General features: G+C 37.4%; 2 protein-coding genes across 2 annotated transcripts; one reads left to right on the top strand and one right to left on the bottom strand.

Annotated features, from left to right (window-relative positions):
• The first annotated feature begins 1,620 nt into the window (after nt 1-1,620).
• On the top strand, nt 1,621-21,945 carry LOC140243761 (growth/differentiation factor 8-like). Its single transcript, XM_072323426.1, has 3 exons — nt 1,621-2,319; nt 19,440-19,819; nt 20,807-21,945. The coding sequence occupies exons 1-3, from the start codon at nt 1,788-1,790 to the stop codon at nt 21,188-21,190; spliced, it is 1,296 nt and encodes a 431-aa protein (XP_072179527.1). The 5' UTR covers nt 1,621-1,787; the 3' UTR covers nt 21,191-21,945.
• A 7,516-nt stretch (nt 21,946-29,461) lies between these two features.
• On the bottom strand, nt 29,462-56,178 carry LOC140243885 (protein Abitram-like). Its single transcript, XM_072323555.1, has 5 exons — nt 56,079-56,178; nt 48,671-48,722; nt 36,951-37,080; nt 33,671-33,817; nt 29,462-29,956 (listed from the first exon to the last, which is right to left on the bottom strand). The coding sequence occupies exons 1-5, from the start codon at nt 56,176-56,178 to the stop codon at nt 29,762-29,764; spliced, it is 624 nt and encodes a 207-aa protein (XP_072179656.1). The 3' UTR covers nt 29,462-29,761.
• Between the last annotated feature and the right edge of the window lie 15,911 nt (nt 56,179-72,089).

The following is a 72,089-nucleotide window of genomic DNA, read 5'->3' on the forward strand; positions in this document are numbered from 1 at the left end:
ACCTACACACAGAAATGTGATACACACACGCACAGTACCCCGCATAATTCAAATTCATGAAATTCTTCCGTCGAGATGTTTTCATTGCAACTGATTGACAAATTGCTCTACATCGACGTAAATAAGCACTGCATTGATCAGTGTTTTAGTGTTTTAGAACCAACACTTGCTGTCGGGTGGAAGCTCGGTGGTCTAGTGGAGATGACGCCTGTCCGGAGATCAGGAGGTCGTAGGTTCGAATCCTGCTCCTCACGTATGTACGCCCATGATTACTTTTATCATGGCTACTATACTAAAACACTGATCAATTCAGTGCTTATTTACGTCGATGTAGGGCAATTTGTCAATCAGTTGCAACCTCCGCAGCATGTTGACATCAGATAAGGTAGGATAAATCAATTTCATTGACGCTGTGGTGACAGTGATCTAAAATTTAATCTCTATGTCTCTGAATTTCAGGATTTTATCATCTTTGACCAAATAGGATGGTAAATTATGATAAAGAAGGGCATTGGATGGGACTTTGACTGACTTAACAAGAAAACTTTCTTCCATCCAAGGACATGACATTTCGAGAAAAAAAAATACTTTCACATTGTATAAGTTGATTGACGAAAGAAGAAAGAACGAAAAAAGAAGAGCGAACCATCATGAGTTCAAACGCATCCATTTGTCTTGCATACCTTGTACTAACTTTACAAATATGATACCCAGTTGGCTCATCTTTGCCAGGATCTTTTCCACATGTTTGTGGTTATAAACTGGTTTGAACCTTTGTTTTAATTCCGACATTTATTTGCATCCATCACGCAACTCTGGAGAAAAATTAAATTCGGATCAGGTGAGATTCCATTGTGCGAGCAGTTCAAGGACCGCGAAAAGAGGCGCGTTCATTCCGCAGCACACGAACGTCACGTACGTACCCCTTTACACGTGTTTCTTTCTATTTCTTTCTCTCAACTGCTTTGCCCTCTCTTTCCTTTTCTTTTCGTGGAGAACCATACATAACGCACGCTCGCAAAGCAATCCACGGGTTTCGAAGAGAGGAAACGGCGCCTTCCCACACGGGACTTGCCGCTCAGCTGACGATCAGCTGGGAGGGACCTCGGGCTGGATGTGACGTAATAAAGTCAGCGAACGGACCTCATTAACCATTCTACACGTGCACCCTGCTCGTCTGCCTGTTTGAGGGAAAGGGTAAAACAAGGCGACATATCAAAAATGAAAGACAGAGGATCCATGCACGAAGACAATGAATGAATTATATATATATATATATATATATATATATATATATATATATATACATACTTTATAGTACATATGCATATCGATTTCCTGTGGGAGAGTCATGGGGTGAATGGCAAGATGACGAGGTGCAATGTGGGCGGGGTACCTTCGACAATTGTTGAGGGATCAAAAGCTTGTTGCCACGGCATATCTAGGCGCTAAGCTTCTTTGAACATGCGCACGATTGTTGCGGCTCGCATTGGTTGACAAGACAGCCTCGCGCGTGCGAGGTGGACGAAGATAGCCAATAAGGATGAAGCACCGTACAGACTTGGGGCAGGCCCGAGCTAATGACACCGTCCAAGCGATCAGCTGATCGTCACTGCTCGACCGTGTGGCAGCCGCAAACACACTCACTCACAACCACCTTCCACCCCCTTATCACCGTAGAAATAAAATCTGGAGATCTCTTATTGATCTCCACACACATACACACTTCAGGCAACAAAATCTCACACTCTTTCCGGACAATCCTCCGCCAACATCCTTCTGTAACAATGACCCAGAACAGCCAACCCCTCGTCGTCCTCCTACTCATCGTCGAGCTCGTCACCATCACGATAGCGAGCCATCCGCCGTCCTGGCGTCGCCACATGGACGAAAGAAGCGCAAACATCATACCGCGCACAGAAGTCTCCGACGAGGATTCCACGTTTGAGGCCTCTGATGAAGTACCAACGGACGGCGGTCACACCCCCAATCCCGTCCACCAGTCGCCTGACGGTGGCTCGTCTGCATCGGAGACGACTACTACCCAATTTATGGCCTGCCCAAGATGTGTGCTGCAACAGCAGCAGAAACAGTACCGTATCGACAGCATCAAGCGACAAATTCTCGAGAAGTTTAAAATGACAAAGCCCCCTAACGTCACCCGACAGGCACTCAGCAATCCTGCCATAAACCACATCATCCGTCGATACACCGGTTGGACGGAGGACCCGATGCTGTCGGATTCGCCCGGGCCGCGGCACGAGCCACGGGAGCAGTCGCAAGTGAACTACGAACAAATTCTCCTCTTCGCCAAGAAACGTGAGTATCATTATAAAAAAGACTTACCAAACAAGCATATCTAACTGCCAATTCCTCAGACAGTGTAATTTGACAACTATTTTGTGCTCATGTCCTGCTATCTCTAAATACGAGGCTGAACTTGTATCCTGGAAACGAAACTTGTCTGGTATAATTTGCATCCAGGTTCCAGGTATCCCTTCCGTAATCAAGTACTGGGTTTCCTACCTCCCCGGGAGCCGAATCGATCCTCTTTGAACCATGTGGCTAAAATCCCCCTTTGTCCGTAAGTTATGTGGTCAAAAGGACCGAAATAGTCACATTTGATTTGATTTGATTATACTTTGACTACTACTTTCATCAATCAAGAAATCCACCTGTTCAGCCGACACGAATCGCTCGGAAATATTACATGTCTAATGTATTTATGTTTTCGTCTTCTTCTGATGGGCTTTGGGAGTAATAGGGTATGTTAAAGTGCATCAATTCAAGTTTTAAAAGTTATTTCTAGAAAACGGCATTTCAATGACAAGAGAGTGTGTTTCATCGTCGGCGTAAATACGCTGTCGGGAAAGGCAGAAGGTTAATATTATTGCTCGAGTCTTCATTGATGTAATTATGACTTTTTGCATGTGTGTAGTGTGTGTGTGTGTGTGTGTGTGTGTCAAAAGAACGCTTTATTTCTCACCAGCAATTTTTGATGAATTTAGACAGGACTATTATGGCCATATGTCCATATTTTTCGTTTTGAAAAACTGAAAAAAGTAAAGACGTGCAAAATGGGGGGGGGGGGGGGGCGGGGATACTGAACAGAAGTCAGCGAAGGTAAAATATGGTATAATAAATTTCAGCTTTAGCTGTCTAATATGGTGCATTTCGTTTTCCTCCCCATAATGGTATACTTAGTTCATCCACACACGCTAGTGCTTCTGTTGCATAGACATGGGTAAATGCTAGATAAAAGGCAAATGCACAATTACATAGCTTTAAACATTCGCAGGAAGTACTTGTATATAAGTGTAAAATCGATTTTTTGAGAAGGTACCTTGAAACAGTTTGCTAACGAAGTATGAAATACAGCTAAAAGAGAAACAATTGAATCCCTTTCCTCTGTGTATAAGTCGTAAACGGAACGTTGTGCCAGTTTACCAGGTCATATCGTCGTGCCTCTAGAAGTTTTGAAAAATCGCGGGCGGAAAAATGTCGACGGGTCATTCCATTTTGCGAAAGAGGGAGATCTCGGGTCGCAAGAGCGCATTGTCGCATTTACTTGTGCTTTTATTTGTTACCGACCTAGCTCTGCCGTCGGGTTGCGGTTTTAATTCTGGAGTCCGTAGACTGGATTTAAAGCTGAATTGATTTTTTTTTTTATCTTTCAGACGAAGGTTAGGTATTGTTTATGATAACCACTTGTTATTGTCATTGATTAACAGTCTGACAATTCCAATAAGTGCAGCAGTCAATACACATGCACGCGGATATGTACAATGTACAAAGGCACCGTTACACACACACACATATACACACACGCACACACGCATACATCTGCATACAACCACTACTCCTACTACATGTGATCATTATGTTATTATATAGAATATATATATATGTATATAATGTACATATATATATATATATATATATATATATACATATTTACACAATGTGTGTGTGTGTGTGCAAACACATAGACATAGTTATCTGTAATCATAATACTAAAACCTTCATGTGTAAAGTCCTATCAAAGTTATAGTTGCAAACAAATAGAAAGAAATTGATTTTGTTTCCGAAACCAGGTCTTAGAGAACGGCGACTTGCCTTGGTCATTCCCAGGGTCAACAAGCGATTATGCAATGGACACAAAGCCAAAGAATTGGCGACAGAAAGTGGGAATTGGATCTTTGCCTTCTTTCATTGGTCGATGGACCTTGAGGAAGCGATTTCAGAATCCATTGTTATTGTGTTTATGAATTTTCTCTTGACTGAGACACGCGTATGCCATTCAATTAGAGTGCCGCTCCATGATTACGCAGGCTTTGGCAAATAAAGGTGAAAATCCAAGAGAAATTTTCCATAGCGACATAGTTCGTGGTGTCATCTCTTCTAACCAAATCCAGGTAGCTTTAATGATAACCTTACTAAAATATTTGCAGTAGCAGTACCTTTTTTTTTCAGTTCGCTATGAGCTCTGTGATCTTCGATATCATTTTATTTTGCAATGATTTGATAATAAAGGCACCATTTTCGAACTTTTGTTTAGTACATTTTCAATAGATATTGGTACGAAACTCGACAGCATGGGCACATATATCTTTTATGTGCTGATTAAAAAATAATGATTATGCATGTATATAATATAAGCCCTACACCTCTAAGTAAACCTCTCTGCCACCGGTAAATGGAGGAAAATCGTTGCATGAATCATTTTGTTCTGACAGGGGGAAAAGATAATGTCCGCGAAAAATGAGATCGCTTCGGTCATACCAAATTACAATTTGTTAGATCCGGAGCTTAGCGTTTGTCTGATGCCGTACATTTTGTATAGCCCGGATTTATGTCTGTAGAAGACAGAATCTTCTCCTTGAAGCGCCGGTACTGTCTGTTACCAGGGGCAACCGAGGCCTTAGGTTTTCCCCGATTTCTCAGCTGAGTATTAAGAGAGGCCGCTAATCAATATCGCCATATTCATGAAATGCAAATTACTATGAAGATTTTCAAATACTGCGAGAGGTTGCTGTAGGGGGACATGAAGCTATGGGATCTTAAACATAACTTTATTTTGGTATGTAGTATTGTCAAGGCAATTGATAACATGACTGCTGCATACCATTTTGCCTGAAGTAGACTTGTAATGTATGCATCAGTTTATTTGGGTCAGTACTTGTCAAGTTTTAGACGTCTGCGACCTCATTCACTTCGACCAGCGAGAAGTAGCCGCAAAATTATCATTTTACCACGTAACTATTTTATGATTGCTTATGGTCCTTGCATTCGAAAGAAATTAACATTTGAATTTTACATTCCTACATCATGAGAAAGAAAGTGTTACGTGCTTTTGTCAAACTTGGGTTACACAGGCTAAAAACTGAGTCATCGAATATTTCTTTTCTCCTAAAGGAAAAATGTGTAACGTAATGCTTGAAATCATGGCAATAAAATACGTTTGGAGGTAATCGTACTTGGCAACGGGCTTTTACAAAACCAAAATGTCTTTTTAATGTAACTTCTGAATGAGACTTGGGAAAAAAGCTAGTGACGCTTTTAAAAGAGGAGCATCCATGATGGATAGATACCACTCAACGTTTTTCAGACGTGTAGGTCAACCTGACAATCGGCGCATCAAAACGGCTATTTGTCACGTATTGCCAGCGATGAATGGCGAGTTGTTTCACTTGACAGCATTTGTAGAACAGCGAGCATCGTCTCCAAGCGATTCATGGCCGATGGTCAACAAACAGGTCCGCATTTACCGTTTGCCTATCATTTGGGCGGGACCCGACAACCATCCCCCTTCCCACTCTCCCCACCTCCACATCCCCCCCCCCCATTTTATCCGGTAATATCCTTCTTGAATCAGTTCACCATGTTCCCATAACCATTAGCCCTCTTGCGGTAAAGCACTTCTATCTTTCTATTCAAATGTCCAAGGCAACCATAAGTATTTTTAAGGGCTCCAAAGGATGTTGACCTCCCGTAGAAACTCCCATTCGGGATGGCGAATTGGATACAAAGTCATCTTGGCCTAAAAAACAACCTAACCAAAATGATTTAGAACAGTATGAAAGAGAACGACGACAATGCAGACGCACTAAAACTGCAAAGTCATCACAAACCACGTGTACGACTCTCACTTTTATTTAATGCTTGCACCAAGGTGCTCCATGCTTACACTGGAAAACAAAAGTCAACCACCACCATCAAGAAAAAAAGAAAGAAAGAAAAAAAAAGAAGGGTGGGGGTAGAGCTCGGATGAAATACGTACTAAGAGGAATAGTTTTATTACTTCACGCCAAGGTAGCCATGAAATAGTCTTGTATGGAAAGGGGAACATATGAAGAGTTTGTTCGCAAAAACCGATAAGTCCATTTTTGAAGATTCTGAAGTACGGTCTCTGTCATAAAGTACAAAATAATACCTTTTAAATGATTTATTGGTCACTAGATATTAAGGTATATTTTTTGATGTTATGGACAAAAGAAGCAAAAATTTCCTTATTATTCTCTTTATTTTTCTTGACCTTAAATCGCATATATCTCTATTTGGCAAATATGGACTTATCGGTTTTTGCGAACAAACTCTTCATATATATTCGAGCTGATGAATCTGCTGTGATATGTGATTCTGCTGTTTAACGATGAATACAGAGGAGTATTTCAGGATACTTGGTACTCGACAGCCATCGAGACCACACGATGCAGATTCTGATTCTTCTCTGTCATAATCTTATTAAAGTTGTGATTATGATATTCTACCGATGCGAGTAATCGGCCATATACTGATTTAATTATTTATTTATATTTGGGGGGGGGGGGGGGGTTGGGGGAGTGGGGGTGGACGTTGAAACTTTTAACGTACGCAAACCAGATTCAGAAGCTGTATCCATTCCATGAGAGTCCTGTGGTACAGTAGGTATGACACCTAAATGGGAGGTCATAAGTTCGAGTTGAAGTTTTGACGAAGTACTCAAACCAAGTTCAGAAGTTGCATCCACTTTATGAGAGTCCCGTAGAATAGTAGGTATGACACCTAAACTTGAGTTCTTGAGTTAGAGTTTAAAGGCATAATTTACCATTTGAAGATGAAACAAAACTCAGCTTTTGTGCTTCAAAATAGTTCTAAAATGTGAGTTAGGGATAGAAACAACCAATGTGAAAATTTGAATCAGTATAATGGATTTAAGTATTGTTTGATATGCAAAATGTGAATAATAGTTATAATAAAAAAAATGTTTCCAGACTAAATCGTCTACAGTTATGGTTTATTGAGAAAAACAGTGATATCTCGTTATATTTTAGGATTTATTGTGAAATTCTTATAAGATAGGATGTTTTGTGATACAACTGACCTACACATATGCATAAAATGTGTTATCTTGAACATTTTTAAATCACTGCTCCCACTCACACAAGCTGGATTGAGAAACTGTATCCGCTATGAGAGGATGAGTTAGAACCATGTGGTATACTGATATAGTAGAAGACACTTAAACGAGAGGTCTTGAGTTCGAGTTGAATAAGTTTTGACGAAGTACTCAAACAAGGCTCAAAAGCTGTATCTACTCTATGAGAAACCTGTTGTGTAGTAGATACGACACTTAGACGGGAGGTCCGGGTTCGAGTTGAACTTTGACGAAGTACTCAAACCAGGTTCAGAGGCTGTATCCACTCCTTGAGAGTCCCGTGGTATAGCAGATATGAAACTTAAAGGGGAGGTCCTGAGTTCAAGTTGAAGTTTTGACGAAGTACTCAAACCAGATTCAGAAGCTGTAGGCCTATCGACTCTATGAGAGCCCTGTGGTATAGTAGCTATGACACTTAAACGAGAGGCCATGAATTCGAGTTGAAGTTTTGACGAAGTACTCAAACCGGGTCAGAAGCTGTATCCACTTTATGAGAGTCCTGTCACCTGTGGTATAGTAGCTATGGCACTTAAACGGGAGACCATGAACTCGAATTGAAGTTTTGACGAAGTACTCAAACCAGGATCAGAAGCTGACACTCTATGAGAGTCATGTGGAATAGTAGCTATGACACTTAAACGGGAGGCCATGAACTCGAGTTGAAGTTTGGACGAAGTACTCAAAACAGGTTCAGAAGCTGTATCTTCTCTATGAGAGTCATGTGGAATAGTACACGTAGCTATGACACTTAAACGGGAGGCCATAAACTCGAGTTGAAGTTTTGACGAAGTACTCAAATCAGGCTCAGAGGCTGTATCCACTCTATATGAGAGTCCTGTGGTATAGTAGCTATGACACTTAAACGGGAGGCCATGAACTCGAATTGAAGTTTTGACGAAGTACTCAAACCAGGATCAGAAGCTGACACTCTATGAGAGTCATGTGGAATAGTAGCTATGACACTTAAACGGGAGGCCATGAACTCGAATTGAAGTTTTGACGAAGTACTCAAACCGGGTAAGAAGCTGTATCCACTCTATGAGAGTCCTGTGGTATAGCAGCTATGACACTTAAACAGGAGGTCATGAGTTCGAGTTGTAGTTTTGAGGATGTACTCAAATCAGGCTCAGAGGCTGTATCCACTCTATGAGAGTCCTGTGGTGTAGTAGCTAAGACACTTAAACGGGAGACCATGAGTTCGAGTTGAAGTTTGGACGAAGTACTCAAAACAGGTTCAGAAGCTGTATCTTCTCTATGAGAGTCATGTGGAATAGTACACGTAGCTATGACACTTAAACGGGAGGCCATAAACTCGAGTTGAAGTTTTGACGAAGTACTCAAATCAGGCTCAGAGGCTGTATCCACTCTATGAGAGTCCTGTGGTATAGTAGCTATGACACTTAAACGGGAGGCCATGAACTCGAATTGAAGTTTTGACGAAGTACTCAAACCAGGTTCAGAAGCTGACACTCTATGAGAGTCATGTGGAATAGTAGCTATGACACTTAAACGGGAGGCCATGAACTCGAATTGAAGTTTTGACGAAGTACTCAAACCGGGTAAGAAGCTGTATCCACTCTATGAGAGTCCTGTGGTATAGCAGCTATGACACTTAAACAGGAGGTCATGAGTTCGAGTTGTAGTTTTGAGGATGTACTCAAATCAGGCTCAGAGGCTGTATCCACTCTATGAGAGTCCTGCGGTATAGTAGCTAAGACACTTAAACGGGAGACCATGAGTTCGAGTTGAAGTTTGGACGAAGTACTCAAAACAGGTTCAGAAGCTGTATCTTCTCTATGAGAGTCATGTGGAATAGTACACGTAGCTATGACACTTAAACGGGAGGCCATAAACTCGAGTTGAAGTTTTGACGAAGTACTCAAATCAGGCTCAGAGGCTGTATCCACTCTATATGAGAGTCCTGTGGTATAGTAGCTATGACACTTAAACGGGAGGCCATGAACTCGAATTGAAGTTTTGACGAAGTACTCAAACCAGGATCAGAAGCTGACACTCTATGAGAGTCATGTGGAATAGTAGCTATGACACTTAAACGGGAGGCCATGAACTCGAATTGAAGTTTTGACGAAGTACTCAAACCGGGTAAGAAGCTGTATCCACTCTATGAGAGTCCTGTGGTATACCAGCTATGACACTTAAACAGGAGGTCATGAGTTCGAGTTGTAGTTTTGAGGATGTACTCAAATCAGGCTCAGAGGCTGTATCCACTCTATGAGAGTCCTGTGGTGTAGTAGCTAAGACACTTAAACGGGAGACCATGAGTTCGAGTTGAAGTTTGGACGAAGTACTCAAAACAGGTTCAGAAGCTGTATCTTCTCTATGAGAGTCATGTGGAATAGTACACGTAGCTATGACACTTAAACGGGAGGCCATAAACTCGAGTTGAAGTTTTGACGAAGTACTCAAATCAGGCTCAGAGGCTGTATCCACTCTATGAGAGTCCTGTGGTATAGTAGCTATGACACTTAAACGGGAGGCCATGAACTCGAATTGAAGTTTTGACGAAGTACTCAAACCAGGTTCAGAAGCTGACACTCTATGAGAGTCATGTGGAATAGTAGCTATGACACTTAAACGGGAGGCCATGAACTCGAATTGAAGTTTTGACGAAGTACTCAAACCGGGTAAGAAGCTGTATCCACTCTATGAGAGTCCTGTGGTATACCAGCTATGACACTTAAACAGGAGGTCATGAGTTCGAGTTGTAGTTTTGAGGATGTACTCAAATCAGGCTCAGAGGCTGTATCCACTCTATGAGAGTCCTGCGGTATAGTAGCTAAGACACTTAAACGGGAGACCATGAGTTCGAGTTGAAGTTTGGACGAAGTACTCAAAACAGGTTCAGAAGCTGTATCTTCTCTATGAGAGTCATGTGGAATAGTACACGTAGCTATGACACTTAAACGGGAGGCCATAAACTCGAGTTGAAGTTTTGACGAAGTACTCAAATCAGGCTCAGAGGCTGTATCCACTCTATGAGAGTCCTGTGGTATAGTAGCTATGACACTTAAACGGGAGGCCATGAACTCGAATTGAAGTTTTGACGAAGTACTCAAACCAGGTTCAGAAGCTGACACTCTATGAGAGTCATGTGGAATAGTAGCTATGACACTTAAACGGGAGGCCATGAACTCAAATTGAAGTTTTGACGAAGTACTCAAACCGGGTAAGAAGCTGTATCCACTCTATGAGAGTCCTGTGGTATAGCAGCTATGACACTTAAACAGGAGGTCATGAGTTCGAGTTGTAGTTTTGACGAAGTACTCAAATCAGGTTCAGAGGCTGTATACACTCCGTGAGAGTCCCTTGGTATAGCAGATATGACACTCAAACGGAAGGTCCTGAGTTCAAGTTCAAGTTTTGACGAAGTACTCAAACCAGATTCAGAAGCTGTAGGCCTATCCACTCTATGAGAGCCCTGTGGTATAGTAGATGACTCTGACAACGGGAGGCCATGAGTTCGAGTTAAAGTTTCGATGAAGTACTCAAACCAGGTTCAGAGGTTGTATCCGCTATGAGAGCCCTGTGGTATAGTAGTTCTAACACTGAATTGGGAGGTCCTGAGTTCAAGTTGAAGTTTCGACGAAGTACTGAAACCAGATTCAGAAGCTGTAAGCCTATCCACTCTATGAGAGCCCTGTGGTATTGTAGCTATGCCACTTAAACGGGAGGTCATGAATTCGAGTTAGAATTTTGACGAAGTACTCAATAACCAGGGTCATAAAGCTGTACCCACTCTATGAGAGTCCTGTGGTATAGTAGCTATGACACTTTAACGGGAGACCATGAGTTCGAGTTGAAGTTTTGACGAAGTACTCAAACCAGGTTCAGAAGCTGTATACACTCTTTGAGAGTCATGTGGAATAGTAGCTATGACAGTTAAACGGGAGGTCATGAGTTCGAGTTGAAGTTTTGACGAAGCACTCAAACCAGGTTCAGAGGCTGTATCCACCCCGTGGGGTCCCGTAGTATAGCAGATATGACACTTAAACGGAAGGTCCTGAGTTCAAGTTCAAGATTCAGAAGCTGTAGGCCTATCCACTTTATGAGAGCCTTGTGGTATAGTAGCTATGATATGACTATGACAACGGGAGGCCATGAGTTCGAGTTAAAGTTTCGATGAAGTACTCAAACCAGGTTCAGAGGTTGTATCCGCTTTATGAGAGCCCTGAGGTATAGTAGGTAGGACACTTAAACGGTCGGTCGTTAGTTCGAGTCCAGAGGTCGAGTGCGTCAGTCCTTTGACAATATGTTTATCACTGATGCTCTTTTAGACACAGTTGTACAATTGTGATAACTGGCAATACTTTTTAATGTTTTTATCGATTTTAAACAGCATAACAATGGACATGCAAATATTGTGCCTGAGAATTGCAATGGAATTATTCTTTAGAAGAGCAGCAGCAACAAACAAGAGTGACTATACCCAGGGTGACTGATACCGAGGCCATGTCCTCATTTCCGTCTTTGCCACAAGCTAGTTAAAGGGATGGTACAGTTTCGGTTGAGATGGGGCTTCAGTTTTCCAACGTTTTTGGATATGATGTTTTGAGATAATGTGATGCCTGTTATGAACTATGAAAGAGCATATAATTCTAAGAGGAATTAAAAGTTATTTGATGAAAATTGGTTTTGAAATGGCTGAGATATCCAAAAGTGATCCTAAAGTATTCCTAATAAAAGGCGGGTGTCACCTTTTTATTAGGATTGCTTTGTTTTACTTTGTTTGTTTTTTATAGATATCTCAGGCATTTCAAAACGGATTTTCATCATATTGTAAAGCTTGAATTCTTCTTAGAGTTGTATGCTCTTTAACATTTCACAAAGTGGTTTCTAGTATTTCGCAAAAAGTTAAAAGCTAAATCCTCACCTCAACCAATACTATATAATTCCTTTAAATGGACAGCTGTATAAACAGACTGGTGAATTATATACTTTAAATCCGTGGCCTCCGAAATGTAGAAACTTCTCAGGAGTTTAATACAGCAGAATTTAGAACTTCTCGTGGATCTGATACATCGGAACCCGGGAGCAGTGGGTAACTATGTCACAATGCATGGTGCCGTTGGCGTCATTGCATTTGCGAAATATAAAAATGACAAATATGAAAAAATCAGTCAGATGAGAAATAAAGAACAGGAGAAAAGTCTATAAGATCTGAGCTGTATGCTTAATTCATTCAGTTCATGTTGATCTATTTTCTTCAGTTTCCTTGAAAATCAAACATGAAAATTTTCGCTACATGTATCTGAACAAAAATATACATGACAATTTCAAGGCCATATTGTCCATTATAATCCTCAAAGTTTTTAAACAAATACAATGAAATCAAAGAAGTCAACGATATACTTAATTCCAGTTTGAGAGAGAGAAAAAAATGCATGAGTCTACCGTCTAAAATAGATGCTTGATAGTAAATGGCAGCCTCACAAATATAGAAAGCAAAGAAAAACGGCAATATGCTATTGAACTTGTCTTGTGCTAACATAGTGGAATAAACAATGGAAGTGAGTAGGGAAGGGGAAAAAAAAACAAGCAAAGTGACCAGTGTTGCGTCTGACCAGTATGGCGTCAAGATATAGTTAGACAATGGAAAAAGGAGAAAAGAAACAAGAAGCAAGAACAGCGTATTAAGATACGCGTGTAATCTATCCCCATCCCCAGTGATATCGAAGGTATTATGTATGTAGATTGAACGTACGTGACAGCTTAGGCAGCGCCCATCGGTAGACTAAAACCTCGAAGAATAAATGCCGTACAGCAAACTCATCTGCTTCATCTGTGGCGCCCCAAACGAATAAGGACGTTTACATTGGGTACCGTACGATGACACGTAGGTTAAGTAATCAGTACTTTAAGGAATCCGCTTTCCCTTTGTCGAGCTAGTTTCATCTGGATGGCGTGTGCGCGTGAGAAGTCATGGTGGGTGAATGACGTCATAAACGGCGGACGGGTATAACGGCAAGCTAAAAATAAAGCTTTAGTCAAGTCGGCAGACAGACAGCTCGACTTGATTAGATATGTGCCCTCATTTAGCACCTCTGAAATCCCAGCTGAACAAGGGATGTGCTCGAGGTCGCAGAGCAGTCGCATCGTGGGCGAACCCCAAGGCCCGAGCGTTTTGCTATGTACCGATCAGCTGATGTGCGGATATCATCGTTATGTAATCGTCTCTCGCACTCTCGAGTTATAGTCCCATGTGAAGCGCACTCACGCTTATCGCGGAGTGGTTCCGTTCAGATTGATCAAAGATAATCTTTTTTTTACTCTCTTTCACGGCGCTGTCAATGCAAAAGAATCATAGGCTGCATAAAAAAAGGAAGGAATGAACGAAATTGTCCTGCAGAATAAGATTAAACATGCTTTATGCAGAATGCCTGTTTAAATACTACATAATTCTCTTACACCGCTCAAATAAAACTACCACGAATTCATAGCACAATCTTGCATTTGCTCACTTGAAGCAATCCTCATTACGATCTCAATTCATATAGACATTTGTACTTTAACGCGCAAGCACACAGATCGGCACTCACTCTCAATAATAATGTTCTAATTGAGGTAGTGGCAAGTTGAGATTTAAAGATCACATCAATGATCTGTACGTCAAATTGTTCTCTACGCGGAAGAAGGAGAAGAACTTGAATACGGAGAGCGACCATAATATCAAGACCGGTTATCAAAATTGCCCCATGCTCACAAAGTATGAAGTTAATTCAATCCTACTCATCTACCGAGACTAGCGTCTGCAGTACAGGATTAATAAAAATGTGTTTAATTCAGAAATTATTGATATTATTAATAGAATTGTTACTAAATTAATTAATCAATTCATTCATTTATTCATCCTTTCAATAATTCAATTCACTTATTCAGGGAAGTCCCTTTTGAGAAGTACATCAGCAAATATACATTTAATATTCTGAACTTAGTCCGCGTAGACTGCAAAATATCAACCAAAATAACAAAATTGATCTTTCTGTTTTATTAGACAGTATGAGTATCAATCAATTAAAAATACAAAACTCAAATATTGCATTACCTTCTCTACTGTGGTCATGAACTTAAAAGCAAGGCAATGAACGAAATATTGCTGAAGATTTTTTCATTCACTCTTCCAAATAAAAGTCGTTGATTCTTGCTCAACTAGACAATTTGTTGGAAAGACTGCACTTTCATTTTCTATGCCAGACGATTTTTCTTTTCTTTTCATAATACGACTTCAGTTTTGTTATATAAAACTATGGGACACAACAGGGGAGCTTTATGTAGGTGTAACCATGACACTTCCAAGTATAAAGTTCGAGATTTGTTCCCATTTGAGAACAAAGGTTACAGAGACATATTCCCAAGCTGTCACCTCCTTTGTAGCAATTTTAGTCTTTCCAAGAAATATAACGTGTATGACTAGACGTATTTCATTTTTTTTTTTGCATGCAATCACGAACTCCACAATGCTGGAAGAAAATATGTATGTGTGTGTGCATAGATTTGTGAATGTGTATGTGTGTGTTCGTAGGTATTGGGGGGGGGGGGGAGGTTGGTGGCGAATGATAGGAGTGTCACAAATGGCCAAAAATAAACCCAGCTAAAACAGGGGAAAAAAAACCCCCAGAAATATTCCCTAAATCACGCACCTGGGATTTGCCTGAAACTAGCAGTTGGCAAGAATTATTTATAAACATATTTCCTCTCCATTTTAGGATTGTAGATGTAGCATATCAAATCTTCTTTTTTTTTTGATATAGTCATTTGTTGATCACACCTCCTATTCTAACCCTCTCTTTACTTGAAACCTCAAGAAAATCATGCTCTACATGGAAATGGAAATAAACTAACAGATTACAAAACAAAGTATAATTTCACCTGAAAATCTTATGTGATCTTGTCCAGGGAAAAGGGGTCTTCTCACAAGCTCGGCATCCACGAGTCATACGGCCCACGAGCTAGACACCAAGTAAAACAGACCCACCAGCTAGACACTAAGAAAAACAGGACCATGGGCTAGACACCAGGCAAATAAAGCCAACAGGCTCTACACTACGTACATTGAGCCCATGATGTCAAACTCGTGGGTATTTATTGCCTAGCGTCTAGCTAGTGGGCCTTGTTTGCCTATGGTGTCGCGCTCATGAGTCTCATTCGCCTGGTGTCTAACTCGTGGACAGTATAGTTCGTCGGCCTGTTTAGTTGATGTCGAGTTCGTGGGCGTTGTTTGCTTAGTGTCTAGCTCGTGGGTGTATGACTCGTGGGCTGTATGACTCGTGGGTGTTGAGTTCGTGACGTGCCCACGTGAAGAGAAGCAATGAACCAGGGAGGTGAGAAGCCTTCCTAAATGAACTGATGAACTGGGAGGGTGTTGTCTCAACATTAAAAATGAAAATGGTAATTCCTCCTGAACCACACGTAATCCCACTACGAATGATGACAAAAATCTTCTTGTTTTAAGTTGAACAAAATGTTGCAAAATGTTGACATTACAGAGAAAACAAAATCGTATTATTCGTATCACAGCCGATTTCCTGCACAATGACGGACAACTGTAAAATATTGATAAGAGACGTATGGTTGCGATAAACTGCACCACCTTACCAGCAGGTCAGGGATGTTGTCTGATGCACCATGAAGAGTTATCTCACTAAAGTGGTGTATGTATACGGATCAAGTTATCACTACGAATGGACCGCTGCCGTTGAAAAGGTATACAGTAAATGGAACACATCTGCGATGATTTCAGAATGATTTTCAGGAAATTCCTCCTTGACGTGCTGTAGATGACTGAAGGAAAGTTCAGAGGTTGTTCATCCACTTGTCAGCTTTTAGCGCAGAATAAGCTGAATATTATGAAGGCATCGCCCCTCGGTTGAATTAATACAGTTAAAGATATTCACCAGTGTGACAGTTTCGGAAAAAATCGAAGAAAACTCTCGAGTCATCTGTGACTGGATGAAAACTGTCTACATATCGTCCATTCCGATTATTAACCAAAACAGGAAAAGACATAAAAGACAGGATAAATACAGACGAATACAATACAGCCGATACTGGAACGAGATCATGAGACTTTCACACTACAATTCTAAAAAGTATTTTACTAGTGGTGATTTGCGATTTTACTCCATGACAGAATGATGCAGTACTGTAGCTTTCTGTCAGAAAATGACCGCAGTTCTATTTGCTGGTAAGCATGTATTGTACTATTCAGGAATCTTTGATTTTGAACTTTAAATGCTCACTTACAGATGTATATCTTTTGGAGTGTGAGACATGAAATTACGTAACAATAGTAAAAGAATAATATTGCTTAACGAAACATAAAGGAAACATTCCAGTTTTCCTATCAAACGTTTTTAAAATAATTTGATTTAGAATGTAAATCTCCATTCACACAGTTTTAATGCTTTATTGCTTTATTCTCGAAGGATTGCCCCTCAAAATGTATTTTAACATAACATTGTAATGTTGCAAAGAGATGGAAGTTACGTCGTGTGCAAGTCATGAGTCCAACACCCACGAGTCATACAGCCCACGAGCTAGACACTAAGTGAACAAGGCCCACTGGGCAAATAAGGTACATGAGCCCGACACTAGGCGAAAAAGGCCCACGAGACCGACATTGCTTCACGGGGCTTATAATGTGTATGCAAAGTTGGTCTCGTGGGCCCTTTTTCTCCTAGTGTCGAGCTCATGGGCCTTATTTGCCTAGCGTCGAGGTCATGAGTCTTAGTTGCCTAGTGTCGAATTGATGGGCCTTTTTGCATAGTGTCGAACTCGTGGGCAGTATGATTCGTCGTCGATGTCTGGCTCGTGGGATGACCCCTGTACGTCTACTTCCATGATGCACAGATAAAGGTACAGAAGTGTTTCAATGACGGATAATCAATATACTATAATGGACACTGATTTTGTATTGACACGTTTAAAATCAAAAGAGTGTGAAGAATGATCCCGTATTTATAATAATAGATATCACAAGCCTTTTTCTTTTATGCAAGAACACGAAATATTCATTTAATATCAACAACAATACAACAACAACATTAACATCATCATCATCATCATCATCGACAACAACAACATAAATCATCTATGCACGTGTGACTGTTGAATTGAGTGCAATTTCTTATGTGTGCGAGAGTGACATAGTGCATTCCCGCCAAAATGAATACCCAGGGTATCCAGATCTGAAGTCGAGGACGCATTTGCTACTTAACCACACGTGTTCAGAGATTAGGTAATCTGTTTACAACAGTCTCAATTGAAATGGCGGAGTTAATGGTAGTATAGAATGCGCTACATCTTCGCCGGTTTTCAAACAAACAACGCCCGTTGTTGACTTCTCCTATTTATGGAAAGTGGTCCTCAATCCGTTCCCGGCACCATAGCGCTGGACAAAAGGCTTTGTGCGTCTTTGTTGGCTTCTGAACCATGAGAATTGACAGCTATTCTCCATAAACTGTCACTCCGGCTCCTGTTTGTGCTGTATTTACCGTCCTCGTCTGTTGAATGGGATGGCAGGATCCCTTTTCTGCCACGCTTATCGTTTTAGTATCAATGGTTACCACGTTGTTTGCCTTTAAATCCTCCCTTATTGTCCAGGCCAGACGTCAATAGATTTGATGTGATAGACCCTTTAACGGTATTAGTGTCTGTTAGGAAGAAAACAATGCACAGGTGTCGGTTTCCCCTGAAGGAAACAGTTTGACTGACGACGTGTATTAAGGCATACAGGCTGCGGCGTTTTTTTTACCCCTCTTTGGTTTGTTGTTGTTGTTGTTGTTCGAATATACCTTCTTTTTACGACTAGGAGGCTCCGCTGACTATTGAGGAAGTTGGCAGTCACTCTAAGATCTGCGTAAAAGTGACTCAAACGCCCTGAGACACAAACATCATTAAGTAAAGAAAAAGAACATTTTATTTTATGCTTCCAGACAGGCAAAAAATGTCTTCCCTCAAATTTCACCGACCATCATTAGGTGCGTTCGTCACACTGCAATGATGATAACTTATGTCTCGTATGCGATGTTGCAAAACTCCATTTAACATTGTTATTCTGTTGCTCTATTCACTCACTTTTTGTTTGAATTCTGTGCTGCTTCGCTGATGATGGATATCGAACAAATGACCCGCAAAAGGCAATACAGACATAATATAACACTCATAATTTTGATGAATCACGAATTGCCAGCATTATGTGCCATTTGGTCGTTCCTATGTGAATTTGAGGACGTAGCTCTGGCGGATTTGTGTACCATCTAGGAGAATTAGTCCCTGCAGAAGCTGGCCTTGTGAACAAACACAGTTCTCACTTTCTCCTTATTTCGAAGAAATTTTCGGACAGCAATATAACAAACATTAAAAGAAATGCATAGTGTGGAAATCATACAGTGGCAATAAATTTCGCAATCGAGCACTAGGACATTTGGATGCATGTTTAGACATATTGAGTCTTCAAAAACAACTACTACTGCTTCCAATTAAATTATTAAAGTTTTTTTCCCCATAGAATTTCTCTTTGTATTATAGAGGATGAGAATCCTGGATAGAATTTACCACGATGAGAAAATCTTGGAGAATTTAGGGTCTATGTTCTAGCTACTCCGACCCTCTTGAAACAGATGCGTATAAATGCCTACCACCTTAGATAATATCTACAGGGCCCCTTTGAAGAAATTGTGTTTTGCCTGAAGGGGCTACTCCGGATTTGTAAGAACGCGTATCATTATTATAATGATTCGTTTCGAGCCTCAGTTTGAGGAAAATCTACATGAAAACGTGATGCACTTGTAATTGTCCATTATACTGTAGGTGCATCTCATGGCGAGAAGTACAGTGGGCCATGAAACTGCCTACATTTTGTTCTAGCCTCGCAGAAAGAATAGTGATGACATTAAAGTCTCTGAAGTTTGAAGTTAGATTGTAAGTGATTATTTTCAAAGAGCGTAATCATTCAACATTTGTATTTGAATATTCTTTTAAAACTTCTGCATTCCTTCTGCAGCACCACAACAATACGAAAACGAGATCTCCCACCGTCTATATTTCAACGTGGCTGAGAAGACGAAGGGCTATCGGGTGACGAGTGCCAAGCTCCACTATTACGTCGCACCAGCCGCCGTGATTCAGACCACCTTGCACCGGATGACCGTCGAGAAAGTGATGGCGCCCGCCAACGGAGAAAGCAACGCCAAGCTCCACACGGTAGCCATAGTCAAGGTCCCCCTGAATCTCCGTCGGGGGGAATGGAGAAGCATCGACTTCACCAACGTTGTCCAGGGATGGGCAGCCGACCCGGATACCAATATGGGCGTGTACCTGCAGCTCTATGATGACGGGGGTAATCCAGTGGTTATCACGAGTACAACTCCAGAAGATCCTATGGTGAGGCCACCACTCCATTGTGGCGCCAGCAATCTTGCCAAATGATAATCCTAAATACTGTATTTTTTAACATTCCTGTTTAACTCCAGAATGGTGTAAATCAGATATGGTACCGTGAGTTAAAAACCTCTGAATCAGACCGCTTGCAGACTCGTGAAATATTGACAAAAAAGTCGACACACCCCATGGACCATCCATTAGTTTGAACTATGAACACAGAGGCTTGGGCCATTCTTCTGAATGCGTCAAAGATGGTTTGTGACTCCTCTAAATATATATTTTTTTTAACATTCTGTATTGTTATGAGATTTATTTCTTCAGAAATGTGGATTTTTCAGCTAGCTCTCTCAATTTATATCATCATTTAATAAAGAAATCATCACTCCAATTGAAACTTCAAAATTCTGAAACCTATATAACAAACTTCATTGCCCATCTGATTAAACAAGAAGTTATTCTCATTTGTGTTAAATGGTAACTCAAACAAGATCATAATTTACATATGAAACTTAAATGATGAAAGAACAGAATGGTGAGCAAATCACTATAAACCGATAAATTAACTAAGTGATACAAAACAAAAAGTACTACAAAGTTAAAAGCATGTCTCAGAGACAGGAAAATGTGTTGCCAATACCCACCGCTGACACGAGCAAGACTCGGATCACCGAGCAGCCAAAGATCAACCCGGTTGGGAATATCCAGGGTTGGGCTATAAAAACAGTAGTCGTAAAAAGAAAGCAGAAATCACCAAATCACTACCGTAGTCACCGCGGCAAGCAGAACTGGAGGGGTACCCGAGAGTACATAATTATAAACAATCACACACAGATTACAAACATTCACATTCACACACCTTTAAGAGTCCGTTGTCACGTTGCCTGTTGGGGTTGCATTTAATTATTTCTTTTTCAATTTTAATTATTTCTTCAACTTGCTCTCTATTATAATAATCTAACTTTCTTTTTCTGTTTGTCCTGACCGCAGACACCGTTTTTGGAACTGAGCTTGTCAGATGCCCATAGAAACAGGCAGAGGCGGCAAGCAGATCACACGTGCTCTGAGGACGCGGTTGAGCAGCACTGTTGCAAGTATCAATTGCTGGTCGACTTTGCACAAATCGGTTGGGACTGGATCATCTCGCCACGGCAGTACTTCGCCAACTACTGCTCCGGAAGCTGCCCCAACCACTACAGCTACCAATACCCCCACACCCAACTGGTCAGCCAAATGGGCCAGATGGCCGTGACGGGCCCCTGCTGCTCCTCAAGCCTCATGAGCCCCATACAGATCTTGATGTTCGACGATGACATGAATATCATCTTTGCAGAAGTCCAAGACATGGTGGTCGACAGCTGTGGCTGCTCCTAGAATCTCGGCCCGACTGCCATCAGAACATCCGATCCATTGTTGGTTGCAACGTCGACATCTGCAGCAGCACCCATCACGGACTTGCCGATCACTTAGCAATCATTTCTCTGATGCTTAAATATGAGGTGAAGTCAATCAGTAATCACAGATGCTGTGCGACTTTTTCTATTGCGTTTGACAATAGAAAACACAGGTCAGAATGTTCACCTCCCTGGCTGATGAGCAGACAAGCTTTCAAAGACACCAACATGTTATTATGATACGCTTTCAGAGGAACAAAGTACACATTCAATGTATCAAAAATATCTATTCACTGATATTGGTTCAAAATGAAATTCTACATACATGCAAGCATGGAGCATAATAAGTGTGTGCGACAATACGCTGCCAAAAGCGAGGCTTGAAGTCATACCCTTCCTGAAGTTATAAAAGACTTGGTCGTTTATTATGATCTCTGATATAACAACCGTGGTCGGATACCTTTGCTGCAAAGCAAAAAGAAATAAATTAACAATGAAGAAAGCCCAAATGAAAATCGTTGAGCATTAATATCTGGAAAGTGTTCAAAGATCAGACGAAAGACTATGATGCAGTATTAAACATGAAGAAGGGCGAACTTTAAAACTGATTGTTAGTACAGTGTAAAAGTTTGCAAATTGAAGCATAATCAAAGGAATCTCAAAATCGATTTCAAATGAAGCCGTTAACATACAAATAAACTTCAATTTGAGATAAATAATGGAGAAGTGAAGTAAATTCAATGCAGTTTCAAAGTTTAACCTCTGTTAACACAAATAATAAGCTAGTTCACATTTACAATTTGGGTCATTGCAGACCTTCCCTTGAAACTGACTTGAAACTAAAGTATTTGGAAAATTGGGTAAGTCTTCATGAAAAACAGTATGTTATAAGTATTAATGTATGAACTAGCTGCATGTCGGAATGCACACGTGAATGTGTATCCTTTTCTTAAATAAAAACCATTCATGTAGCAATTACATGTAAATCATGTCTGCTTGGCTGTTTTCAACTGCTCTTCTAAGAAGATTAATCCATGTTTTGAAAAGTATATGATTCAGAGTTTCTTGCAGACCATTGCTTATACTATGAACTGGTTTATTGAGGCAATGAGTTCTTGATATGAAATGTATTCTAGTGGTAACTGAAATGATTTGCAGTTGTTAAAACTGCTTTATATGGAACTTTACCTAAAGCAAAATGCTAGGGTAGTCATTATTTTGATGTAACAGCCCTATTTGAAAGCTGACGAGGAATGTACGCTTCGGCAATCATTGCTTGCTGAAAAAAATGGATTTCTACCGTATCTGAGTAAATGCTAGTAGCTAGTAATGATGATATGGTTTCGTTGTTATTAACAATCCATGTGTGAGGACTTAACGTGGCATAAAGTGCAATTTCCTTTTACCATGAACTTAAGTTATCTAAGTATGCCATTCTGACTTTGCCATGTAATTTCCTGTTTCCTACTTTTTTTTTCTTTAAATCTTGTCATCTGTTCGGTCGTTACTAACTTTCATTCTATGCAATGATGTAATGACTTACTATGATACTGTGAGAAGTTTCCAACTACACTTGTAGATATTCTTATCATTTGTCGCAATGCTTAAGAATCAGACATTAGGAATCAATCGTTGTCCTTTGGAATCCGTTGTAAAAAAAAATGGATATCCTCATAGAAAACTCTGCAACATGAAATTTCATGTTATTGTCGAGTAAAGAAGGAAGTTGACATGATATCATAATAGTGCAGTTTAGCAATTGTTGTCATAAAATGACATTTTAGGCACGAGCCTAGCTTTGCAAAGCAATTTCTTTGTCTTTATACACTTTTTTTTTTGGGGGGGGGGGTGGAGATGAGTAGGTGGGTAGGCGGGGATTGAGGTTGGCGAGGAAGTCCGGTTAATGCAAAAACCTGGTCGGCGAATGTTGTGAAAAAATACCAAATTGTATTCATTCATAAGTGCATGGACACTTATATAATAATATTCAAGACAACTTTAACAAAGAGGGTGATGCCAAACACACAGAAATACAGAAGTCTCGTGGAAATCGCACATGAATTGATTAAATCAAGAATTAATACATTTTCCCGGAACAGAACTATAGGTTGTAGATGTAGAATGATTAATAGATAAGGTGATGGTACCGCTGGTAACACAACGCTCCTATACCTGATGTATGAAAACTTTCATAATTTATTTCATGCCACGCCCCCACCACCACAAATATGAAGTAAACGTAATGATTTTTGTGTGGACAAATCGAGTTTTTGTGAGGTAAATACATTATCATCTCATTATTGTCACAGTGGCTGAAACAAAATAATTAGGTTTTATGAACACATGTAAACTCCACCAAAGACTAAAAACTGTCTCATTGTATATTCGTTTTGATACAACATCCACCAAAATGTTTGCAAGATTTTAGTTTATCTATCCAAACATAAACATAAACATAAACATAAACATAAACATAAACATAAACATGGTGTGTGATATTGTACTCTGGCGTTGAACACTGTCGTCCAACCGTGATTGTGCGACACCAATTACACAAATCATTACAAAGGATGATTAAGAGGAAAACTTCATTCATCACGTTTATAATAATTTCTTTATCATAATTCCTTATAATTAATTTTGATTTAAACATTGATGAGGTATTCCAATCGTAACGTCATTACCAAAGGATGTAAAAAATGACAAAAATGTTTTCTGTGGTGGAAATGTAATCGTGAAGACATATCATGCATTATTCATTAGAAAGTATCTCAAGAAGATGCACAGTACAAACAGACAATAATAATAATAATAAAAAACTTCTCTTAATGTTGTTGGATATCATTTATTATGCTGATATGTGTGTGAAAACAGCATTCCCTGCCTTAAATATTTTTGTGATAACGCTGTTCGTATGAAATGTATTCTAGTCTCATTTGTTAGAGAACATCCTTAAGAAGGATTGAGTTGACGAAAAAAAGAAAAGTTTTATTTTCGTTACTATATCGACGCCAACATTAAATTTGTTATGAGTACTGTTTTACCTAGTATTATGCATGATGACTTTTATGTAATATGCTTCATAAGAAGAAGATCGAAATTAAGACATATTTCAACACTGTTGCATCATGACTGAAGTGTGAATGATGAGAAGTGTTTAATTAATTGTATTGCCGGTTTGTCTTGTGGAATGTTACCATAGGAAATATTAACAAATGCAAAAGAAAAAAATGCAATCGCCCAATAAATATTGATCAAATGCGATGTCTGTGTCCATTGTATGATGACATTACTTTCGTGTGCAAAAAAAAAAAAAAAAAAAAAGAAAGAAAACGAAAAAGAAAAAAAAAGTCGCGGTCTTATCAACTTGGAAGGTTAATTAATATTTATCCACCTATAAAAAGAAGGGACTCTCTGAGATAATGACATGTGGCACGCTGGATAACAGATGTATGCAGCTTAAAGGATGCGACCACGTGACTTCATACGTAATATGCAGCGCTTCTATATCAGATAAACTTGGCTTCTTTTCTTCCATTTTTTTTTTGTTCACCACACCACGGTGTTTTCAAACTAAGGATAACAAATGCAACTAAGGGGGGAAACACACACACAAAATACACACTCTTTTTGATCCCATAACCTCATTCTATCATAGCCCGCGTCAAGCCAACAAAAACAATTTCGAGACAATGACGGCGATTCCAAAAGGTCGTCATATTATACACTCTGGGCAAGCACTGCTTTTATTGACAAAATAATTCAATGTTGAAGGGACGAAGAGCTGTTTACGAGTTAGTTTCGCCAGAGAACCTTTGTTACACACTCAATGGAATAGAAAGGGCTTCTGACAGCTTCAGCTTTTACGAAGGGTTGACGGTAATCATCGATGCATTGAAGGAGCAAAGTGGAAGCATATTTGCTTATTAGTAATTAAAAGATTGCCTAATGCCCCAAATCAATCATATATATATATATATATATATATATTTGTGTGTGTGTGTGTGTGTGCGTGTGTGTGTAAAGAAAACGAGAGCTGTTAACGAATTAGTTTCGCATGAGAACCTTTGTTACACATTCAATGCAGTGGAAAGGGCGACGAGCAGCTTCAGCATTTACGGAGGGTTGACCATATTCGTTGAGACATGGAAGGAGAAAAGCAGAGGCACTTAAGCTTGAATAAAAAAAAAAAAATGCCTAATGCACCACGTCCAAATTGTATATATATATATATATATATTTATATTTATATAATATAGCTCTTTAATAGTCTTTTCAATCTGAAAAGCATTGACACATTTTATCTCCTACGAAACTAAATATAATTGATTGCCTTTTCGTGTTCCCGCTAAAAGTGGCTAAAGAGGGAAAATTATCGTATACCTGGGAGGGTCACGAAAGGAGCTCCCCCCTCTCCCATAGATAATCAGTAGGAATTGAACAGACTAAACATGACGAAATAGAGCATCAGCCGTCGTACACACAAAGGACCCGAATCAATCCAATGGACATTCATTTCTATAAGACTAGGAATCGTTAAAACGGTTTACAAACAACCTCTAATCGACCGTGCCCACAAAACAGCCCTCTGGGGAATTGAACAAGGGAGTGGACAAAACATGAAGGCAGGGCTGATGGCTCACGTTGAAATAAAGGCGTATCGCTTCTCCCTTGTCTACGGCTCTTATTGCTTCCTCGTAATGAACCATGACGAAGAAGCCATAAAGGGTTACGAATAAGAAATAGAACAAGAGGGGGTTCGTATATTCAACCATCTACACGTCTGTTTTTCGAAACCGAGGTGGGGGAAAAAAGAAGACAGAGACAAATATACAGACGAAGAGAAAGAGAGAGATTACAGTAAAGGGATATATTGATAGGTATTATTATGATATGGAGATCGCCTGAGGGCCCGTAGAATTTCTCCCCGTGACGGTTTTGCGGTAAACATCCATTGTTCGCTCTGAGACGCTAACAGCTGATTGCCCTCCAGAGGCGTGGCGACCCCCTTTATACGCGATGGATATCGGTGGCGACCCCAGCCAAACGTGACGCGACGGAATGGCCCTGATCCGCACAGAGCAAGCAGTGACTCAGACTAACACATCTAGCTGACACACTTAAAGGCGAAATCGAGGTATTCTGTATGTGACGATTTTGATATCTATACACAGTACTTCTTCCCGTAATTTGGACATAATGATGGAAAATATGAAGGAAACATGAACGAATTTGGGAATCCTTCCGTATAAAGTTTTTGTTAAATCATCAGGGTTATTGTAAGGTTCGGGTTTACCTCAAGGGTAGATGCCCGTCGTTACACCCATTATATAAAATATAGACAAAATATAGTTATTTTCTGTAAAGGAGAGTTTTAGAATGAGCAAAATGTTCATAACCGTACGTGAATAATAAGGTCCTATATGGTAGAGTCTCTTCATATTCCCATCTTACATTCTGAGCATGCCCAAATTGTTGGGGTTAACTTCGCTGTTTTTTTTTAATGTAATAATTATTATTATTGAAATAATAATTGCTGTTGCATTCAACATATCATCTGATTGTTGTTTTGTTGTTGTTGTTTGTATCTTTTTTTTTTGACGAACGTAAAATGAGTATTTATCTGTTTATTTGGAAAAATGCGTATGAGTCACGATTCATTTATCTTCTTAATACCGAGACGAAAGCCCTACATTAGGCACGACAAGTTAATATCTGCTGTTGATATCGAATCTTGATACCTACTGAAAGAAATTGAATACGACACACAATATGACTGTTTGATGCATCAAAATACAATATCACAGGCACTGCACATTATAAAAAAGCGTTTATTGTCAAATATTTTTCTTTTCCTCAGGATTACATACAAAACCATACTAAGGCTTGAAGGAAATATCCATCAATTACACTGACAATACCTTCGGGCCCTAACGACATCCATCACAAAAAAGTGACAGGGAAATCCCTCCCCCCAAAAGAGAGAGAGAGAAAGAAAAAAAAGAACATCATTCAAGATTTCGACTTGAAGTCATTTCCCATCATCGAAGGCAGGCAAAATAATGAAGAAGAAAATTTGATATATTCAGGACTGGTGTCACACATTCAAGGATTGACGCTCCTGAATGACAATCCCATGATTTTATTTATTATTTTCAAAATAATAATTCTTATCTCAACGTGATAATTCTGAACGTTGTTAAACAATGCACTTAAGGTCATCAGGAACAATCTTATAACTTTTCAAAGACATAAATTATTGTAAGGCGGAGGCGTCGGATCGCGGTATTCTGACTCTCCTGGAAGGAACTGTTCTGGTTTTCAACTTATCGCAACATACATTCGGAGTAAAATGTGCGGGTGTACATACGCCGAAGTCTCTTACTTCATGAAATACTTTATGCCAAGACCAAGACGTTACATTGAATTGTACTATATATTTGGTCATTTTTCATTATTGGTTTGATTTTATTTCCGGTGAAACTACACACGAGCGGACGAGAATCTTAGCAATTTTTCAAAAGTAAGTGCATCTTCATTTGCATTTGTTTCCCCGAGACAAACACTACTAGTAGTCAGGGTAAGCGGTTCTTCGAGTAGTACATGTTACATGCATTGATTGGCATAATGAGATACATGTTACTTTACGTTGAACTGCTCCATTAAAGACACGATTTACCATGTGCAGGTGAAACAAAAACCCAGCTTTAGTGCTTCAAAGTAGTTCTAAAATGTGAGTTAGGGATTGAAATAACCGATGTAAAATGTTAATAAATAAATGTGAACAACAGTTATGGTTTACTGAGAAAAAATGGCGATATCTCCTTACAAATTAGGCTTTATTGCGAAATATGCGTATGGTATAGGATGTTTTGTGATACATCTGACCTACACATATGCATCAAATGTGATAACTCGAACATACTTTAAATCACTGCTCCCTATGGTAAACAATACCTTTAAGAGAAGCGGCGAGAAACCTGTATCCGTGTCTGCCCGAAAACACGTGTTGGAATGAATTTGGAAGTTTCTCGACGTCTTACACCAACCAACAAATAACAAAAAAGATGGGTCAGCTCACTCCGGTGGGGCTGTGATTGTACTTAACACAGCGGCACGAAAACGAGCCAAAATTAGCTCTACAATATTGAAACAAGAAACAGCAAAGGGAGATCACTGATATCCGCTGCTCTGTTTTCTTTGGCCGTGGGGTAAAGTCGTGGTGAAAATGACAACACAAGTTTGCTACGCAAAAGGAAAAACACACATGCATCGTTTCTCTGATTGTTTGTTTGTTTGTGTACATATAAATGTGTATTAGAAAGGCAACTTCGATGACATTTCGTCCTTCGCTGATAACATTAATTACTAACAAAATTCTCATTGTGCTGCTACCATTTACAAATGTCATCGAATCAAGCACTAATCGGACTCGGTTGAGCGACATGAATTACTCATTCGTGTTAGTCCCCATGTAAAACATGATATCTAGTTATTCCGGGAGATATCTTGACGACGAAAGTGCGATCAGACATTGACCTATCCTTCTGTCACAGCACTATCAAACATTGTGGCACAGGCGTCGTAAATTGTCAAACTTTTTTTTTTTTTTTTGACTGAGTTGTATCATGATAAAGGCATAGTCGAGCACTCAAAACTTTGGGAAGTCTTTTCTTCATCAAAATAGATGTGAATAAACATCATCTTGCTCGTAAATAGTTTCCGAAATGGTAAAGCCGAATGAACAATTTTGCAAGGTCAATTTTAGTATGGTGTATCAGTTCTTATATTATGATATTATGCATTTGTTTAAAGCAGCTCACGAGCTTTTTCAAACGTACATTTTTTTAATTTTTTTTTATTTCATGGCTTATCATTATACAATATCGGAGACGCTTCCATTATTAAGGTGATCAGATTTAAAAATACGGAAACACTGTTGAACAATGCCTTTAACGTCACAAGAATCAATACGACTTTAAGACGATATTGCAAGGTTGGGATAGACATTCCGGAATCAGTTTACAGTGTCCCTAGGAAACAGCCTGGATTGGGCATCGAAGAAGGCTCTCACCTTGCATCCTGCAAGAGAGAGTGCATTCAAGACATTCCCTCGTATAACTTCCCAACCCTCCACCATATTAAAGAGGATTTTTAATGATGATAATGAGAACAATATCAACTACAATAACAATGATAATGACTCTGTCACCAAGAATAATGTGCTCAGTGTAAGGACTGTTCTCTCTGAGATAGCCCTGCCATCATCGTAACCCAAGCATTGCCAGGTATATCCACCTACACACCTGTGTCTCGAGGAGAAGTTATGTGGTTACAACATCTTGTCCGGGCATGGAAGCGCTGGGCGAGATTCCGAACACCGGAACTCCTCTGGATGGGTGTAGGTAGAGCCCCACCCACTAAACTGTGTCCAATTGAGTTTATGTGGCTCTCCCTGAACGGATCCATCTCGGATCATCTCAACGATTGGTGCGTCGGTCAAAGAAGTGTTATGTTGTGCTTTTGCTTTTTGTTTTCATTAAGGACGTTGTCAGCTCGGTAATGCTGCACAGGTGCCAGGGGAAGACGAAGCGCCTTGGCCGGTAGCATCTGGCGTCTCAGTGGTCTGACGCTCACGTCTCAGCAGGATCTGGCCATACTCCTCTTCGGAGAGAAGACCCTGCAACTGCTGGTCGCAATCGCCGAGCCGAAGTAGGACAATGGCCACATATCCCTCAGTGTTCGGCTGTTGAATTTTATAGGAAGTGACACACAAAAAAAGAAGAAAAACATGAGATCATAAATCATACCACTATCCGCAAATGATTACGTCTGAATGAGCAAGCCGTCTAATGTAAGGCAATCAAAACTCATATTCAAGATATTACTCTTCCATCATCATTAGTCCATGTTACCATTTTATGACGTAATGGATGATACTGTTATTAAAACGGCGGGTAATAGGATAAAAGGAGGGTATGAGGAGGGCGCAAACGATGATAAAAGGAGGGTGAAAGTATTTGCATAAAAACGCCCAGTACTTATTCCATGAATCGCCCAATTTCTTTTGCTAACACACACACACACACACACACACACACACACACACACACACACACACAAATCAAGTCCAGTCGATTCTTTCTTGACTCTGTGTTACATTAGAAATGTAGAACACTAGATGCAACCTTTGATAAGAATGAAGGCGATATTTAGTGAGGCCCAGTAGCCAGGGAAATTTATTTCTTGCTCAACAAAGTCTGATACGTTTAGTTAATTTTTTTTTTTTTTTTTACTTACGGTATCACTGAAAGGAAGTGGGAAAGGCTTGTGGTTAAGGGTCGGATTTTCAACCCGGACCTCGACATAGAATGAGTCTTTGAGCTTGACGCTTACTCCGTCTGCGGTACTCCCGTTTACTCTACGGAATTTTGGTATAGGATATGGAATAAGAAAATGGGATTGAACTCCGGCCTAGAAGGCAAGCTACGCTTCTGCACCAGAAATTTTTACTAATGCACCGTTCCTCTCCCCCCCCCCCCCCAGAAAAATCATAACAAAATAAAGCAAAAACTATCGAAAGAATGACAAATCGGATGTAGTATTCAACAGCTTCTAGATATTTTTCAATGACTCGAGGAAGCCCCCCGTCTCTTCGGCAAAGCAATTGATCGTTCATGTTTAAATCAATACTATAGGCACACACACAAACACACACACACACACACACGCTGCATAATCTATAAATATATGTATATAATTCAAAAATAACATTAATGAATGTATATACATATATCTATACATTTATGAATATAGTTACATATGAAATTTATAAGTTTATATGTATATAATATATATATGTATATATATATATATACATATATATATATATATATATACCACCTTAAGGAGAGGAAAATATTTTGCAACACTTCGGAACACTGCTTCTCGAAGCGCAAACAATGTTCAGTTTTATTTGATGTACTAGTTGATTCCGTTTTGCGGTTTGAGTGCATAACTAACAAGTGCCCTGGCAGAGTCAAACCCTCGTGTTGATCTCAACCTATTAGTCACTTTTATGCCCAGGGTCTGCCATATCTACCTCTTAGCTGGCTTTGAAGACAACCAACAATGGGGTATCGCGTTACAAAGGCCGGCTAATCGATGATATCTCGTCGACTAGATTTGCAAACAAGGCTTTGAGTTTTCTTTTTTTTTTCAAGGAGGAAAAAAAAAGAACGTTTCAATTGATTGCCCCTCAAGTAGATAACATAAAGAAAGAAAAAAGCTTCCTTTTGTAGAGTGCTATATATCGAGGGGGGTTGGTAGACATTACTAGTATGCTGACAGCCTAATCATTTTTCGTTGATGCGAAAGAAATCCTCACAGACCTTCTGACGTTCTTCGCTGTATATCAATTAAGCCAGTGTGACTCATCCTATATATTTGTCTCAAGTGAGAAGAACGAGACACACTTTCAATCTGCAATACGCATGCACATTCCCAATACACATGATTAAAGATTAACCGAGGCAGAATTGCACATTGTGTTAAGCATGCAGGTGGTGCACTTAATCAACACGAATGCATGCGTTCACGATACATCAAATCAAATTACGCAATGAAATGAAAGCGAGTAATGACAAGATGTTGTCAAGATTGAACGATTTTGCCCTTACAGGGAAAATAGATATACTTCAATGTCTATTAATCATTTTGAACGATTGCTGAAGGAAAGTTTGCAACAACCTTTTATCATAGAAACAACTTGACTCGAAGTCAAATTATATCTTATTCAAATTCATTGAAGTCGCTACTTCTGTGTGTCTGTAACTACATGTGCATATAATTGCGGTTCTTATCAATTCGAGGTTTTTTTATTACCCTTATAGGATGCACCAAGTCTGTATACATATAGCCGCCATGATGATAATCTCAATTCACAAAATATTTGAGAACAATGTCATCAATAGTACATTTTAAATTGTAAATCCGACATTTTGAGTGTGAAATTTAACATTTAACAAAGGGTTGGAGGAGTGACACCGTTTCAAATGCTGATATATACAATTTCAGTTTTGAAAGCGTATTCCCTAAGTCCCTTTGATAAGACAAGGAATGATAAATTCAACAAATACCCGTACTATTTTTTACAAATTATACAAGAAGTGTAAACCAAATGTTTTGAATTGTAAAAATATAAATAATATCGAAAATAATTCGTAGATGTAAGATAATGAATTATATACAAGAATTGGAAAAAGCAGGAGGCGATACGAAGTGAAATGATAGAGCAAGATAATATGATAAAATAATTTACATGAATTATACATGTGTAAAACAAATGTCTTGAATTGTAATATTAAAGTATAAACAATATCAAAATAAGGTTACAGAAATAACTGGTAAATCTAGGATAATGGATTATACAAAAGAATTGCAAAAGTTAGTGGGAGATATCATTTTAATTTGGAAAGTAATAAGTGAAATAATAAATGAGATAAGATCATATGATAAAGTTGATGGTATGAATATAAATATATTTGATAAAGAATTGAAAAATCCCTCTGGTATTACAAATGTAATTAGCGCATTTTTTTTTCTTTCGTTGGAGCTTATTTAGCTTCAGATATATATTGTGACAATCTACAATAAAAAAGAATCTTGTTGCTGCTGAAGTAGCACATGGTTTGATATTAATTTTACACAAGAAAATTGTTTAATTCATTCAACCGAAAGTTCTGTATGAACGATGGACTCACGCACGCATATCATGAATATAAATATGAGTATGAATATAAATATAAATATAAATACAAATATAAATATAGATATAAATACAAATATAGATATAGATATAGATATAAATATAAATATACATACACGCATGGATATACTCAACCGACACGGTTATACAGTCGATCTCGAACAAGTCGAAACAGTATAGCTATTAAAGTCGAAGTAAAGTATGCCCGGATGGAAATATCTAAAACTTCTGTAGTTGATATTGTGTAAAATCGAAATTCATGTCAGTCGAAAGATTTTCTCCTGTCACTTTTGGATTCAACTTAGGCGAGGTTAACTGTATATGAAAAAGAAACTCCTCCACGCGCGCGCACGCACACGCACACACACACACACACACACACACACGCTAACGCATTAATCCAACAAAAAGTTGTCCGCCTCTTTTTCTCATCCACTCACCTTCTTTCCTTTCTTTCTTATTTATACCGTCAAGAAAAATCTACAAGGAAGGTTCTTTTTAGCATACATGGACCTTTCATTACTATCAATAGCCGTGAGTGGCGCTTGCATTCTATTGACTGCAACACACACACTTACACACGTATATACACTCAAACACATACCGAATCATCTACGTTATTAACCATAACTTCCGATTCTCCACCCCTTCGCCATTTCATCAATTTAAGACATTTTTATCAAGAATGCATACCTTAGTTGTTAACAGTTGAGGTTGGTGCACGAGCATTTCATTGACTTCTACCAATTTCCCGCGAACACATGGATAAACGACGAACGATGCGCCATCAGTACATCGCACCGTGCAGAGTGGAGAGTCCTCGCGAAGATACTGAGCGCCCTACATTAGGTGAAGGGAAAAAAAAGTTCATGCATGCATATCACTTGAATTTCTAGTAAACATACGGTAGATGACGACGTTTATAAAATGCAGCAACAGCAGCAGCAGCAGCAACAACAACAACAACAACAATGATCTAGAAACGTATCAATGACAGATGAAAAAAAAAAACAAAAAACGGCGAGACTTAATAGCTATAGGTGATTTCCGGTCCACCAAACACCGGCCCTGAAATGGACCAATTCTCACTCCAGGAAGAATTGGGTGCATATGGTGGACCAGAAATCACCTGTTAGCTATGGCTCATGCCATGGAAACCTTCAAGAATATGAAGGAAGAATTATCAGCAAAGTATCATGATTTCATATTTTCATGTACAAGCTAATTAGCGATTGTAATTTGATGGTATCATCTCCTCATTTGAATAAATAGCTGGTCGCGAAAAATGCTACGATTCGGTTAAAGGAATTGTGAAGTTTTGGTCGAGATTGGGCTTCTGGTTTCCAAATGTTTTTGTGAGATAATGAGAACCTCTTATGAAATGTAAAGGAGCATATAATTTTACGAGAAATATAAAGTTTATTTGATGAAAATTGGTTTTGAAATGGCTGATATATCTAGAACAAAGAAGTCATAATAAAAAGGTGGGACCTACCTTTTATTACGACCACTTTGTATTACTTTGTTTTTGAATATTTCAGCCATTTCGTTATCGATTTTCATCAAAGAGATTTTGAATGCCTCTTAGAATTGCATGCTATTTCATATTTCATAAGTGGTTTCCAATTATCTCGCAAACATTTAAAATCTGAATCCAAGATCTCCACTAAAACTAAACCACATCCCTTTAAAGGGGATGGCTAGTAACTGATGAGTGGGCATCAGTGGGAATGCTGGGGATGATTGTTCCAATCCTTGTGGGATTCATTTAAGAGTAGATTATATATCTATTGTTGTGTGAAAATTATTTGCTTCAGAATGGTCTCATATTCAAGTAATGCGCAGTTTAATGTTTCCAGGTCAGCATGCTTGTACAGTGACGGGGCGATCGTTAACGGGCCGTTACTATCCATCCCCTTTAAACATGTCCAAAAGGAATCCAAGATTCTCTTATTACGTCCACTGGAAATGAAACGAATACCATTATGTTTCTCTACCTTCACATATTTTCTTTGAACAAGAGACAGGCGGGTCCGACGCTCATCTCAGCATCGCACTCCGCCTTTAACACAATCCTCTTGAGGCAAATCATTTCAAGAAATCTTGACATTTGGGGATTGTTGCAGGCTCCTGGGCATCAACCTCTTAATTTGAGGTAATTGGAAACCCCCCTGGTGGCGCCGTTACCATTTGTACATACTATAATCCCCTCCCTCCTCAATATTCCTGCCATGATTGGTAATAATCTAACTGCCAATTCTCAATAAGAAAGTGCTAATATCAAAAATTGATGATTCCTGCCGTGTTTGGTCAAATTGAGCCACCCGTTTTTAGGAATATGAAAATGTATTGGGGGGGGGGGGGGGTGGGGGTTACGCACGACGCACGGCGGACGACCGGACAGTGACCGATTTCAATGGCTCACTTCAGCCATTCATCTCATAGGAGCTAAAAAGCTGAACTTGAAAATGGTGTGAAATAGCATTTTAAGCTACGATGAACATAATATTTCAATCGGGAGCAAATTTGCACACGAAGCCTGCGACCACCAGGAGTGTTATTCACGTTATATGACAGTGTCACTGATACATCTCATTATTTCAAATCACGAAGGTTTCAGAGCAATTAATTTGTCTAACATCTGCAATGGGGGGGGGGGGGGGGAGTGGCGGTTCGAAACTCAAGTTCCTAAAGAGACATGAGCTCATAAAGTTCATAAAGTTCATAAAGTTCATAAAGTTCATAAAGAGACATGAGTATCATGTGGTGTTCAAACAACTGACTGAAGTAGGCCTACCGTCGTAAGATGTTAAGAATTTTTCACAGTTAATTTTGGTATCAGACGTGTCTGGATCCCTAACCCTACAGCGCAGGTTTCTGCCACAGGGTACTCGCAATATCTATTGCTCTAATCGCTGATGCATTGGAGGATAAACTAGTCGCTATGGCGTTGTCAAGGAAATCCAAATACCGACCGAATCGTAACAGGCGCACATCTTCTGCTGTGATTTCATCTTAAGAATATGTTGCATTTAATAAGCACTATATTGTCACAAGCATGTACATTTTAATGCACAAATGATTCGGCATAATGCCATGTACAACCTTTCAGTGTCACTTAGACTATGTTGCCGGGGGGAGAAGTGTTTATTTTTAGCGCAATTTTTACGACCGTCTTTACCACAGGGTTTACCCAACAGCGTAATAATGGCAACTGGTGTGAATTTTTCATCTGCAGTGTGTCGTGCTCTGCATTAATGAGCACTCGTGGTGTCAAGGCTATTCGTGCGGATCTCGGCGGTTTTTTCCTCTTTCTTTTGCTCCTCTTTGGCCACCCGTCTGCTCGGATTTTGTCTTGCCAGTAGAGGACGTGATAAAATGTAACCATTGGACGGGCGACAGCCAAGGCTATCAACCCGATGGGCGGGGCAAGGGTGAAAGTCATCTCCACAACCTGATTTGAGCACGACTGGTAGGCGGGCGGGCTGCACATCTTTGGATCTTTATATAAGGGTTGTCTCACGTTATCAGTCGCATCATATTAGGTCAGTCTGTATAAAGTGAACGAATGCTCAATAAGAGTGTTTTGTACGTGTGTGTATAATTATGTGCGCCCGTGTTTGCGTTTGATGCTTTCGCGAGAAAACAAAGGATCCCAGATAGGAATTTGAGGTTTCATTGCCACGAAGCGATTAAAGAAGAGCAAATAAAAAAGGTAAGAAGGAAACTGGAGTCAAAGACATTGAAAATACAGACAACCTTTCATGAAGCCTTAGCAACATCTGATAATGCATCGAAGTCTACAGTACAAGCAAATAATCAGAGAACAAAATACTTCTTTTTCAGCAAAACAAAAAGGGACTGAACATTAGTAAGACACAGACATAAACAGACATGACGTCATCATGTTTTCAATTTCTAAGTCTTTTTACTCGCACAAGTATTCACACGGCTGCGCTATCGCACTACCGACCTTCTTGCTCTTTCCGATGACCTTGTTGTCTATTCTGTTGGTGTTTGGGCTGACCTGGAAGTCTACCTGGTCCACCAAGTGTTTGTCTCGCAATATAGGGTGCCCTCTAGCGAGAGCTATGACACAGATCCTGCATGGGGGAAAAAACACAACATCAAGAATGTACGACATTAGAAAACACGGACAAGCAATGACGGGGTGAATTGATTACTTTGCTTTTGATTAATCCTTGATGTAAAAAATAAGGTAGAAGAAGTAGGTCTACATACAGGCTTTGAATCAAAGATGCTCCCTGGAAAAGTATAAGTGCGTCAGTATTACTGCTCCCTTGTATCTGTATCTTGTAAAGGCGGCGTGTCGATTCAGTTGAATTAGGTGAATCCGTGCGAATAGGTAGAAATTTGTGGAAAATATCAAGGCTCACTGACAAATTCTGCTAATTCACTCAATAAAACAAATGTGCCAGTGCAGTAGATGGGTTTTGATGACCGCGAAGCATGGATTTACTGGAATTTAGACATTCTTAGAAAATTAATTGTCAGACTGCCATTTTTAAATGACACAATCTCACTTAGCCTAATTTCAAGTCAAAATTCGGACAAATCCACAAGAACCTGCTCTAAGAAAATCTAAAATGTTCTGTATGCCCTAGTTAACAGACATGTTACATTGCAAATCTGAACAAATATGGTATTGATATTTGTATTTTAACCGAAACTTCATATTTTCCACACTGATCTACTCTGTATATTTTAAAGGGAGGCTGCTGATACCACTTAGATATAAAGACAAAAACATTTCATATGATGTAGTGATATTGATAGCACCATTCACATACCATTGCAATATAAGATATCATTGACCATAATTGACCATAAATGATCACTTCTTCATAAACAAATGCTGCAGCTTTGTACACAGTGTACATTATTCTGAATACTTCTGTACATATACAGACAAGAAAAATTCTCCAACTGAAAGATCAAAATTTTACTTACTCATCGTTTTGTCCACGCAGTTATATACATTGCACATAAAAATCATGTTTTCTCATTCAGCCTTTCCCTAGCAACAGCTTTCTTTTTATGGCAAAACTTAATGAAGTGCTTAAAGTTGTACTGTCAAATCACAATAATTTAATCTGTTTATATTTGGAGATAATTGAATCATTCCATTCACTGAAAGTGGAAATGATTCTACCAGAAACAACAAGATTTCGAGTTGCTCGATGACTATCAAAGTTATATATAAAACGCTTACATAATCACTCCACCAATTAAAGTAACATAGATTGCTCCCGTTGAAATGTAAAATAAGGTTTCCTCATTGAGTATTTCTGTTGGAATGTTGTGGAGTGGCGTTTCACACCTTAAACTTATAAGGAAACACTTTCTTCAGGTTTGATAGATAAAGATTATTCACTTTTTTTGTTTGTATCATCATCGTTACTATCATAAACTCCCTTAAAATAGCCACTGCTTACTTATTCTTTAACTTCTGGTCGCACCTATATTCATCTCGATGGAAAATATGGCATTTTACTCTGGAGGTTTAGATTAAAATTCTTAAGAATCCAATGTACAACATCTGCCACGTGCAAACACTCAATAAATTGTAATATCCTCTCAAACTTGAAAATTTCTGAAGAAACCACTGGCAGTTGACACTTTCACCCCCGCTCCCTAGTATAGTTGCGAGGTCTTGGGAAATGCAATTAAATGTCAAGGATAATAGAAAAATCCCCAAAACTGTATGTACCGAAAGGGAAAAGGGGCTTTCCGTGACCCGTTTATGTCATTCCAAAGCCTGATATATACGATGATAGACGCAAGTAATAAAATATTTAGGTTAATTATCAACCGTGCTTGATGAACCTGTCACAGTCGATTTATTCCTCTCGATTCTGTCTCTTGTCGAATTCATTGTGGCATATAGCGGATTCCGGTACATGTACAACTGTATAGCTACAGAAACCATTGGCGACACGTTGAATGAATGTTCCTGCCTTTAAGGATGTTCGCGTCCTAGTTCCCAGTTATACGCAAGTTTCTCTGCTGTGGCTGAACATTTTCTCGTTTTTTTTTTGTTTTTTTTTTAATGGGTGTGTGCGTTGGGGGTGGGGTGGGGGATAGGAGTTGTACTTTATATATATATATATATATGTATATATATATATATATATATATATATATATATATATATATATATATATATATATTGTCCATCCGTTTATGTGTAGAGCATGGAGCTACTGTATAGCTCTTAAATCAAAGTGTATAGTCTCTTTTATCACCAGTGTAGTGACGTCAGTAGAGAGGGAGTTTCATCAACACTATGACGGGTTTTGACGTCATACACGTCCCCATACATCCCACCAAATTTCGGCCGACCCTCTCGACCAAATCTCTATTATGCAAATCATCACGCGTCTCCCTTTTTTTCTTTCAGATTTGTGATGGCGAAGTTCTCCTTTATGGCGTTATAAGGCAGTATGGCGCTCCAACCCGACGTCTTTCAAAAGCACCATAATATACATAACGTCTTCCCGACCCTAGAAATCAACACGACCATCTTCCACCACTCCCGCCTCCCGCCTCCCCCACCCCCCCCCCCCCCCACCCCCGGCACCGTCTACACTGGTCTTTGGGGTAGCATCTTCATCAGCACATAATCCCCGACGCTATATTTACACAACTTGTGGCGCCGTCAAATTACAGAATGCGACTACTAAACGTGTAAGATCGAGTCCTTCACTCATTCTTTGCTCTTTTCTCCCCCTTCTTTGCGACAATCCAGGAAATCGTGCCCACGCGATCAGCCTCTTCACACATCATACATAAAAAAAGAGAAAAAAAAAATACAGACGTGCTAAGTCGATTCACACGTCCAATCTTTTGTAAGAGAAGCAGGTAATATACACATGGTCAAAACAATAATTGAACGTGCCCAAGAGATACACCCTCCTTCAATAGTCTGGATTCCTCCTCGTCAGAAAGTTAAGACAGTGAGTCTAAGATATTGTAAAGGTAATGAAAAAGCACAAACAACTATACGTTCACCCTTTCCATTGATCAGACTCACCTATACCAATATTCATAGCTCTACCGTATGTCCCCAAAAAATTACGAGACCCTCCGCAATGACATCTTTAAAAATATTGAATATCAAATAGAAATTCAGGGTATGAAACTATAACTGATTGCCCACATCTTACAGAAAACCCCATTCGATTTGCTTCAGGGGTCAAAGAGAAATGAGGAATTTTGTACAGAATGTCGGGAATCTCTTCCCTCCAAGTTCTGTCTCTTGTATTCACACACAAGATCATCGAAGTGCTAAACTTGGAAGAATAAGACTCATGACATGCTTTACAACAATCCACATTTCTCTGTGACCGCTTAACTAATTCGAATGGGGCTTTCTGCAAAATAGAGCTAAAATGTTATATTTTAAGACCCTGAAGTAGCGTTTAAACAATCTAATCATATTAAGTGTTATCAATGCGAAAATCTGATTGTAATTTTTTTTTTGACATACTGTAGATGTGAGCGGTTTCGGAAGCCTTTTTTTTTTTCTTCTCAAAAAAGGAACTCTCCTTTTTTTAAATAGTGTACTCACGTTAAAGAAGTGTACGTGACAAAAGGAAATACCAAAGACAATCATGCATGAACACGTAAAATTTGTCAATGCATGTTGCAAAGCATTTCGGTTATTTCAATTAGACATTGAGAAATGATAGTCTTGATGAAAGACTTGGTGCACTTTATCAAAAGCAACAAAATCATACATGAGACCTACATTTCTTAAAGGTACTGTTTACCATTGGGAGCAGTGACTGGAAAAAAAATCGAGTTATCACTCTTGATGCATACATGTATGTGTAGGTCAATTGTATAAAAAAAAAATCCTAACATTTTTTAATAAAATTTTTGCAATAAAGCCTGAAATATAAGGAGATATCACTATTTTTTTTTATCAATAACCCATAACTGTAGACGGTTTATTTCTTTATCAAAGAAACAATTTTATCATAACGATTGTTCACATTTTGTATATATTCAACAATACTTAACATCACTCATACTAACATTTTTAGATTGGTGGTTTCTATCCCTGACTCACATTTTAGAACTATTTTGAAGCACTAACACTGGGTTTCTGTTTCATCTGCAAATGGTATGCATTTAATGACGGAAGACAGAGATCTTTCCAGCGTCCATTCTAACTGATTCCTCGTCATTCCATTGCTATATTAAGGTCGTAATCGTTGGATATGGGCATACTTTGATAGCTATTAACGATGATGACAAATTTAATGTAAATGGCAATTTGGGACAAATTTAATGTAAATGGCAATTTGGGGCAAATTATTTGTATAGGGCCCCAATTTTTCTCTTTCTTTTCCTTTTTTCTTTAAAACAACAACAACAAATGGCTATCGAACAAAACTACCTATAAGTTAAGCAATTGTCAAACAGACATCTCGAGCTTTGAACGTATTCAGATGCAGTCAAATATTCGTACAGCCGAGTGTTTGATATAGGAAGTCATGTAAGACGTTAACTCATTTCTTTGTTCATATTTGTTCTGATAAATAAGTAAATACATACAAGGCAAGTGCTAAAATGTGTCTCGCCCATTCGCGTAGAAGAAATAAATGTTTTTCTAGCTCCCGGAAGTTCATTGACCCCGCCTCTGAGCTTTGACCTTGTGGTGACCTGCAACTCCCCAAGGGACATTTACCAGCCAAGTGTTGTCACAAACGGACATATGGATCAAAAGTTATGTTCACCTTAATCGAAACGCGCCGTAAATACTTAACACTGGACCCTAAGAGTTCGTTGACCCCTGTCTGTGACCTTTGACCTTGTGATGAACTTAAACTCCCCAAGGACATCTACTATCCAAGTTTGGTCACAAACGGACATAGGGATCAAAGGTTATGAGCCATAAGCGAAATGCGCCGAAAAACTTAACATTGGGCACTAAAAGTTCGTTGACCCCTGTCTGTGACCTTTGACCTTGTGATGAACTTAAACTCCCCAAGGACATCTACTATCCAAGTTTGGTCACAAACGGACATAGGGATCAAAGGTTATGAGCCATAAGCGAAATGCGCCGAAAAACTTAACATTGGGCACTAAAAGTTCGTTGACCCCTGTCTGTGACCTTTGACCTTGTGGTGACCTTCAACTCCCCAAGGGCTATCTATCATCCAAGTTTGGTTTGTGACCTCCCTGGTCACAAACAGACTTATGGATCAAAAGTTTTGAGCCATAATCGAAACGCGCGATCGTGGATATTTTGGGTTCCTACCGGAATGGAAAACAGACATATTCAGTTGGTCAATCATAACATTTTTTTTTTTTCAAAACAATTTACCATGGATTTTGCTTGATGTCACTTACTATAATCCACTCGCGAGAGTACCCAAAAGCATGCCTTGAGTTCGATAATCATACATCTAATCAAAGATTGATTCACGGAACGACAAAAAACAAACAAACAAACAATAAAAAAGCAAACAAACTGGAAACATGTGCCGATAGGGTCATGTCTGCTTCGTTAAAATGTTTTAAGTTAAAGCTTCAAATCAACTGTGGATCAACACATAGTAAACTAGAAATATCGCTATGGCGACTGGTATGCTCCGCAATAATGCATGGTTCTCCTAATAGGTCTATGGTACGTCTTGACAACAGTTTCATATAACTAGCAAAATATTTAAATGACATGTTTGTCACAAATGTGTTGAATGCTCACTTTCCTTGAACTAGGTTTCATAGGATGAATGGCTATCTGGCTATATTGTCTAAGAGAGGAAGTATTGGGGGAATTAAGGATTTTTACTGGACTTCTGACCCTTTTATGAAATAATTTACGAGAAATTAAGAGAAATTAAGCACTTTAACTTGACCTTTGACCTTTTGGCGAAAAACTTTCCCAGAGAATCTCTATTGGGTAATACATGTATACACTAAGTTTCGAGAAAAATCCTGCAGGCTTTGCATAGATATGATGGAAATAGTAAAATTTTGAGGAGTTGACCATGACCTTTGACCTTTAACCCCATGACCCCCATATTCCCTAGATAATCACTGCCGGTCAGTACAGGCATATGTACAATGTTCCAGAAGATACTTTGAACCATTTCCGAGATATGGAGAAAAAAGTGACATTTTAACAGTTTTCACTTGACCTTTGACCTTTGACCGCATGGCCCGAAACTCTCCATAGAGAATCTTAATTGGGTAGTACATGTATACACTAAGTTTCAAGAAAATACCTAGAGGCATTGCATAGATATGGGGAAATAGTGAAATTTTGAGCATTTGACTTTGACCTTTGACCTTGATCATGTGCACCAAAAAGTTCATAGGCACAACTTCGTCCACTCATACATGCCAAGTTTCATTAGGATACCTCAAACGGTTTTTTTTTTTTGTAGTTACGCTGTCCACTAACTCGTTACGGACGGACGGAAGGACGGACGAACGGACGGAAGGACGGATCGACAACCCGAAAACATAATGCCTTCGGCGACACTTCATTGCGGATTTTCTCACTATTCTCAGACAGTGAGAACCATATTCTCAAAATCACGGAGTTTCTGCCCCACCGCGAGTAACGCCATCAATGGTATACAATGCAAAAGCTACTGGAACAATATTGGATTTGGCGTTCTGCACGTACATGTATGAAATAGATAGCGACCATTTCATGTATTAAACGTCCGTTGCTTCACCTTGAAAAAGAAAATCGAAGATGTAACTTTGAAGAAGTAAAGACTATTAATTTCCTGGGCTTGCACGTACAGTGTATTGGTGTAACATGCATGTACCTTAGGTGTTACCTGTGTCTGCGAGTGTGTGTGTGTGTGTGTGTGTGTGTGTGATCATGTATTTTATGTCCGTGCGTGGGCAGTGATAGGGTGTGAGTGTGTCATCACTAGCAAGCTGTCGCTATTGCGACGGCCCAGTTTTGTGCCGTTAAATTCGCTTCTCCCAATATACGAATTTTCAAGGTACATGTACTCCAAACTATCGCAAGACGTGGCGTACAGATTCAGAGTCGTCGTCGATTACCGCCACTTCGTAAATTCGCAAAAGGCTGCGGAAGGTTTCATGACCTTCTTACAAGGAGGACTGATAAGTTACATCGGAATACACATACACACGCGCACGCACACACGCACGCACACACACACACGAACAAATTGGGAAGGGGCATCGCTTGACTTGATCACGTACGAAGCCGAGTGTCCTCTCTACAGACAAGTTATTGATTGATGCACTCGTCAACAGTCGCGCCGACAGCATCGTGACGAAATCAAAATTGTGTTCAATGACTAACACTTATCTATTAAATGTCAAGTGTGTTTGTCAGAGCAAACAGAATATAATGTATGTCTTACTCATGGCAGGAAAAAAATACAGAGGAAAAAAAAAACAAAAAGCTATGGATGTGAGTTTACGAACACATGAATCGACATTGAGCCACAAGATTCTGCCGCTTTCTCGACTGTTCCCATGTCTCTAATGTTACTCTCACATTCGTAAAGTAGTGGTCACAAAATGGTAGAAAAGAAAAAAACTTTCACACGATAGCCCTTACTCTGTAATCGACTTAATACAAGAAGTGAAACAAAAATATAGCATTAATTGTTGCTAGAAATTGATGCTTGGTATCCAGATCACGAAGGCCTATATACGTATCTCCCGTCTTGTTGCCGTCTATGATTTACAAATCGAATAACTTTTAAAACAACCACGGGACATTTCACACATTCAGATAGAAATGTCAAACTAGAGCAGCTTAATATGGTAGCTACAAACACACGTGTACACTTTAATACAGAAAAACATACGCACACACACACACACACACACACATACATGTGTATATAGTCAACCTTGCCTAAGTCGATCTAGCTCAAGTCGAAAAATGACTAAAGACATTATCTACCATTTGCAGATGAAGCAAAAACCTAGCTTTAGTGTTTCAAAATAGTTCTTAAATAATGTGAGTTAGGGATAGAAGCAACCAATGTAAAAATGTTAATCAGTATAATCAATTTCAAGTATTGTTAAATATACTATAAATATATGAATATATTTTATTTGTGCATGAGGCCCCAATATTAAGCTCCGCTTACTGGGGATCCTCCTGTATGGTACCTTGACTTTTTTTTTTTTTAATTATCATTACGTCTCCGTTCTTTGTCACAATGATTTGCTTACCTGTCATATGCAAAATCAGCCATGAATTATTATGAACCATCTGTTTATTTCTAAAAGTGATCAGAGTTGATTATATTGTACCATACAGAAACAATAAAATGAAAATGAAATGAAATACAAAATGCGAACAATAGTTACAATAAAATTGTTTCTAGAATAAACCTTTTCCAGTTTTGGTTTATTGAGGAAAAAAAATGTTATCTCCTTTAATTGTAGGGTTTTTTTTAGCAAAAAAAAAAATAAATTATATGGTAGGATACTTTGTTATACAACTAACCTACAGAATGCATCAAACTTAAACATTTTTAAAATCACTGATCCCAATGGTAAACAGTACATTTTCAGTACATCACCAGTCGCGGAAAAATTCTACCCAGGATGAATTCAAAACATGTTGAAGTCGAAGGAATTTTCTCCGGTCCCTTTGGATTCGACATAGATGAGGTTGATTGATAATTATGTAGGCCTACATAAAAATCTGCGTGTGGGTGTGTATTCTTAGAGCCAGTGAAACTCCATGTTCCTGCCAAATTTAGGTCCCGATTTCACAATGCGGCTGTAAAATCACTCCCTCAACGGTACAATCAAGGACATGTACACAATGCGAGACCAATATTTCATCGCTTGGACGGACTTGACGGGGGCACAAATTATGGCAGGAAAGGAATATCGAGAAAGATGAAAACGCTGGGAAGAAGTATCGGATGAAAAAAAAAAGTGAGCTATCATTTTTCCGTTTATGTTCTTGTGTTCTTGAAGCGCCTTAATTAGGAAGTCGTTATCCCATTAAATCCGAATGGAAATTCACGAAATGCATTATTACACGGAAGACGGTGAATAAATTAGACAATAGCAGGTCATTAAACTAACAACTATGAATGCGAATGAAAAAAACAACACATAAATGAGAATAAGAATGATGGCACGCGGGAATGATACACACGTAAATCTGCCTAAAAACTTTACACCAATTGTACATTGCGGATATTAATGGTTTATCGCGCTTCTCGTCACTTTTCAGGGTCATGTGTTGCTTATTGCTCGATGCGCCTTAAACATCTCACTAGGTCAATCTAGCACATCAAAGAAATCCACGAGAGGAATTCGTAGGAAGAATGGGAACATAATGAAATAGTGAAAGACAGGAAATTAGAGTATCAAAAGCAAACAAATTCATGATCAATAGAAGGAGACGATGGAGAAGAAGAAGAAGAAAGCTTAGGAGGAGACAGTCAGGGAGAGGAAAATAATTAATATTTTCGATGTCAAACGAATAGAGAAACAGATGAAAAGTGAATAATACGAACTATAATTCCGGAAAAAAAAAGGAAAATGAAAAGAGAGACATATGACGGACAATAATCATTAAAGAAGAAATCCACCCCAAAAATAAAACTTTAAAAGAAAGAGAAAAATATTCCCTAAAGAATGATAAAAAATGGCAAAAATCAGAAAAGAAATAAGGAACATATAAATGACGGAAATTTCACAATTTTTTTGAAAACATTTCTTGACCAGTCCAATATTCAAATGAGCGAGTTGATGATGTCATACCCTCACAACAGTGTTTCAGAGGTTTTTTTTTTTTTTTTTTTTTGGGGGGGGGGTTGGTTTTAAGACAAGTTTTATATGTAGGCCTATACAGCTGAAATATGAGATTTTGTCATCTCTGTATATGAAATGAATAAGAAATTGTGAAAGCATGACGTCGTCAACTTGATGATTTGAATTTTCATAAGGACTGGTCGAGAAATGTTTGCTGAAACATGTGAAATTTAAGAATGTCACATTTTCCTTATTGCTTATGCGATTTTTGTCATTTTTGCATGGTTCTGTATCTTTCTTTTGAAGTTAATTTATTTTTGGGGTGAATTTCCTCTTCAAAGAGGGCATCGAAAGAAAAAGGTGAGAATATGAGAAAATGAGGAAACAGTGGAAAAAAGGGAAGAGCTTGAAGGATATATCGCATGATGGCACTGTTATCCGGTGTCAGCATTAAAGGGACATTCCAGACGATTTTCATAATTTCACATCATGTAGTACATAAATCGACAACTCCCTGTATAGATTTGTGGAATTTATTGTGCTTCTTGAGCAGAGAAACAATACTTTGAAAAACCTTAAACAAATTACACTGAACAAGGATGATGACATAGAAGATTCACATATTTCAGAAATGATAGCTGTGTAATTCCATAACAATACCGATTGCTTGCGAGTTCACCTGTCTATAATCTATGCATGCCTTCTTCTTTTGTTCTGCTTCCTTGAGCCCCAACTCATGCGTTCTTATGGTGACTCTGCCAAGTCATCATCCTTGTTCATTTCAATTTGTTCTATTTTTTGAAAATATTCTTATTCTTCAACCCAATTATCACAAATTCTGAAACTCTGTCCTCAGTATAACTAATTTATACTTTACTTGTACAAATGTAAAAATCTTAGAATCACCCGGAGGTCTCCTTTAAAGGGGGCTTCTTACCGCTCTTAAATCACATTCATTAATACGTGGGCAGTATACAACACTGTACCGGAACATGTCTCAGCACTCTCATATTTCATCCTATTTTCTCGCCCGACGCTTCCTCTTTCTGTCCGGAGGAAGAGGACCAGGCGACTGAATCATCACGTTTGGATAACGGATGAGTTGAGAGCGAGTCTCGCGGACGGTACAAACGCAGACATGTTTGAAGAAGGAATATCCCGCCTTTCTCGGAAGTGTTGACATTAGAAGGACGAAAAAAAAAGTATAAGAAAGCAAAAGAGAAGAGCACAAAAGTGCGCCACCCCATACATGCCCACGCCTTTCAGACGCTTGCTTTAGGTTTTCACGCACAGTCATGTCCACCTCCCCCCCCCCCCCCCATCCACCATCCAACTTTATAAGAGATCCCGAGTACGAATCGCTACTGCATATCAAACGATGGAGACAGGAAGACAGAGTTCGTTATGAATACGAGTGCCTTTGTTTTCATAAATTTCAAACAACACACAATCACGGAAGCATGCTAAAACGCTGCGTGAAAGATTGAGATTTGGTGGCCACAATAAGCGTACATGTTGTATATTAAATTTATTTCAGCCTGCCAATCGCTAAACGCACACGGTCATTATTACTCAAGTACGATGGGGAATAAATATTGAGCTTTTGAAAGTCATAACATAATGATGATGATGATGATGATGATGATGATAATAATAATAATGATAACAATAATTATAATGGGGATAATAATAATAATAACAATAAAAATATATGGGATTTATAAGGCGCCAAATCTATCCAATAATGAAATGCTCTACGCACAACCATGTGTAAAATATGAATTACATAGAGGCACATAAAGGAAAGAAAACGGCAAAGTTAAACAGGACAGGACATAAAAAAAATATATGAAAATTATAATTCTTGTAAGCCAAATCAAACAAATACAAAATGACGTCGATATCGCTCCAATTACCATGGTAACAACAACTTACTTGTTAGAATGCTGGAGAATGCAAAAATCTTCGCCTTGCCGTCCGTTGACGTCTGAAAAGTAAAAAAAAAAATACATAAAATCGAAATGAATTGTCAATAATACAAAGTCAATTATGCGCCATGTAATACGCCCCAAACTAGTGTAGGCTTTGTCACTGAACTACATCCAACAAAGATGTGGAACGCTAGGCATGTGTAAGTGCAACTGAATATGGTATATACCATTAACCCGCTGCGTGCCACATTGACTTCATGTCCATAGCTTTGTGTGTGAAATTTGTGCATAGTTAACGCAATGGCACAGAGAGGATTAATAAGAGTGTTGATCATTCAAATCCTGGGGCTCTGTTGCTGCGAAAATCATCAAATTGTCACCACTGAATTGTCACCTCTGACTTTAACTGCATAATGACAATTCAAGTGTGTATGATTTCTTATACCTGCATGAAATCAGAGAGAAATTTACATGAATGTGCCTATTTATAAGGGGGAAAAAAACCCGGGAATTTTTATCTTGTCAAGTTTATTCTGTCAATTTAGAAATAGTTTGAACATTTAGCAATTTACAGGTTTTTATGTACGCTTGACGAAACAATCAAATGAAAGAGATATATTTACTTGTTACTTTTTGTTTTTACTTTACCTTCCTTATGAAACACTCAAAATGAATATTTATATACATATAACTATTAAAAAAAAAAGTTTTAGCATACAAATACAGAAATACGATATTGGGGATTCTAAGGGTTATCACAGTCATGATATCAATTTAGCTCTACAAGTTGGCCTGACCCTTATTCACTATTGATCATACTATCTCAGAATGTAAACACATTGATCACGCATCAGTCAGATTTGCAGTATGGGTATCAATCCTATTAGTCTAGCTGCTAAACTTAATTCATAGAAAGTTGACTAATCATACATTGGCTTCACTTTATAGGGATGGTACAGTATTGGTGGAGATGAGGATTGGGCTTTTAACTTCTTGCGAGATATAAAAAAACACTCGTGAAATAGTACACAGCATACCATTCTAAGAGGAATTCAAAGTTTATTTGATAAAAAAATTGGTTTTGGAAAGGCTGAGATATCCAAAAGCAAAGTAAAACAAAGCGATCGTAATAAAACGTGGGTCCCAGCTTTTATTAGGATTTCTCTGTTTTGGGTGCTTCTGCAATTTCAAACCAATTTTCATCAAATAAATGTTGATTTCCACTTGGAATTAGATGCTCTTTCATATTTCATGAGAGGTTTCTCATTATCTCACCCAAAAATGTTAGAAATTTGAAGTTAAGTCTCAACCAAAACTATACAATCCCTTTAATAAGTTCTTCCCGAAGCATTTGATACGTAGTCCCAAAAGTGAAATACAGAATATCTGAGGGTTTGCTATTTCGGCATCAATGACACGAGTGTATATGTCAGCTTCCTTCTCTATCAACTTCTTCAAACCCTGAGTGGTCCACGATGTTCAAGACGAACCTGTTTGTAATAAACATTTCAGTCATTGTGAGGGCATCAGACAACTGATACTGCACAATGATTTCACCAAATACAGTGTCAGCCCTAACGAAGTTTCACCTGATGTTTGGATGTATAGGAACATTCGCTTTCCGACAATTAAAAGAGAGAGAGAGAGAGAAAAAAAAAACACCACGTTCTCTCTGACTTTCCATTTACAGCTCATTAAACTTTCCAGATATTGTAATAATGACAAGTGATGGCTTTGGTGAAAAACAACAACAACAACAACAACAACAAAACGTGCAGTAATTTGGACACACACGACCTTTATTCCATGTGTTCATAACAGATTTTTAGAGGTTAGAATAAAATCGGGGGCACTTGCTTAATTTCATCCATCATTTTCTTGTGATATAAATACTTTCAGAAACGCGTAGGCATGGGCACGCTACGATAGAAAAGATGGTCATTTTAATAATCAACATGTAGCCCTAACTTGTATCATCAAGAACAAAGTGACACGTGACTAAATCTACAAATGAATGAATAGATCAAAAGATAAATCGATAACTATAAGATAAAAACAACTGTTATTGCAAATAAGAAATACAATAACTATAAATGTAATAATGAATATCTGTAACATACAAAAACAGAAAAACTGAAATGAATAATATTTATTGGTGAAAATTGAGTAAAGAAAATGGGATTCCATCGGAATGAAATTCCATTTTCTTTGCTCATTTTTCCACTAATAAATATCTGTCTTACATGAGATTGAATCCCTTCATATATTGTTTGGTCATGTCGCTGAGCACTGCTTGTGTGAGATTTGCAAATTATATTTTGTGCAAGATATGCATTTTATTCCATGTTTCCTCAAACAACACATTTTCATCCTGACTATGCTCAAGGCTCGCAAACACAAGTTATTACATTAAATGGCCCATATAAATACTAGTCGGCGATTGCATGGTCATCAAACAATCATAGGACTACTGCAGTCTGGATCGAAACCATCATATTGTTTGCAGTGATGTCACATCAGGTGATTAAATTCCAGAATTTGGCTGACTGCTGACAGGGCTACAATGAAATTATAATATTATTTCATTGTACACCTTGTTTATATAATTCTGTGAAAGGTAACAAAGGGGAATCTCCTAAAGTTGGATATAATTATAATTCCAAATTTATGATCCGCACAATGTGATGAAATTTGATGGCAATACAATGTAGCTTCACTAGTCTGCGCTAGTAACAGCCACATTTTCTGCATGTTCAAGGTCATATACTGTGTTGTTTGTGGAAAAATTCCACACATGTTTGTCAACCATGCTTGTAGGCTTGACTCGTTTTAAGGTGTGTCAAGTTCATGCAATTACTTTCAGAAAAAAAGTGCACACAGAGAAGTGAAAGCCACTTTGCAATAATAAGGGAGAGTATGATTCAAGGGCACCGAGTTACACAATCTTTTGGCAAAGAGTTAATGAGATATGGTATGAGCTTGGGAATGACTAAATAATGCAAAATCTTCAACATTCCTTTTTTTTTTTTTTTTTTGATCATTACCTCCCTTCATGTTGACATCGATACAGTACAAGTCTGAAACATTCTGGCCTGAATTCACGAAGGTGGTACAATTGAAACCATGGTTTAAACCATGGACAATTTGTATGGAGCGCCATGGAATATTTCGTTACGAAATTGGTTATTTCGTCGATGAAATTATTATTTTGTAACGAAATGACAACATTTTGTAACTAAATGAACATTTCGTCCACGAAATGATAATTTCGTTCACGAACCAGTCATTTTGTCGACGAAATGACCAATTTCGTAACAAAATATTGCGTGCGACACTTGGTGCTCCATGGTTTTTGTCCATGGTTTAAACCATGGTTTCATTTGTACCACCTTTGTGAATTCGGGCCAATGGGTTTGTAACAGACATGCAGAGATAAAGTAATTGTTCGCCAATATGCAAAAACTGGATGCTGTATGCTTGAGGTAAAGGTCACAAATTAATGTATGAATTTGATATAAATGATATATACATCATATATTCTTGAATCTTGGTAACTGGAGGTACCCACTATTTTCCAGTAAATTTACCATTTTTCAATGGCTCATTGGCACTCACTAATTTGAGATGGAAAGAAGATCTATTAAAAAAAATACAAAATATATTTTAAACAGTCACTACTGTTTATCAATGTTTCCACGAATCAATGTTTTCATGATTATCCTACTAGGCGGTCTAATGAGTTTCATCTACCCCTCTTCAGAACCTTATTAACTCAGAATACATTTACATTGTATAGACACCAGCCCTAAATTTTGGAATTCATTAAGTTATACCTGAAATGAAAAATTCTCCATCGTTATATTCTTTTAAGCGTAAATTGAAATCTTTTTTGCTAAATTCTGGCTGAGATATTTATTTTCATTACCTATATAGGTTGCAGCAAACGTAAGGTTCATCATCAGTTATTGAATTCATCCTTTCGCATTGAAAACGGCATTATAAAGTAATGAAATTCATCATTTTATTTCCTTAATTTTTCCACAGCTGCGTGTAGTTACCAGCTGTCCGAAATACTTCCTCAATCCCCTCTTCCGTTTCTCTGTCCAGCGCGTAGGCATTCTCTCTATCTCCTTCTTTCTTTCCTTCCTTTAATTTTGTTTTTTGCCCCATTCCTTTCAATCGTATCCCCCTCAGTTTAGTCATGTCATGTTGTTGTGTCTCTGTTGTTTGTTTCCTTTTGTCTTATTTTCTGTATTATGTATCATGTCTTATGTATTATGTACTTGTAATCATAATAAGTATTTGAAGATACGTGTATTTTAGAGTGGTCCACAATCTACAAGCAATGCTTTTTAGTGGACCTCTCAGTTCTCATTTTTTACCCTTCAAACGTAACTTTGTAATTTCAGTATGTGTGCATATCTTTATAAGTTTGTTGATTACCATTGATTGTCATAGTTTGTAATGTATATATGCTTATGATTGATTTTTTGATTTATTTTGTGTTACGTTTTGTTGAAAGAAAAAATGAGAATGAAAAAAAAGAAATGAAATGAATGACTCCCGATAAAAGATCTTCGACCTGATTCTGTGAGTGTCCCAAAGAGTGTCCTGATTAAAAGATGTCTAAAATCGAGTCAGTTGTACACTTAAAAAAGTTTAAAACATGCACCTTAACATCACATTTGGAACTTGAACACATTTAGGCATCACTCACATCTAGGCTAAGACAGCATAGGTTACACCTGTATGCATTTGCCATAAATAACTTTTAATATCACATTTTAATGACAAATTTTGTTTAGATAAAGCCGTCCACAGGGATTTGAAATATATTTATGGAATTAAAAGTATACTTCACAATGGGGCTAGCCTGAGTTACAGTGAGTCTGGCAGCTGGATTGTATGCATGTGATGCATTGTCTGGCAGACATTAAACAAAACAAAACAAAGCAAAACAAAAACAGAACAAGAAACAACAACAGCATCAATAACCAAAAACAACATGCTACAGTTGGACATTCCATCATACACCTAGAATGTATATTCTGTGACTGCTAAAATCAAATCCATCAAATTCAGGGGCGTATCCAGGAATTCTGTAAAAGGGGGGGGGGGGATGCCTTTACAAAATTAACCCATTGAAGATGAGTCCCAAGAATACTCGGGCAAGTGTCTATGGGAAATGTGTGTTAAAGCAAAATCAGTCCGTCCTCAACGGGTTAAAGGGGGGAGGGGTGCATGCACCCCCTTCACTTTTTCTTTTTACTGCTTTGTTTTAACAACAAAATATAAAGGGGGGTGCATGCCCGTAAATCATAATTCCCCTGACCTTTCCTACCTTGGTAGGATAAATTTGAAAAAAGATTTTATTTTAGACCAACATACATTGTACATCATGACATCTGTGTCATGGCTGACTATACATAAAGTATGTCCCCAAAAAAAATCTATATCGGATTTTGCATTGATAACTTCCAATATGATTAAACTGTCTGAATGCTATTTCAGGGTCTACAAATGTAACATCTTCCCTATATTTTGCAGAAAATCTCATTCAATTTGTTTAAGTGGTCACAGAGAAATATGAATCGTTGTGAAGCATATCGTGGATGTGATTCTTCCAACTTTAGCACTTGGATGCTCTTGGAACTGCATACTAAAGTGTGAACACAATGGACAGAACTTGGAGGGATGGGATTCCTCACATGCTCTACGAAAATCCTCATTTCTCTTTGACCACTGAAGCAAATCGGATGGGGTTTTCTGCAAGACGAGGGTAATAAGTTATAGTTTTATACCCTGAAATTGTATTTGGATTGGTTCACTATTTGTAAAGCGCTATCATTGCAGAGGGTCCTGTTGATTTTTTTTTTTTTTTTTTTTTTTTTTTTGAGGGGGGGGGGGACATACAGTTGCCAGTACATTAGAAAAAGAAATATTTACCGTGAATGTACAGTAGGAGTAGAAAAATAACCTATAGTTTCACACATTATTGGTCTCCTGTTCAGACCACTCACTGAGTTTACAATTTCATTTGGATTGATGTTCCCTGCCACATTAACCCGTTGAGGATGGGCTGATATTGCTACACCACGCATTTCCCATAGACACTTGGCAAAGTATACTCGGGACTTGTCCTCAACGGGATAAAAGTTTATGATTAGAGAGAGTGTGGCTTGTTTGCCCCAGCATTCATACGGTTTGATCATATAAACCGTCACAGATACTAAGAACATATACCAACGTCTGCCTTTAATCTACCATTAATATCACCGATTATTGAGAAACTTTTGAAGATTTTCACTAGGCATACACTTGTACTAGACATTTCATCATTCTACATGTAAGTCATAACTCATACATGTGTGTCTACTGGATCCAGCACAATCTCCAATGACCAAGATCAAATAACTAGACTATGCTATGCAGTAACTAGACAATCAGGGCAAAATCGTAAAATAGGCCTCACCACAGTGCGCGTGCACCCGTGCATTAATAGCAAGCAAGGTTTGGTTAGGGTTAGGGTTTAGGGTTTAGGGTTTAGGGTTTAGGGTTAGGTAGGGTTGTATTTATGGTTAAATTGGCCGTTAAATTAGTCAAGGGGCATTAGGGAGTCCTTCCGAGAATAAAAAGTTGAAGACCAAAGCAAAAAACGGGAGAAAGGGAGGACGAAAGATGCTATGCTGTGGAAATCAGCCCCACCGCGTAAACGCCGTTTGGTGGGGCCGCATTCACGAGTATTATACTGTGGAAGGAAGCCCCAGCGCCGTGCTTATCTACCGATGAACGCCACAAGGGGATGAATTCACGAGTATAAACAGGCGAGCTGCCGACGTAGTATTTGTACGGACACGCAGTGGTGGGGCCTATTTCACGAGTATGCCACAATCAGTCCGTGTTGCTTTTTAGTTTCGCCTTTGCTGCCAGATTGCCTCCTTCATAATTCTACAGTCACACTCTCCACAGACGAGATTCAGTGACAATGCCTGGCTGGCTGGCAACTTCTCAATATTTTTTTTTTTTTCTGTGTCGATCTCTCTCCCGAGTCTTGCATATTTCTATAAAGTTTAGATCTACACATGTATGTCTACATATTGAATTAGAACAAATTTCTCGCTAGATTCTAGTAGAGCTCTACAGTCTTGTACATGTAGAGCTAGACCCTACATTGAGGTCTGGTATACATGTAGACCTAGTGTCTATCATATTCGACTGTAGAATCTAGGCCTACACATGTCGTACAAGCAAGCCCTTCACACCCACAAGATCCAATATGTGGGACCATAGCTAATGATTTCTAGGAATGACTATCCAACGAGATTGCGTGCAATAAAACGAAATTCTGGATGGTATGTTTCTGAAGTCATACAGATACACAATAAATTTGACGATTGCACTATTATACTCACCAGCCTTATACCTGGGAGTGAAATATCTCTCCACGAAAGTTGGGAACACTTTTGCATCTGGCTGTGCATCACTCACGTTGACATCCATGGAAGCTGCCATTTTTGTTGTGTGTACAGTTACCTCAAGATGGCGCTATTAACAAAGGAAACGAGGGAGCTTTGACAACCACTCTTGACTGCACAGAAAGATAAATCCGATTTCAGAGCATGAAAGCTTATGTCGGCCATAACTGATGGGGCTTCCAAAGAAGAACAAAAGCACGTTCAATGGGTTATGCAATGAGCCAGGTGCGTTGCTATGTCAGTGCATATTTAAAACCCCAAGTTAGAAAATATCATAAAAAGCAGTACCCAAACAGAATTGTTTAGAGTTGACGATGATCATATTAAGAGGTGTGAACTAGCAATAGAACCATCCATGATGCTTTTTATGGCGACGATCCTTGATAACTGAGTCATTAAATCATGGAAGGGGGCAGAAGAAAAGGAATCAAGGGATCTATGATAACATAGTGTATATGTGAAAATATAGAAATATTAATAAATGAATGAATTAATAAACAAATGGCTGCATGAATTCATAATATTGATGGATAAAAACAAAACCAGATTTGATTTGATTTTATTTTGATTTTATTTCTGAACTTCTTTTTCATACATAAATGAAATACAAAGTCAATTGAACGAACTAATTGAACACAGTATAATTTGAATCTGACAGTTAAAACATATTAAAAGATTAATTCAAATATCCAACATTTTTTTCTGAAAATGCAAAATGAAATAAACGAAATATTATTTTTGTGCATACATCTATGCAAACATAAGTTACAGTATATCTATTGTTTAAAGACAAATTAGGCAACTCTTCATGTACAGAAATTCAGGAGAACATCATCATAGGCAAACGCTTGACGAGGACAATGGCCTCAGAAATTATTGTCTAAACAATACAACATTGAAAGAATATAATATACAAGTCTCCACAGATCTAAAGACAAGGCACAGAAATGAAATTAAATAAAAACAGAAAAAAATCCAAAGTCGAGTTGATTTCCCAAAAAAGTAGGCCTATGTTAAAACTAGAAACGAAAAAAGTAACAAACCAACAAGAAAAAAAAAAGGCGAATATGCGACAGATGAAGAAATCAAAGGGAAATGGAAAATAACCCAACAAATGAACACGATATAGAATTTCCATAATTACGTCGGCAAAGAAATAACACTTTAATAAGATAATAACACAACATCACATTGTCATGATCAATACACAGTTCTAAGGGACAGTAATCTCGGTAAACGCGGGAAAAAAGAAACAAATGAACATTCAAAACAGAGATAATAAAATCATGGAATAATACGCCAAACTCATTATGACGTAGGTAACGTTGAGTCCTTATTTTCAATTTCAATTTTCAATTTCAATTTCAATATAAATTTCAATTCATTTCTGAAAGTTTTACTTTCATCAATGAAATTCACGATCAAAAATACAACAACAACATGGAGATTTAGTAAAATCAAATTACTTGAAGAAAAAATAGCTTTATATTATGAATTCAACGAATCATTTGGATACAAAATACTGTAAATTGTTGCATATTCTTTTCCATGACAAGTTCCATGTTGCAGGGGCCGTCACAAGAAACACGCGTAATGATGCCTTATGAGATGACAGCCCTTTTCGCGAAGAAAACGACTAAAAATAAAATAATGTTCTCTATCGGACTTATACACACAAAAGAAGGGGGAGGTGCAATGATGGTGGGGAGGAGTGAGGATTCACTTATGGCCTGGTTTGATTTTTCTTGCAAAGAAAATGAAGGGTTTGTTTGCAAAAACCGATAAGTCCATTTTTGAAGATTTTGAAGTACGATCTCTGTCATAAAGTACAAAATAATACATTTTAAATGATATATTGGTCACTACATATAAAGGTATATTTTTGAACTTATGGTCAAAAGAAGCAAACATTTTCTTATTATTTTCTTTATTTTTCTTGACCTTTAATCGCAAATATCTCGATTTGGAAAATATGGACTTATCGGTTTTTGCAAACAAACTCTTCAAATAATCAGTAAATATGATTATTACAGAGACTATGCTATTAACACAAATATGCCTTTCTGTTGTATGTATTTGTCCTTCGGATAGGACATAAAATGGAGGTCCCGTGTATGAGAGAGTCACAACTCGTGCACGTACCGATCCCGCTTCATTCATTCATCGCAAAGAGCAGAGCACGGGTGAAGTGGTCCCACCTCACATCCAACTGGACCCCATGGAAGACCAGTTTAAACGTAGCTGAATATGAGCTATCCAGCCATCTTCTCAGATGGAAATGAACAAACAAACAATACTACACTATCTTCGAATACAAGATTTAAAAAAAGAAAATGCAGGGAAAACAGATCATTTAGACAGCGTGAAGAGTAAGTCTGAAATAAAATGCAAAAAACAATTTTTTTTTAATAGCAATAACCGGGGAGAAACAAAAAGAAACGTTGGCAAATGAATTTGAAAGGAATAAAACTGAAAATGCTTGAAGTACAAAATTAAGAACACGTTTACTTTAGGGATGCTATTAATATTCCGTATGTACGTAATATTAATTGGAGACACAAATTTTGATTCCTCTGCCAAAGGAAATGACCTATATAGAGAGGACAGAATGAAAAGTATCAGGACCAATTACGTAAGCAAAAAGTAACTGAATTGAAGGTTATGACCTCTCAGTATGACACTATAGATTCATCACCACGATTCAGTTGAAAATAAGTGACAATCTATTTCAACACTACCAGGACTGCTGGTGTAGATGACATACAATGTTATACTTCAGAAGCTCTATAAGAAGAGCTTTTCTAGTATACTGCAGTTCTTTCTAAAATTCTCCCTTTCACCATTATTGCAAAATTTATATTACGATGATCGTGTGCTCACTCTGAACGAAAAAGATTAAAATGAGGAATATGCAAATATTTTATATTGTTTGTTTCCCCTTAACTAAGATGGGAATCATCACGAGAATGTTAATTTCTGCGCAAGATATCACGAAATCATTACTACTGATATTTTAAGCAGAGACAGTTGAATCCGGTCTACATGCTTCCAACGAGATAATCAAGTAATAAATCAAAATATATAGCCTACATACTATTATGTATTTCATTTCATTTTATTTTATTTCATTTCAAACAAAAGTATAAAGTACAATGTGACTTTTGCATATTCAAGCTAAATCAATGCAGCTCATGTTTTATTTACAATAAAACATATAGTGGTACAGAAATGTAAAACTCAGCTGCAAGTTCCGTTTATTAGTCAATGTCCTTTGCGCATTCGGCACCACCAGAAGTAGGAAAATGGCATGAACATGATGAATTTATTCATTTTGTTTGTCATCGGTCGATTCAGCAGGCTACAGACTGGATCGGGAGGAGTGTTAGGGGAGAGCCACGTTTCAGTTTGGGTCGATATGTTACAATGATTATGTCTTCATGTTGCCAATGAGGTCCCACTATACAGTTATCAATATGAGAAGCTGTTGAAGGGTTATTGGGTTAGAATTAGTGTGCAAAAATATAAGAGTTGAAAAATTACATGTTAGAGGTTAGAGATGGACATACATGTAACAGACGTTAATAGTATGTATAGAAAATTCGTAGTTCGCAGTAATTCGTAGCACGAATTAATCTTTGAAGTAAAACTAAAACTCTTCAGTAATTGGTAACGTCGTGATAAAAAGAGAAGACAAAAGACAATTTTACAAACATGAAATGTGGGGACCTACTAAAAAGCAAGCTTACTATGTTTCTTGATGAAAATTTTGATTTTATTAAACAAACAACCTAATAATAAATATATCTTAGCAAGTAAAGCGTACATTAAAGCCACATTCTTTAAGAAAAAGCTCGGTGTACACATGATATTCATTTTGAAGATTTTTACATAATAATATTCAAAATAAAGAGATTCCTAGAGTGGATTCCTGGAGTGGAAAAAAACCTTGGCATCTCGAGATATAGATATTGATTATATCTAAACTTATGTAGACAGAGAAACAGAGATAAGCCATGCGTAAACAAGAAATTTTATACACGCAAATTGAAAAAACATTATAATGTTTGCATTATGCACATACAGATATATGGGAAGATAACTCTTTTTGTACAAATAGGGCACTTTTAGCTTGACACTTAACAAAGCTCGCGTGATTTATGTGAAAGGATTTACGTTGATGGATATGTTTGTCTATATAGGTACAAATAGACATCGAGACGAACTACGGAGAAGAACGAAAAACGAGAAACGAAATAATACAGACATCTTACAAGTAAAACGTAAATTAAAGCCGCATTCTTAAAAAAAAAACCCTCAGTGTACACATGATATCTATTTTAAAGATTTGTACATAATGATATTCAAAATAAAGAGATTCATAGAGTGGAAAAAAAAAACCTTTGCATCTCGAGATATAGATATTTATTATATCTAAACTTATACAGAGAATCAGAGATAAGCCATGTATAAACAAGAAATTTTATACATGCAAATTGAAAAACATTATAATGTTTGCATTATGCACATACAGATATATGGGAAGATAACTTTGTACAAATAGGGCACTTTTAGCTTGTACACTTAACAAAGCTCGTGTGATTTACGTGCAAGGATTTACGTTGATGGATATGTTTGTCTAGGTACAAATAGACATAGAGACGAACTGAGAAGAACGAGAAGCGAGAAGCGAGGTGAGAGATAAAAAAAAGAGTAGGAGAGTGGTATGAAATGTAAGAGAATGATAAATTTTACAGCTGCGTCTCCATATCCCAGCACCAGAGCAAACCTTGCAAAAAATATAAAAGCTTAAAGGAACACAATTCACCTTTTATCGTTCTTCAAAGTAAATGAGTATTGACTTGTTTTGATCACAATATTATTCAAATTTACATACAATGTATTTTCGTTTTACTTGCAGCTTACAGATCATGTTGACAAGTTTTAAAAAGAGGAAGGCAAGTGTATTCGAAACGCCATCACATTGACAGTTTGTTATGGGGAAAATTATGAGATATTTTCTTGAATATTAGCATTTTCCTTCAACATTATTTCCTCACATTCTCCCTTGTGACAACGTCTTCTCATTGGGGGTGTATATTGTACACCAATGTCATACTGTCTACAGAGTCAAAATATACGTAACGATCAATTAAGCAAACGTTCGGGTAATGAAAACGCTGGTGAGAAGAATGTAGTGTGAAATAAAATTATATTGATGGAGAACGTGCGTTGCTAGATCTTTTTTTCCCCCTTTTTTAGTATTTATTCAATATCAAAAGCCCACAATGTCGTCATGCCGTGTTGACAAAACAATGTTTACGTTAACGTTCAAAGTACACCAAACGTGCCACCGTATATAGCATCTACTCCTGAATACAAGATTTAAGAAAATGGAACCATCTTTGACAAAATGTGATTATATATACGCATATATATATATGTATATATGCCTGTATGTGTTTACGTGTGTGTGTTTAAGAGCTGGCTATTTAAACAGCATATTTTCTATGGCAAGACTGCGGTTCTGATTTTGGTTTTATGCGTATTCATTCTTCCGTTTTTGTCTCAATTGCTACTTGAAGATTACATAGGATACTTAGAATACAGAGCTGAACAAGTTAAAGATGATGATACTTTTTCCTGTCACTGTATTTAGGAGTGAATGAAATCAATGCTCTCTTTTATAAGATGCTCGCATAATACTGCTGTATCTGCTGTATTCACAGATACATAATGTTGTCACGACGGCAGTCCCTAATTGCAATAATGTCAATAGCGGTCTCGAATGGAAATGAATTGATTGTGGTTCAGAGTGGCAGCGGGTAGTGTGTAAGCTGTATCGGAGGATTTTAATTCCGGGTGAAGGACTGAGATATCCTATCTTTTAAATCTATCCGTTTGACTCGAGGGGAAATTGCCCAACACATTGTCTGCATGCAGCGAACGCAGAAAGATTAGTGAGGAAAATGAAGAAAATCAGACGACCTGTCCAGCAGTTACAAATTTTAGAAATTCTGATGTAATGATAGTACAGCCATATTAAAGAAAATGTGTAAACAGATCTGTGTGTATGTATGTGTGTGTGTGTGTGTGTGTGTGTGTGTGTGTGTGTGTTTGTTTGGTGTTGTTGTTGTTGTTGTTGTTTGTTTGGTTTTTTTTTTTTTTTGGGGGGGGGGGGGATCGAAGGAGCACTCGACTTAATTCCTGTAGAATGTATGAAAGTACCGCCCCTAACATGTTTCATGGGTTCATGAGAGAATGCGCATGATTTTTTTTTTAATTCCTTCACGTTTTCTTAATGTGAAATCACGCCACTACGTCGTTCAGAAGGTCTCATGCTGGTCATTGAAAAAAAAAAATTGTACACGTTTAACGAGCGCTAAGCAGCCACACGGTTTTGCAGTAAGGTTTAAAGGTAGGGGATACCTTTTACAGACCTCCCAAAATGCAGCAAAACATTAAATATGAACCTCAGGGGACTTGTTTAGGCCACTGCTGAGAAATTTGGAAGTCAACAGTTATCTACAATTTGAATAATGCACAAAACTCAACTACTCAGTAGTTCTGTGTGTCAGCCACACTTAAGCCTTTTTGTTGCAGTCTTCTGTATTTTTTTTTAATCTATAAACACAAATCTAAAAGTATAAGAGCTGATGTAATAACATATATAGTGTGTGGCAAGAATGTATATAGAAATGTTTGTAAAGTTTCGATGAACTTTCTTCACAAAATATACATGATGGACAGACATGCAGTGCATGGGTCTGCAAAGGTAGCCTAGTAATGTACTGGAATTTACGGTGAGCCCCCAAAAAAATTCAATTCAAAATCTAACGGTCAATAAAAATGTACTAAATGTTACCTTCCACTTTCAATACTTTATGGGAGTTTCTAAAATGATACTCTCTTCAACATTCCACTGTATTTATACAACTATTCATTTAAGGCATGCAAATGGGATTCCCTACCTTTAAGACGGAACACAGTTTCTCACCAAAATGGAGTAAAAATCATCCGAAACCAGTATGTAATCCACACCCATTCATCGAATTACGCTATATGGTCCTCGTCTGTATGTACGTATCATTGTTTTTTTAAATGCACAAACATTTTGCTTCTATATCTAACTTTCGGAGGTAAGTTCATTTTAGCCTTCTTCCTAAGTCTTTTGCCAACCGCCATGCATACTTTTTTTTAAAATAATTTTTTAAACTAATAATCAATAGGTAATTTTCCTCAAATAAGCATATCGAGTGAGTGAATGCGTAGAAGTACAATGAATGTGAGGAAAATATGATGATACATTCAAAAGTTATGAAGTTTTACAGGCTTGGTTAACTCCACGTGCAGTCACTGCTTGATAAGAAGACTGGAACAATCTGTGGCCAGGTGTCGCAGTGGGGAAACGAACATTATGAATCCACATATATTTAACGGTAAATTCTCATTTCAAGCTACAACGAAGAGTAGAGAAGAGTAAGAAAAAAGTAAAGTATTATAAGGAAACGTTGAGAACCACGATGCATTATTTGAAACTAAGCAAATACACGAACACCAATTTTTCTAGTACCTGATGCACGTGTAGCTTTTTACACCCCAATTTATTGACACGTGTTCATACTGTGTAAGGAAACATTTCGTTGTCTGAAATGATTGTTATAACTGTAACGTACCCTACATGCGAAGAGAGATTGTTTATAGAGTCAATTCTTTTTTTTTTTTTTTTTCTGTAGAAGGTGGGATCGATTTGATACTTAGGAGCTCCTACGTTTTCTTGAGCTGTTAACTTTTTTTTTTTTTCATGTTAGCTCTAGATCTTTCATTTCAAGGAACCCCAAACTATTTTAGAAAATCATGAGAGTCAATTCAATGGCAAAAACAACAGTCACTGCACGAAGAAATAATAACCTTCACCTGGAGATCTTTATCAATAGATGGTTTTAATTTTAACTATAAGAGTATTATTTGAGACAGAAGTTTGTTTTTTTTTTCTTTCGGATAAGAATATTGAACAACATCAATAACAGTATCAACGAAAGGAAGAACATCACGTTAATGATCTTTATCAATAGATTGTTTTAATATTAACTATAAGAGTATTATTTGAGACAGAAGTTTTTTTTTTCTTTCGGATAAGAATATTGAACAGCATCAATAACAGTATCAGCGAAAGGAAGAACATCACGTTAATGATAATAAGAATAAACGATCTTCCGATAACTAAGATTGAATTTATAAATGATGAGTATGCATCGATTTCCATTCTATATTCCCTGGACAATCCTCGTATATTGACACGCTTGTTGGGTCCCATGTCCTTATTATCATTGTTATACAAGTCATTTCCTGTCATTGCCAATTTCAGTATATGTATTATGTTACCATCTTTGTTTTTGTTTTCGTCTATGTCCCTGTCTCTGTCTCTTTCTTTGTCCTTACCTCGATTTTGTATTTGTATTTACTTTGATACTGCATACTATGGAATGCCATAATCATTTATGTTTAAGGCACACTCGTCACATTTTTTTTTAAACTTCGGGAGATGTACCCCCAGCGCATTTTCAAATTGATCGCGTGATACTTGCCCTTATATATCATTCATATTTACGTATCTTATTTATTTCCGTTTTATTTCGACAGGGTAGCCCTTTCAGTTGAAAAATCCTCTTCCACGGGGCCCTGAACAATAAATAAATAAATAAATATATATATATATATATATATATATATATATATATATATATATAATATATATATAAACATTTTTATATATTGTATATTCAAATACACAACATTACAATCAAAACAAAAGTGCACATATAAAGCAGATTGCAAAAATAGAGAATATGTAACAAAATTACATTACAAACGCACACAGAAATTGACCAAGAACGAATATAATTTAAAATATAGCAAGAATAAGAAAGGCACCGATAGAAATATAATACGCGAGTTCAAAAATAACAAGACATATGACGTACCAGTTTTCAATGACACAGAAATAGATATATTACACTCTAAATCAAATATATAAACATATTGCATTCTGTTTATCCTAAAAGGTCACTATCAGGTTAAAATATTTGCTAGAAATAAATGTAATTGAACTTAAATCTGAACTCGAACTAATGGTAATACTAGTAGATGACTGGTTACTCTGTTTTAGTGGTTATAATGGCTAAAGCTACTTTATCATTACCTTCTGATCATTATCACCGCATTATCATCAACGTTCAATCTGCTCTAAATTGAAGTTCTCATGTTAAGGGACTGTACAATACTGGTTGAGGTGATGATTCAGGTTTATGATATTTTGTGTGTGTGTGTGTGTGTGTGTGTGTGTGTGTGTGTGTGTGTGTGTGATAATGAGAAACCTCCTATCAAATATGAAAGAGCATGTAATTTCAAGAAGGATACAACGTTTATTTGATGAAAATTGGCCTTCAAATGGCTGAGATATCCAAAAAAAAAAAAAAAGATACTAATAAAATTGACAGGCAACGACTTTTATTAAGATATCTTTGTTTTTCCTTATTTAAGATGTCTTAGTCATTTCAAAACCGATTTTCATCAAATAAACTTTTGATTCCCCTTAGAATTGTATGCTCTTTAACATTTCATAGACTGGTTTCTAAATATTCAAAACGTTACAAGCTGAATTCTCACCTCAACCAGTACTGTACAGTCCCTTCAACCTGAAGTTGTTTTTATATACACTAATACGATCATTTCATGCCAATGTTGTTGTTGTTGCTGGAGAGTAAAAAAGCGAGAGCTCAACCTTACAATAAACGGAAACACGCGGTGTGATTCTTTGTCAAATTCAATTAGCCGTGGTTATCTTTAACATGCATTTTTCTTACGTGTTCATTTGTGCATCCACATAGATCATATTTGCCTTAAACATATTTGTTATCGTATCTTGACTTGTTGTTCTGTTAAAGTGATTTTGCTGCAAGCAACAACAAGCAAACAACAACAACAGAGAAATATTTTTGTATTTATGGTACCTTCTCTTTGATCCTCTCTCTTACAGTCTAAAAGTCTGTACTTCCACATGAACCTATTCAAATCACGTTCATCTCCACGTGACGTTGGATTTGCAATGCGTGAAAAGAGCAGTCTCCGTTATTTGTATGTCGACTGCCATCGAAACTTCTTCACCCTGCAGAGTGACTGTTTGTTCGCATTATCATCGACGTTCACTGCGTAAACAAAGGAACCCGATGCATACCAAAATGGGCAGATACGACCCTCGTATTACCTCAAGTCCCCTCATGCACTCAACTGTTACGAGTTGAATCCTTTCCGCAGCATAGCCGGCGCGATGACAAACTGCGACGTGGGAAAATAGTTTTAAATGGAGTGTTTCTCATAGTCAGAATCCTATACACGCGGTTTGATGGGTTTCGGTTTTTAGCATGTCCATCGCTGCAGTCGGTTAGCTCTTGTCCACCTCTGCGTGTCCAAAGAAGTTTCCCTATCTTGATGAAGACTGACTTTATCTTGCGCTGACGAAAGTTTCGAAAGTGCAGGCTAGCTCCCATATATACTGTTTAACCCTTCACATGAAGTTATGCATAAGATTTCAATATGATATCGTGCTGATAAGTTTGCCCTTAGCACAGAAAATACGCAAATATAGTTTTGCTTTGTTTTTGTTTTTTTCTCAGTAACTTATCTTTCTTTTGAGATAAGATGTCCCATAAGATAATGTGTCTGCAACTGCTGTGTATTTAATCGATTGTACCGGTCCTGTATTGCGAACAAGTAAATTTCAACGTGGGCGTTCTATCATTACTGTTGCTGATTTATCTTCTTATCACAAGAGAATAAACAAAATGATGTTGGTGTTTTTTTTTTTAATACCTGAAATAAACTGGCAACGCGATTGTTCACGAAATCTCCTATTTCTTCAATGACGTATGTGTATTTCTGTGTAGATTACAATTAACGATTCTTAGAGGCGAATTAGTTGCGTAAAAAAAAGGATGTAACCGCACGTGAAAACAATAAATCAGAACAAATGAAGTCAGGAGAAATTTTCAATAGGAATGCGATTCATCCTGATATGCATTAGAAACATGTAACCTATAGAAATAAGAAGTAAAGTTATCTTATCCATTTGCTGAAAGAGTGTGATATGCATTGTATTGTATTGTGTTGTATTGTATTGTATCGTATTGTATTGTATTGTATTGTATTGTATTGTATTGTATCGTATCGTATCGTATCGTATCGTATTGTATTGTATTGTATTGTATTGTATTGTATTGTATTGTATTGTATCGTATCGTATCGTATTGTATTGTATTGTATTGTATTGTATTGTATTGTATTGTATTGTATCGTATTGTATTGTATTGTATTGTATTGTATTGTATTGTATGTTGCATTAAGAAACAAGAACTGACCAAGACGGACAGTTAGGTGATACTTTGTTTCATGATCCAGTATAGCAGCTTAAATGTCACTGACATTCCGATGGTGAATAATGCTTTCATATGATATTAATATCTCCGAGTCAGTCTGAATAATCTATTTCTTCCTCCATTTTGGTTAAAATACTACTTCTTTGAGGAATATTCTATTTCTCCTTAAAATGCATGGAGCACTATGTTGTCATTTGAAAGCCGGAGTTATGCCAGCAGCTCTCGATACTGATACTGATACGTCGGCAACAGAAAAATATCATATCTGTGTGGACGAAAAATAGTTTTCATTATACCAAACAAACAGATGTTAAAAATCCACAACGTATCAATGACATTATTACCATACAAGTACAATGAATTGCAATTCCGTCAACATGGTCTCTTCATTTATGTGAATTGAATAAAAGGATATGCAAGGGAATTGCCTCTGAGATAAATGATTACACTCATTCACATCCATACGACTTTTGATTGTTTGATTGAATTCATTTCTGCATTTCTTTTTCTTATAATAAAGTAACGCAAAGTCAGTTGAACAAAGTTATTGAGCATTAATTGAATCTAATAGTTGAAACAGGTCAGTGATTAACAGAAATGTACGACACTATACCATGATAACACAAAATGAAGACGAGCAGGTGATATTTTGTACACTTAAGAATTACATGTACCTGCTGTTCAAAAGACAATTTAAAGGTACAGTTTATCTTTCAGAGCAGTGATTTTAAAAATTTCAAGTTATCACGTTTGATGCATATGTGTAGGTCAGTTGTATCTCAAAATATGTTATCATAATAAAATTTTGCAATAAAACCTAAAATGTAGGGAGATATCACTCTTTTTCTCATTAAACCATAACTGTAGACGGTTTAGTCTGGAAACATTTTTATTGTAACTATTGTTCACATTTTGTATATTTAACAATACTTAACATTGATTATACGGATTAACATTTTTACAGTGGTTTCTATCCCAAACTCACATTTTTGGAACTATTTTAAAGCACTAATGCTGGGTTTTTGTTTCATCTGCAAATGGTAAATTATGCCTTTAAACAACTCTGAATATGAAAGGAATGTAGGAGACAATCATCATAACCAACGCTTGCCAAGGATGATGCTTCAGAAATACGTGCCACACAGATGATAATTCACTGAGTAGGATATTATGAAAAAAAAAAAAGTTTGGCAAACCACTTATGGGATGCTATTTCTGAATTTAGTGTAGTGTTAAGAGTTTCAAAAGTTTTATGGGGATTAAAAAAAATGTTATGGGGATTTAAAAAAAAAATTGTCTTCAAAGAGTATAAAACTATAAGAAGAGAAGATGAATTTATACTGTCATTGACATAGAAAAAGTATGGGACCCAATATGGATCTTGAGGAATTCCACATAATGATATTGGATAAGAGGTTTCTGAAGAGTAGAATGCTTCATATTGTTTTCTGTTTATAATCATGTTTATAATGATAGACATGATAGAGCTATCAACGGGTGATTGTTGGCAAAGCACTTGATTTGTTTGATTTGATTTGATCCGATTTCATTTCTGCAGTTTTCAAAAAGTGAATATCACATTACAAAACAAAATCTTCCAAAAATAGTCATACATTGGGGAAATACGTATATGAATCATTCTGGTTGCGTAATTGTTGTAATACACGAAGAACTGGAAAATTATTAATTATTCAATCAAATTATTACGAACAAATGTAGCAGACCGTCGTCTTTAATTGGAAGCTTGACTTTGATGACGGCTTTTGAAAAGAATACATGATTGTCTACTTGTTATTGCAAATAATTTCACAATATAGATTTTATTGGGGGGGGGGGGGGTGGATGAGTACAAGAAGCACCAGTGTAAGGGTAAGTTATTACTATAACTGGACAATAGCATAATCAGTAGAATGCTTTTTTTTTTCTCTCAAATCAAATTAGTTAGTGACAAGCAAAGGATTGATAGTAATTCATACCAGCATGAACAATCGCTTATGAATATTTTTTTTTCCATGCAGAATTTTAGAAATACTGGGTAATGTATAATGGACTGGCAATTTGTATATAGGGAAGGGTCGTCTTTTCAAAAATCGGAGTCACTTTGGCAATACCAAAGGAATTGGGACATTTACCAGTAGATAAATTGAAATGTATGTAAGAGGTATAAATGTACCGCCGGTTGATCTGCTAAACACAATAAATGAAATGAAATGAAATGAAATGAAATGAAATAATAGTGTATTGGAAGAAACTTTGTAAACTCACATCAAATTTGTTGACAATATTTGATGCTAATTTTGGGTCTATGTTGATAAAATAGGTAAAAAATGCATCGGAGATGCCATTGGGTTCTGTGTTAGCTCTTGTTATTATCATAAAATGCAAAAAAAGTGCTCTTTATTATTTGTCCCTGTAATTTTACTCAAATTTCCCATAAATGATTTACGTTATTTGTGTTGATCTACGTGACAAGCGAATCAAACTATTCAATTGTATTTTATACGGGGTATACCTATTATTTTGAACATAGTTTGAGTGATAACTGCTATTTTATACATTTTATTGCGTGTTTCTATATGGAACACATAGCATGATATTCCCTTCGCGATCCAAAGGTGCTTATTTCTATGAGAAATTTTCTTTTAACCAATGATATATTCTCAATGTTGTTATGATACATGAGCCTATTTAGTAAAACGTCATATGCCTTATCTGCATCGAATAAATCCCCCGTCACACTGAAAAAACAAACAAACAAATGACTCGGATAAATCAGATTTTGATATATCGATATACAGTATTATCATTTTTTGTGCTGTTTTTTTTCATACTCTGCTTCGATTCTACATGTTGTGAGGTTGTAAAAGTAGGCAGATGATCAGATACATTATAATACAGAAGACCCCTGTCAAAATTATTGATATCATCACCGCTTCAATATATATATATATATATATATATATATATATATATATAATATGTATATATATATATATATATATATATATATATATACATATATATACAATACACATTTATATGGTACGTTGCATGTACAGAGTGTACACATGTGAGAGTGTGCATGTGTGTGAGTGTGTGTGCGTGGATGTATGCGTGTGTGTGTGTTGATGGATTTGTGAGAATTAATGAGGGTACAAGGTGCGACATAATAAATCATTATGATAACTGTTGATGTTAATTAGTGGATAAATATAATCCATGGTGGCAACGGAAGTTTACCTCGTTTACCGAGTTAATGCTGATTAGCGACATTATGAATTATAGAACTGGGTCAAGAAATACATACAGGCACACACAACCACAAACACAAAAAAAAAAAAACCTTGTATTACAACACAATGTCATTTCCTTGGAATACAAAGTTGTTTTCTTTTGTACTGTTTTGTACGAGTTGGTTGGAAAAAATACGAAAATCAAGACAGACAGGTATAGGTTATTATCGTTGCCCCATGCAACATGAAATGTTTTATTATTTCTTCAAGGGATTACTATTCGATGTATACTAGTAGTTGGTGTTTTTTTTTAATTAATCATAGCATACATAATGTAATGAACTAGCATAGATTCAGTTATTTTACGTCATGAAATTTAGAAATAAATGCGTCTTTGAACTCAAGAAAGTCGTTAATTTCTGTTGAATTCAGTCTATATACCAGCATAGATCCATGTACAATAAATATATTGTGTTTTATGATAATCAGCTCTTTTTAAAGGACTTTTATTTCATGTTTTCATTATTACGGTGCCCGTGCTTCCTCCTTCTTTCTCTATCTCTCTTTCTTGACATGCAGGGGAAAGATATCATTTTTATGAAAATAGATGATAATACAACAATTAAATTTACGTGATATTCTGGCGGTTTTGTTTCAAAGGGCGTTTTACATAAATGCTAAACAATATAATACAAATACACTATTTATTATCTATCAAGTCAGGGTTTAGGCCCTCCCAATTGGTAGTACATTTTCCGCCCACTTGCTGTTGTTCTGTGAACAAAGTACTGCCTTTGCCGTCTAATCAAAGTAGAGATCAAACTGGAAATCTAGAGACCAACACAAATAGATTTGTTGTTGTTGTTGTTGTTGCTGCGATGAGATGAATTCTGCAATGAATGATCCTCATTGATATTCAAGAACAGCGCCATGGAAAATGTCAAAAACAGATTTACATCTACGGAAGACCAAAATGGTACGTTATAAATCATGAAGAATTTTGAAACTTTGTTGCAAGCACTGAATAAAGCAAATATTCTGACTCAACCTCTTTCATTTATTGGAAGTGAGTATCATTTCTTGTCATCACTGTTGTGTATCTTATATGGTTCACGTACGTATTACTGTGCTTGCGGCATTGGTTAATTCTGTCAGTAATAATAGGGCCTACTCACTCTAGATATAATTCATGAAAAAAGTCCCTAGTTTACCGACAAAGTATGAGAGGAATGCTCATCATCCTGGTTTTATATATTTTCTAACCAAAAAGTTAAATTAAATAG

The sequence above is a fragment of the Diadema setosum genome, chromosome 20, assembly GCF_964275005.1.
Source record: "Diadema setosum chromosome 20, eeDiaSeto1, whole genome shotgun sequence".
Classification (NCBI taxonomy): Eukaryota; Metazoa; Echinodermata; class Echinoidea; order Diadematoida; family Diadematidae; genus Diadema; species Diadema setosum.

What these genes read in the sequence shown, in the direction of transcription:
- LOC140243885 (XM_072323555.1), bottom strand. Translation starts at nt 56,178, where the DNA reads ATGGCAGCTTCCATGGATGTCAACGTGAGTGATGCACAGCCAGATGCA. An exon ending in CACTCCCAGGTATAAGGCTG is followed by an intron (nt 48,723 to 56,078) that starts GTGAGTATAATA and finishes TTTACTTTTCAG; the next exon opens with ACGTCAACGGACGGCAAGGC. An exon ending in ATTCTCCAGCATTCTAACAA is followed by an intron (nt 37,081 to 48,670) that starts GTAAGTTGTTGT and finishes TCCCCCATGCAG; the next exon opens with GATCTGTGTCATAGCTCTCG.
- LOC140243761 (XM_072323426.1), top strand. Translation starts at nt 1,788, where the DNA reads ATGACCCAGAACAGCCAACCCCTCGTCGTCCTCCTACTCATCGTCGAG. An exon ending in TCTCCTCTTCGCCAAGAAAC is followed by an intron (nt 2,320 to 19,439) that starts GTGAGTATCATT and finishes TTCCTTCTGCAG; the next exon opens with CACCACAACAATACGAAAAC. An exon ending in CAACTCCAGAAGATCCTATG is followed by an intron (nt 19,820 to 20,806) that starts GTGAGGCCACCA and finishes TCCTGACCGCAG; the next exon opens with ACACCGTTTTTGGAACTGAG.